The following is a 72,089-nucleotide window of genomic DNA, read 5'->3' on the forward strand; positions in this document are numbered from 1 at the left end:
GAGGAGGGAGTGAAATGTGTCAAAAATTTCTTGGGGTTGTTGGATAGTGAGGAGAAGCAGAGTTATAGGTTTTTATCTTAACATAAATTTGAAGTGGATGAAGACTTCTGGTGTGCAGGTTTTTCTCCATAAGCGTTCAGCACTCCTAGAGCATCACTGGAGAAGTCAAGTTTGCAATGTGATGCAGGGCTGGCTGTTTTAAGCTCTGTTTGGAGGTTCTGAGGGTGAGGGGCGCTACTTGGTCTAGGGGGCTTCTAAGAGTGTCGTAGTGATGAACAGCCAGATCAGGACAGGAAAAAGAGAAGATTGGGGACAATGATGAGTGTAGGGAGTCAAAGTGTATGAGGGTTAATGGCTTGTAGATTTCTGAATGTGTGGTAGGTAGGAGTGTGCTGGGGTGGGTGAGGATTTATGAGCGTGAAGGAGAGAATGTTGTGTCAGAGAGGTAAAGGGGTGAGTTATTTTGAAAGGAGATTGAACAAAGCTGGACAAAGACCAGGTCAAGGGTGTTACCGTCCTTGTGTGTCTCAGAGGTTGAAAGCTGAGAGAGGCCTAGAGAAGTGGTTAGTGATAGAAGCTGGGATGCAGCTGTGGAAGTGGGGCTGTTAATGGGTATGTTGAAGTCTCCCAGGATAAGGGTTGGTAGTTCTGAGGACATGAAGTGTGGCAGCCAGGCTGAGAAGTGGTCAAGGAAATGGGTGGGTGAGTCTGGGGGCTGGTATATGACCGCTACTCTGAAGGAGAGGGGACGAAAGAGCCTGATAGTGTGAACCTCCAAAGAAGGGAATGAGAGTGATGGAACAGGGCGATGACCTGGAAAATGCATTGTGGGGCAGGAGTATACCGACTCCACCACCAGGTCTGTTTGTGGGTCTCGGGGAATGGAATGGGAGAATTGTAAGCCACCATGGGAAATGGCAGTAGTGGAGACAGTATCAGAATCCTGAATCCAGGTTTCAGTGAGGGTCATCACATTCATAGAGTTGTTCAGAAAGTAATTGTTCAGGAAGGGAAGTTTGTTACATACAGACCATAGATTCCAGAGGACACAATTAACAGATGGAGATGAGGGAGTGCAAGTAATATTAATAATATTATTATGGTTTTAATATGAAGTAGGGTAGGGGTTGAGGTTGGAGGATGGTGGACCGGAGTTGGGGGAGATGTCCCCCGAAATCAGTAGGAGTAGGAAGATAAAAAGCAAGTAGTTATTGGAATTGTAAGAATTTTTTTTTGCAATGTGTATGGGCAAGATGGGCTGAGGTTTTGAGGAAGGTGAGGAGTGCATGGGAGCTGTACATGGGAGAGGGAAGTATAGAGGGGCTGATGTGTATGAGTGATGATAGTGGGGACATGGGGCGGTGAATGTGGATGGCAAGGGAACACAGGAGGATAGAAATAAAGCACATGGTTAAAAGTGTGAGTTACCTGATTCCTGCCCTGACCAACTTCCATGGAATAACAGCTTTTGCTTGATGCTTAGCTAATGCGATGCTTTGCTGAATGCGTGCAAGCACCCCATACATGCGTGCACCAAATAGATACTATTGCTACAGTGGTGGATACAAAAGGTCTAATATCCTTTATTTATAGGCAGATACTGGCCCTACATTTGATGGTTAAGACAAAATGGGTCCCTTATCTGAGGAGCAATGGGAGGAAATACTGGATTTGACACCTAAACTTTTTTTTGTCTGAGTCACAAAGATTGTCCCAAATTTCACTCACAGGGTATAGAGATCCCCAAGTATTTTATTTAAAATTGGAATATGAACGCATGACACATACTCTAGATGTGGTCACAATGATGCCCACCTGATGTATATGATGTGGGAATGTGTGAATATTGGCAACTACTGGAAGGGGTGATCGCTCTTGTACTATCTGTATTTGGGATACAACTTAATTTGGAACCTAAAATCTGTCTCCTAGGACTCCTGGGATAGGACATAGCCCGAGTCTCCCATATGGTAATAGCTCAAAAATATTATTCTAGCCAGAAAGTTGTTGGCTCTACATTGGATAGACAATTCTCTCCCAACGATAACAGAACTAAAATCCAGGATAAATAATTATATTAAAGGAATGCTCTCAAGAAATCCATCCACATATGGGAACAATGGTTAATTACCCTAGGTAAAAAACCTTCTCAGAAATACTATACTGGACCATTTCTCCTTTTCCTTACAGTAAACCGGGAATTTAACAGAGTAACACAATAACATAGCTAGCAAGGTCGAAAAAAGACATTTGTCCATCCAGTTCAGCCTATGTTCTATCATAAGAAATCCCCTTATCTAAGTCCTTCTAAAGAACCTAATAACTGTAAGATACAATATTGTTACGCTCCAGGAAGATATCCATGCCTCTCTTGAACCCCTCAACTAAGTTGGCCATCACCACTTCCTCAGGCAGGGAATTCCAGATTCTCACTGCCCTAACAGTAAAGAATCCACTTCTATGTTGGTGGAAAAACCACTCCTCCAGACGCATAGAATGCTCCCTTGTGACAGTCATCTTCCTTGGTATAAACAGATCCTCGGAGAGATATTTGTATTGTCCCCTTATATACTTATACATGGTTATTAGATCGCCCCTCAGTCATCTTTTTTTTTCTAGACTAAATAATCCTAATTTTGCTAATCTCTCTGGGTGTTGTAGTTCCCCCATCCCCTTTTTTAATTTTGTTGCCCTCCTTTGTACTCGCTCTAGTTCCATTATATCCTTCCTGAGCATCGGTGCCCAAAACTGTACACAGTACTCCATATGCGGTCTAAAGAGAGATTTGTACAGAAGCAGTATAATGCTCTCATCATGTGTATCCAGACCTCTTTTAATGCACCCCATGATCCTGTTTGCCTTGGCAGCTGCTGCCTGGCACTGGCTGCTCCAGGTAAGTTTATCATTAACTAGGATCCCCAAGTCCTTCTCCATGTCAGATTTACCCAGTGGTTTTCCGTTCAGTGTGTAATGGTGATATTGATTCCTTCTTCCCATGTGTATAACCTTATATTTATCATTGTTCAACCGCATCTGCCACTTTTCGGCCCAAGTTTCCAAATTATCCAGATCCATCTGTAGCAGAATACTATCTTCTCTTGTATTGACTGCTTTACATAGTTTTGTATAATTTGCAAATATTGATATTTTACTGTGCAAACCTTCTACCAGATCGTTAATAAATATGTTGAAGAGAATAGGTCTCAACACCGACCCCTGCGGTACCCCACTGGTCACAGCAACCCAGTTAGAAAATATTTATAACCACCCTCTGCTTTCTATCACTAAGCCAGTTACTTACCTATTTACACACATTTTCCCTTATAACAGGGACCTCATTATGGGTTGCAGCTTCATCTATCTGCCTTAGTAGTAGACTTTCCATGATTTCTGTTATATTTGGGGGTTTGAAACAGACCCCAATGAGAATTTTGTTCCTATTTTTCCCAAATGTATTTCGACCCATATGGACTCAACATCCTAATTCCCTTCGCTAATATCCTCCCTTAAAATGAGCTTTAGACAAGACTTTACATAAAGACAAACCCCTCCTCCTCTCCGATTTTTGCGATCCTTTCTAAACAGACTGTAACCCTGTAAGTTAAAGGGAATCTGTCACTGGAAATTTGCAGGCTATGTAAATGCCCTGTGTCCGGTCCGATGGGCAGTGTTTCTTCTTCTTTTCTCCACCCCATCCGTGGCCGCCGTCCGCGATATTTTCCGGAATTAGAATAGTTCTCCATATTTCGCGTGTGCGCAAAGCAATCTTACCTCACGCACATGCAGTATGCTTTGCCCAACTGCGGTCAAAGTCGAAAATCATTACTGCGCATGCGCCGGTACACTATGTCCCGGAAGTATTTCGCTGTGTTCCGGGACATAGTGCACCGGCGCATGCACAGTAATGATTTTCGGCTTTGACCTTTATATATGTCATCGGTCGTGAAGAGATTGTTATCATTATTTTGTGCAAGAAACGTCCGACCGCAGTTTTATCGTGTGTGTCCGGTGTCAGTACACCTCGCACACATGTGGCTCTGCTCCGTACACCTGTACACACACAGCTTCGCTTCGTACACCTCGTACACACATGGCTCCGCTCTGTACACCTCATACACGCGTGGCTCCTCTCCATACACCTCATACACACGTGGCTCTGCTCCGCACACCTCGTACACGTGTGGCTCCTCTCCGTACACCTCGTACACACGGCTCTGCTCCGTACACCTCGTACACACACGACTCTGCTCCGTACACCTCGTACACACACGGTTCTGCTCCGTACACCTTGTACACACACGGCTCCGCTCCGTACACCTTGTACACACACGGCTCCGCTCCGTACACCTCTTACACACACGGCTCTGCTCCGCACACCTCGTACACATGGCTCCGCTCCGTACACCTTGCACACACACGGCTTCGCTCCATACACTTCGTACACACATGGCTCCGCTCTGTATACCTTGTACACGCGTGGCTCCTCTCCATACACCTCGTACACGTGTGGCTCCGCTCCGTACACCTCGTACACACACGGCTCCGCTCTGTACACCTCGTACACACACGTCTCTGCTCTGTACTCCTCGTACACACACGGCTCCGCTCTGTACACCTCGTACACACACGGCTCCGCTCTGTACACACGGCTCCGCTCTGTACACCTCGTACACACACAGCTCTGCTCTGTACACCTCGTACACACACGGCTCTGCTCTGCACACCTCGTACACACGGCTCAGCTCCGTACACCAAGTACACACGCGGCTCCACTCCGCACACGTCGTACACACGCGGCTCCGCTCCATACACCTCGTACACACACGGCTCCGCTCCGTACACCTCGTACACACGGCTTTGCTCCATACACTTTGCACACATGCAGATCCGCTCAGTACTCCACGTACACACGGCTCCGCTCCATACACCTTGTACACATGCGGCTCTGCTACATCCACACTATAAACCCCTCCTGACCCCACACATAAACTTCCCCTCATCCAGCACCATGACAACCAGCACAGCAGAGTCCTGCATACACTAAGGCCCCTGATCATGTGACCCCTGACTCCTCCCCTCCTGTGACCTCATCACAGGTCCTGTGCGCACAGAACAGCCATATGTGGTGTGCGGCTCAGAAGGTGGAGGTAGGTGGATAGGGTCAGTGTCAGCACCTGAGCATGTGTCGGGACCCTGAGCAGACGAAGGGGCCCACTTGCCATCGGGGACTCAGGCGCACTATGGGGGTCCGGTGCCTGTGCCCTCGAGTGGCCACCCTCTGCTTGCTCAGGGCACGGCTACTTGCGATACTTGCCTCTCCCCGCTTCACCGTTGTGGCGTCTTCCGTGTCCTCTAACTGTGATGTTCAGGTCAGAGGGTGCAATGACATCACGTCTGTGCGCTCTCTGATCTGAACAGTCACAGAGCCAAGAGTCAGAAGACGCCGATGCTGAAGAGTAAAGAGAAGAGCAGTGGCCAGCGAGGAGAGGGGAGGATTTCATTTTATTCCCTTTTTGAGGCATCATATGGGGCCAATTATATACTGGAGGAATTTATGGGGCTCATTATGTATGATGTATTATGTAGGGCCCATCATATACTGGGGTATTATATATAGAGCCCATCATATACTGGGGCATTATATATAGGGCCATCATATTTTGTATGGAGTATTATATTGAGCCCACTATTCTGTATGGAGCAATATATATGATTCATTATTCTGTATGGAGCAATATATGGGGCTCATTATTCTATAAGGAGCAATATATAGGTCTCATTACATTGTATGGAGCATTATATGGGGCTCATTATATTGTATGGCGCATTATATGGGGCTCATTATTCTGTATGGAGCAATATATGGGGTCATTATTCTGTATGGAGCAATATATGGGGCTCATTATACTGTAGAGTGCATTATATGTAGGTCACTACACTGTATGGTGCATTATATGGGGCTCATTATACTGTATGGTGCATTATATGAGGCTCATTATTCTGTATGGAGCAATATATGGGGCTCATTATTCTGTATGGAGCAATATATGGGGCTCATTATTCTGTATGGAGCAATATATGGGGCTCATTATTCTGTATGGAGCAATATATGGGGCTCATTATTCTGTATGGAACAATATATGGGATTCATTATTCTGTAAGGAGCAATATATGGGGCTCATTATTCTGTATGGAGCAATATATGGGGCTCATTATTCTGTATGGAGCAATATATAGGGATCATTATTCTGTACGGAAAATATATGGGGTTCATTATTCTGTTTGGAGCAATATATGGGGTTCGTTATTCTGTATGGAGTAATATATTGGGCTCATTCTGTATGGAGCAATATATGGGCTCATTATTCTGTATGGAGTAATATATAGAGATCATTATTCTGCATTGAGCAATATATGGGGTTCATTATTCTGTATGGAGCAATATATGGGGCTCATTATACTGTATGGAGCAATATATGGGGCTCATTATTCTGTATGGAGCAATATATAGGGATCAGTATTCTGTATGGAGCACTATGTGGTGCCCATAATATTGTATGGAGAACTATACTGTCTGGTTTCTGAGCTGTTGATATCACTCATGTAATGTAAGAAGTAAATGAAATCTTTGGCATTGTACTATATCTACAAGTGCTTCTCACAAAATTAGAATATAATCAAAAAGTTAATTTATTTCAGTTCTTCAATACAAACAGAGAAACTAATATATAGAGTCATTAGACACAGTGATCTATTTCAAGTGTTTATTTCTGCTAATGTTGATGATAATGGCTTACAGCCAATGAAAACCCAAAAGTCATTGTCTCAGTAAATTAGAATACTTTATAACACCAGCTTGAAAATTGATTTTAAAATCTGAAGTGTTGGCCTACTGAAATGTATGTTCAGTAAATGCACTCAATGCTTGGTCGGGGCTCCTTTGGCATCAATTACTGCATTGATGTGGCGTGGCATGGAGGCGATCAGTCTGTGGCACTGCTGAGGTGTTGTCACGATCCATCCTTGGATCCGTGGCAGATCTGGATTCTCACATATAAACTTTTTTCCTTTCAGGCCATTGGGGGTTTATGTCAGATTTTTCTCCCGGTGGCCGCTGGTGTAATTACATGGCTGTTGAGTTTCCTGTTGCAGGTGGTGACTACTCCCACCTGCCTTCAAAGGGTCACCTGATGCATCAGCTGACCGACGGTGTTAGAGGTCATTCTGCAGCGACAACGCTGAGGAGGAGCTTGCTGGGAGCAGTGGTGCCTCAGCTGTTCATGGTGTATCTGGTGTCGTGATCCTGCTGTGCAGTGCTTTACAGCAGAAAGCTAAGTGTTATTTGTCTTTACCTTGTTTGTCATATCTTCCCTTGGTGTCGTATTAGTGCAGCGGTGGGACCAGTGTCTGCACTTGCCAATTCCCTACTTAGGGATAGGTGCAGGGCAAGCGAGGGCTAAGGTATCCTGCTCGGCGACGGTTTGAATGAAACCATATAGGGACGTCAGGAAGACCAGGGCACATCCTTATGAGAGTGTCCATTCCCCTGTTCTCTATTGCAGGGCCCACCGTTGTAATTGTGTCCCCTTGTTTGTTCTGTTGTTGGTGACTGACCTACTGGTGGGTCGTTTCATACCTGGTCAGTCACTATCGTGACAGGTGTTATGGAAGCCCAGGTTGCTTTGATAGCAGCCTTCATCTCATCTGCAATGTTGGGTCTGATGTCTCTCATCTTCCTCTTGACAAAACTCCATAGATTCTATGGGGTTAAGGTCAGGCGAGTTTGCTGGCTGATCAAGCACAATGATACTGTTGTTTGAAAACCAGGTATTGGTACTTTTAGCAGTGTGGACAGGGGCCAAATCCTGGCCGATGTGTTTTTTAATAATACCAGCAACCTTGTTGTTTTCCTCAAAATAGGTAATTACCATTGGAATTCTTTTAAGATTTTTCTTTTTATTGGCTCCGCCACAAAGGACACTTTTTCGTTCCAAAGAGTCGACTTTTACCTCCCACTTCTCCAGTAACGTTTTTGCGCAATTCCCCTGCAAAAAATTTTTTTTCATATCTTTATAACAAGAGTTAATAGTCTCTTCCTCACTAAATATTCTTTTTGTTCAAAAAACCAACAAATCCAAAAATTAAACTTCCGTTTCTGAATGGATCATAGTAAATTTAAGGTCATTGTCTATCTTGTTCAAAAGTTAGGAAAACAAATCAATTCGGATACAGTAACAGTCTAGAGGAGGAAGACAATGTCTATGTACCTCCACCATCTTAACACTTTGGGGAAGTCATGCGATACATAGACGAGGTCCTCCTCCAACACTGACATCATCAAATTGGCATAATCTGTTGTCATATTGGCTTCCATTGCAGTCCCTCTTTGTTGAATATAGAAATCATTTCCAAAAAGAAAATAATTATTTAATATTATCTCAAGTAATTTAAGTATGAACTCAATACTTCTCTGTGTATAGTTTGTCCATAATGATATCACCACCTTTGTCTGCTGACTTTATGGTGATGTTGCCATCATTAAACCCTTCCCGACATGTGCTATATGTATGTGTGTGTATATATATATATATATATGTATATATATTATATATTGTAGGGATTCAACTCGCTCAAGAGCAACGGGAGTCAATCAGGAGGCATGTTCCTTTAAAAGTTCATGGGGTTTATTGCTTCATAACTCATAAAGCAGCACAAAACACAAGGAATAGCCTTTAGTTCAGGCGGAAGCAAGCATAAATGTCCATTATTTCAGGCTCAGTCCTGGAGCCTCAGCAAAACACAGGAGGCTTATCCCTCCTCACATACAGCCAATATACATAGGCCTCACCGGGTCAGCAGCCTCAGCACGTGGTCTTCAGGAAGGTAGCACACACCTTCCTCCACCTAAGCCTGCCGGGACCTTCCACATGGCCCAATCAGATCCATGCGCTCTCTCATGTGACCTACCCTGGCCACCTTATATGGTCCATAGCCACGCCCACTGGGTCACATGGCTATGACCTCATCACTGGTCCTTCACACACTCACAGTCTTTTACAACAGGCATTCTTAAACACACCCCCTGGGTGGGTTTGCAGGTAACTAGTCCTGCCCATCTCTCCAGCTACCTGAAGGTTTCTCCCTAACACATTGACACGAAAGATCAGCTCTGCTGATCAGCACATAAGCAAGCCTCCATCCCAAGGCCACCCACCTTGATACATAACGATCCTTTAGTACCCTGATCCTGTTACCACTCTGGACAAGGTTATCCGTTCATCCTGAGACACCCACACAGCACCCCCTAGCGGACACAGTACAAAGTACTAAATGTCCAACTGGGGGTCTGTATGTGGGGGAGACAGGGCAAAAGCTTAGAACAAGGATGAATGCTCATCGTCACACAATAAGAGAAAAAAGAATGGATCTACCTGTGGCAAAACATTTCTGTATCCCTGATCACAGCAGCATGGATATGAAATTACTGGTATTGAAAGGTAACTTCACATCTCAGAGAGAGAGACGAGTTTGGGAGTACAAATTTATGACGAACTTTGACACTCTCAGTGCTGGAATGAATGTGTCGCATGGATTTATGTCTTTTTACATCAATTAAGGAATTTCCTTTTAAAACCTTGCGGGGCAACACAGAACCAGACCCCAATCAGAGGACCATAAAACATCCAGACTCCTTATCTATGAACTGGTCCAATGTTTATATTTATGTTTCTCCCTCTCCCATATTGATAGTTCTGCTTCACGTCACTTGTCTTATCTATTGCATTTTTTCTAGGCTGTATTGTGCATAAATATGTGACTTCAGATTTTGTATTAGTCTAGCCTGATGAAGAGACCTGAGTAGTCTTGAAAGCTTGCAATGTATTACCATCTTTTCAGTTAGCCATTAAAAGGTATCAACTACTGAGGACTCTCAATCCTGAATATTTTTCTATCCACTGGCTAACACGGTACAAAGATATACATCTTTCCTGTACTCCTAGTACTGAGTTACACTGGAGTTCCTCCTGACAGATGTTCCCAGGAACTCTACTTGTACGGCAGACAGCTGTAGCCTGCTTCGGGGACTCCTTGCTAATAAAGTCCTGGCTCACTATCCAAGTTCCTGTTGTGCCTCCAAGTCTTAGATGGGAGTAGTGCATTTACAGCCCACTACTCCACCGGTGTCTGCTGCAGAACCATTAGTGTCCATACAACCTCGGGGACCGGGACCCAGCCTTGCGCTTAGAACTTCTAGGCAGGGTTCTTCCTCTAACCCACGTCCTCTGTTCCCTTTTATTCCTACGTTCCGTACTTGTCTTTGCTTCTTATGGAAGATCAGGTTTCTGTTCAATGTCTTTCTCCTTTCCTTTCCTGTGCCAGCTGGCTCAGATCACTGAGGCAGCTGCAGCACTCCTTCCTCCATCCCTCTCTCAGGGATCTTCTCTCCTCACTCCTCTCTGAGTGACTCTCTCACTCACTGACCTCGAACTGACTGACTGAAATTCTAAACCTTCCCCCTCTTTTACGTATTCTAACTCCACCCGCCTCCCAGCACGTTTAGTGTTCCAAGCAGGGAGCCACCAAAGGTGCTCTGCTACACTCCAAGCAGGTAGCCGCAATGTGGCTTTGCTGAACTACTGTGTTGTGTGGGATGCGAGTGTTGGAGCGTGGTCAGGAGCCTCCAACTTACCTGGATGGTGGGGCACCACACCTCAGGAGGAGGTGCAGTACCTCTGTGGTGACTGAGCCTCAGGGGCGCCACACATGGTCCTCTCACCCCTAATCCTGGTATGCATGGTCTCCTCACCCCCTATCCTGGTATGCATGGTCCTCTCACCCCCCCCATCCTGGTATGCATGGTCCTCTCACCCCCCCATCCTGGTATGCATGGTCCTTTCACCCCCCCTATCCTGGTATGCATGGTCCCCTCACCCCCCCTATCCTGGTATGCAAGGTCACCTCACCCCCTAATCCTGGTATGCATGGTCTCCTCACCCCCTATCCTGGTATGCATGGTCCTCTCACCCCCCCTATCCTGGTATGCATGGTCCCCTAACCCCCATTTCCTGGTATGCATGGTCATCTCCCCCCCCTATCCTGGTATGCATGGTCCCCTCACCCCCCCAATCCTGGTATGCATGGTCTCCTCACCCCCTATCTTGGTATGCATGGTCCTCTCACCCCCCCTATCCTGGTATGCATGGTCCTCTCACCCCCCCCATCCTGGTATGCATGGTCATCTCACCCCCCCTATCCTGGTATGCATGGTCATCTTCCCCCCCCTATCCTGGTATGCATGGTCACCTCACCCCCTAATCCTGGTATGCATGGTCTCCTCACCCCCTATCCTGGTATGCATGGTCCTCTCACCCCCCTATCCTGGTATGCATGGTCCCCTCACCCCCCTAGCCTGGTATACATGGTCTCCTCACCCCCTATCCTGGTATGCATGTTCCTCTCACCCTTGTATCCTGGTATGCATGGTCCCCTCACCCCACTTTCCTGGTATGCATGGTCCCCTCACCCCCCTATCCTGGTATGCATGGTCCCCTCACCCCCCTAGCCTGGTATACATGGTCTCCTCACCCCCTATCCTGGTATGCATGTTCCTCTCACCCTTGTATCCTGGTATGCATGGTCCCCTCACCCCACTTTCCTGGTATGCATGGTCCCCTCACCCCCCTATCCTGGAATGCATGGTCCCCTCACCACCCTTTCCTGGTATGCATGGTCCTCTCACCCCTAATCCTGGTATGCATGGTCTCCTCACCCCCTATCCTGGTATGCATGGCCTCCTCACCCCCTATCCTGGTATGCATGGTCCTCTCACACCCCCTATCCTGGTATGCATGGTATCCCGCGGCAGTGTCACTTGCGCAGAAGCAGTTCGTGACCGCAAGGCCACGAACTGTTCCTGCACAAGTGACATACACATCTCCGCTATTCGCAGCGCTGGCGCAGTAACAGCCGTGTCGTTACTACGCATGCGCGGGAATAGCGGTGACGTGTATGTGACTTGCGCAGGCAGAGATCGTGGCCGCAAAGCCATGAACTGCGCCTACACAAGTGAGATTCACATCACCGCTATTCACGCGCATTCTCAGTAAGAGCCACAACTGCGCACTCTACCGGCGCATGCGTGGAAACGACGGCGCTGTTACTGCACCTGCGTGGGGAATAGTGGTGACATCTATGTTTTACTTGTGTAGCAGCAGTAACAGCCTTATGGCCATGAACTGCGCCTGCGCAAGTGACAGATATACGTCACCGCTATTCCCAGTAACAGCCATAACTGCGCGGTGTACCCCCGCATGCTTACTTACTTTTTTGATTATCTCACGCAGCACAAACTTCTCCACAGTCCCATACTGTGTATCAATTTTGTCTACTATCTGAGACACAAAAATACTGTCTACTACTGGTATCTACATAGTTCATACCACTGAGGCACTGCTTCTGGATTTGCCATTTTAACTGTACTCAGCAAAAAAATAGCTAAAAATATTTGTCCTCATCACCATTACGGCACAAAGAAAGCCAGTACCAAGGAAGAAACAGTGCACAATGGGTGAAATAGGTCAAATGACCCAACACATACAATACAAAATGCAGAGGGATGATATAGAACAGATATGTTGGAAAGCGCAAACGGTGTGAGACATGTCCACTGCTCTTGTTAGCACCACTAAGCATGCATAGATGTTCATTTTACTGGTCTATTTCTAGTGTAATATATTCAGGAGAGGCATCCAGGCCCCCGATGAATTTTAGTAGTGACTCGACCAATACAACATCACATAGCGTAGAGTTTCTTAGTCTCACTGCTCTTACAGTAAAGAATCTACTTTTGTGATTATGATGAAACCTTCTTTCCTCCAGAGCAGTATTTTCCAAACTCCAGTCCTCACAGCCGCCAACACATCATGTTTTCAGGATTTCCTTTGTATTGCACCGATGATGGAATTATTAAGGCATGAGAAATGGCCGCAGGTTCTGTCCCCTGTGCAATCCTAAGGAGATTCTAAAAACATGATGTGTTTGGGGCCACAATGACTGGAGTTTGGGAAACACTGTTCTAGGTGTAGAGGATGCCCACTTGTCCCCATTGCAGGCCTATTCCATCACAGTGCTCCTACAGAGAGGCAGAATCCATCAACATGACTGTCCACAAGCAGGTCCCGTCCTGGGGGTTTTAGGCCAGGTGCCCACGACCCGGAAGTGGCAGCGCTTTGAACGCAATGTGCCAATGTATGTTCGCTGCGTCCAAAGTGCCGCCGTCTGTTGAACGCAGGTGAATCCTCTGTGATCACTGAACCGTGCGGATTCACCACATCCAATACATTTCTATGGGTGAAATTTCTCTTGCAGACACTAGCGTCTCTGCAATAGAAATAGGCATGCTGCGGTCTGAAGAGACGCGTGATACATGTCTGTCTCCATGGGTGAGCCGCGGGCGTCTGTGGACGCTGTGCTGGTCCCCAGATACAATTACTATTCAGCCGTTCAGTTTGTATATTTTGCTATGTAGGTTTTGCATTGCTTCATCAGTTAGGTGTATTACTATTGATAGACATACTGCTATGCGCCATCTGCTGGCCAATATTTGTTACCCATGATTTCTGTCATTCTAATGTAGTATTCATGTGGATGTGTTTTCACTGCAGTTCATGGGTCACTTCCTCTCAGCAGCCATTTTCCCTTCATCGTGCTGTGACAAAAGTCACTCAGTTATCGGGCTTCTGAAAGCATCAATTTCTGACCAACAACAACACACCACAACGACAACAACAATAACATCAGCAAACAACTGCAAACTGTGCCAGGGACTTCAGAGAGAGTTACTGCATTGTACCCACAAGTATTCTGCTGTCTCCAGGTTGTAAATAAACCCAGATTTGAGTTGTACCAACGCCGAGGTTCTACATTAAAGTCGGCGGACGCCGAGTGTGGAAATGGTCCTGTCTGCTCCTCATCTAGCAACACGGAGGAAGGATTCTCACAGCACAGATCAATCAGCTAAACCTCTATTCACCCTATGTGGAGACAGAACAGACGCATAGCGGACCTGCGATTTCTTGAAACAGCTGGACGGTGCGGGTTGGATGATAATAATAATAATCTTTATTTTTATATAGCGCTAACTGAAAGTACAGTGCATTGCGAAAGTATTCGGCCCCGTGGAACTTTTCAACCTTTTTCCACATGTCATGCTTCAAACATAAAGATACCAAATGTAAATTTTTGGTGAAGAATCAACATCAAGTGGGACACAATTGTGAAGTTGAACGAAATGTATTGGTTATTTTAAATTTTTGTGGAAAGTCAAAAACTGAAAAGTGGGGTGTGCAATATTACTCGGCCCCTTTACTTTCACTGCAGCAAACTCACTCTAGAAGTTCATCGTGGATCTCTGAATGATCCAATGTTGTCCTAAATGACTAATGATGATAAATATAATCCACCTGTGTGTAATCAAGTCTCTGTATAAATGCACCTGCTCTGTGATAGTCTCAAGGTTCTGTTTGAAGCACAGAGAGCATCATGAAGACCAAGGAACACAACAGGCAGGTCCGTGATACTGTTGTGGAGAAGTTTAAAGCTGGATTTGGATACAAAATGATTTCCAAAACTTTAAACATCCCAAGGAGCACATTGCAAGCGATCATATAGAAATGGAAGGAGTATCATACCACTGCATATCTACCAAGACCCGGCCGTTCCTCTAAACTTGCATCTCAAACAAGGAGAAGACTGATCAGAGATGCAGCCAATAGGCCCATGATCACTCTGGATGAACTGCAGAGATCTACAGCTGAGGTGGAACAGTCTGTCCATAGGACAACAATTAGTCGTACATTGCACAAATCATACTTTTATGGAAGAGTGGCAAGAAGAAAGCCTTTTCTCAAAGATATCCATAAAATGTGTTGTTTAAAGTTTGCAACAAGCCACCTGGGAGACACACCAAACATGTGGAAGAAGGTGCTCTGGTCAGATGAAACCAAAATCTAACTTTTTGGCAACAATGCCAAACGATATGTTTGGTTTAAAGGCAACACAGCTCATCACCCTGAACACATCATCCCCACTGTCAAACATGGTGGTGGCAGCATCATGGTTTGGGCCTGCTTTTCTTCAGCAGGGACAGGGAAGATGATAAAAAAAATGGATGGAAAATGGATGGAGCCAAATGCAGGACCATTCTTGAAGAAAACCTGTTGGAGTCTGCAAAAGACCTGAGACTGGGACAGAGATTTGTCTTCCAATAAGACAATGATACAAACATAAAGCAAAATCTGCAATGGAATGGTTCACAAATAAACGTATCCAGGTGTTAGAATGGCCAAGTCAAAATCCAGACCTGAATCCAATCGAGAATCTGTGAAAAGAGCTGAAAACTGCTGTTCACAAACGATCTCCATCAAACCTCACTGAGCTCAAGCTGTTTGCCAAGGAAGAATGGGGAAGAATTTCAGTCTCTTGATGTGCAAAACTGATAGAGACATACCCCAAGCGACTTGCAGCTGTAATCGCAGCAAAAGGTGGCGCAACAAAGTATTAAGTTAAAGGGGCCGAATAATATTGCACGCCCCACTTTTCAGTTTTTGATTTTCCACAAAAATGTAAAATAACCAATAAATTTTGTTCAACTTCACAATTGTGTCCCACTTGTTGTTGATTCTTCACCAAAAATTTACATTTGGTATCTTTATGTTTGAAGCACGATATGTGCGAATACTTTCGCAAGGCACTGTATGTAGTGTCCAACCCGCAGCGTTTTCTGATCGTGGGCACATACCCTTAGAGGTTGTAGTATATGGCAGAAGATTATTGTCAGGAATTTGGAATATGTATATTGTACAGAGGTCGGGAACAGAAACTGAGAGCAAAGGGCCCCTGTGCAAGAATTCTGTATGGATCCCCACCCGAAGAGATAGGGGAGAATCCAGCTCCGAGGCCTAAAATCAAATTTCTTCAATTGTATCCACTTTAAAACAAACGCTGGGCTGTGTGACAGGCGAGATTCAATCCATAGACGGGAGAGCGCCTGTTTCAAATGAACGCGTTTCAAACACACACGGGTTCTCAGACTCGGCTATGGACGAGCAAAGGGCTTTGATTGCAAAACGACACTTCAGGGGAAACAAATAAGGAAATTACAAACATTCACAAATAAATTTAAAAAAAAACTGGACTTGCTGCCAACTGGCAAAATATGAGAATAAAGACCGTATTAATAATGCAGTATTATCTAAGATTTAAACCCGAAGGAACTCGTGTGTTTAATAAATATATCCAAAAAGCTCGTCTGTTAAGAGTAACAATAAAATGGTGGTAAATATTAGAGATATTACGTGTGGTGGGCTGAGAGATGTCATGAAGGTTTTCCCTTATTCTGTTTGTCAATTTACGAATTGTTGAACCTACATATTGGAGTTTACATGCTGAACACTCAATGATATAAACGACATGGTCAGAATGGCAATTTAAAGAATTCTTTATTTTATAACTCTTTTCATTTTCAGTATCTGAAACCCCCTCTGTATTATGGATCCGCACCCCCATATAACACGTCATCCATAAAACCAAGTTGTATACACATAAGTACCATACAAACATGACTCGCTCGTCACACAAGGAAAAAAGAAACAAGTGCAGCGGACACAAAAATACAGTACAGAAAAAACAGCACAAACACATTATTGCTTACTTACCAGGGCTGTGGAGTCGGTAAGCCAAACCTGCAACTCCGACTCCTCAATTTCCCTTCCAACGACTCCACGACTCTGACTCCAACATATATTGCTTATATTTAAGTGAAAAATGTATTGTAGTACAATGTGAACATCAGACATTTAATCATTTTTATGATACAATAATCAAGACATTTAGATAGAACATAATATCTATTTATTGGAATACAACTTTACAACACAAAAAACTGTAATAAATTGTAAATATGTAACACACTATGTAATATTGATTACATATATATATATATATATATACAGTATATATATATATATATAACACTATGTAATAAACTATGTAAGTGGCAAAAAACAGTTTTCAACAAAAACATACTAAATAACATTTGTGCAGTCTATGAATTTGTTCTAAGAAATAGAATTGCCTCCATCAGATTCTCCTTCATAGATGACCTCACATCTGACCTAATAATTTTAAGGCCAGAGAACAACCTCTCTTCACTAACTTGGGTTGGAGGCAAAGCCGTAACCACATGGGCAACATCTCTAACAATTTCCGGGTATAAAGGAATTGCCTCATGCACAGTCAGTTTTGATGAACGGTTGAATTTTTCTTTTTCTTTGAGAGCAAGTGAAACATTTTGCTGAAATATGGTCAATCTGCTTGCTATAGGAGACGGAGTGAAATCTTTTTCCTTGCAGCAACGCTTTTACTGCTCCATATCATCCAAAAACTTGTCAAAGTCAAACTCCTCATCTGATGAGGATGAAGATACGGCAGCAGTAGCACTGTCAGGACCCAAGTCCTCTTGCGCCTGGCAGTCCTCCTGTAGGCCACTCATCCTAACTGCTAACTCAGTCAGAGCTTCTTTTCCTTTAGTAAGCTGTTGATCATCAAGCAATATACGATGACTTGGGTCCACATAAACAGCTGCCAGAAAAATGTTATTTTCCAATAGCTGTGTCTCTCTCCGTTTCATTGAAGCAGAAATGCCATCTGCTATTAAATCTCCTCTTTGGGACAGTCAAAATAGCAAGTTCTTCCACTCCCTTATGAAAATGCCAGGAGTTAAATCCTCAGCTTGTAAGTTTTTAGTCACGGTAAATAGGTGATTAAGCAATTCCTTCAATTCAGCCACCTGTTTCCATTGACCTTCATTTAGGGTTACCTGAGGGTTCGCCATATCTATAAGAAGCGGTTTTAGCCAGGATCAAAACTAGGGGGGGGCAGAACCTTATACTGTTCCGCAGAATCTCATACTGCACACCTCAGCTGCTGCAGAACGTTATACTGCACACCCGTACACTTGAAAATAAAGCCTGCACTTTAAGATGTGGTGAATGCAGTCTATTTATTCCAACTATCAATTGATGTTGATGTGTTACTGAAGACCAGCAATGCCTGTCCTGGGCGTCCTTTTGGGCAGCTATGAGGTGTAGCTGACTGGTGCTAAAAAAAAAAGGAGTGTTAGTCTGTGTACTACCCGGCTTTCATTCTTTTTGGTACAGATATGATATGGATAGACAGATATGGATAAATGGATATATAGATCAGATTTCTAATCTGCTTTTGCTATTGAAAACATTATCTATGAGCTCAAAAACCTTTCAGGTGATGCGGTTTTTTAAAAAGCTGATCAGCTTTTGCAGCTGAAAAACGTATCCTCAAAAAACGCAGCAACAACGCTGTGTGTGAATGTAGCCTTAGATCAGGAATATAACAGCCATTTATAGGACATTTCATAACTTTCCCAAATTCCTATGAAAAAATATTCAGCACATTCTGCATTGAACTACTGTACCCAATTTATTATATATTTTAAGAGTCGGAGTTGGTCCATTTTATACTGACTCCGACTCCACCAAAATGAGCTCCGACTCCACGACTCTGACTCCACAGCCCTGTTACTTACCTCATCCGATCCTGCCTCCATTCCACCACGATGCATCCTGCACTTAGAGTAGAGGGAACTAAATGTTAAGCTCCGTCCCCAGCATTGCTAACTTCTGCCACCATGACTTGCTCGTCACACAAGTACCATGCACACCCTTAACACAAGCACAATGCACACATGTAATGCAAGCAAAATGCACACTCGTCACTCAAGCACAATGCACACTCGTCACTCAAGCACAATGCACACTCGTCAAACAAGCACCATGCACACTCATCACACAAGCACCATGCACACTCGTCACAAAAGTACACACCACGTCACACAAACATCATGCAAACACGTCACAAAACCACCTTCCAGGCACAAGCACCTTGTACACATATGACACAAGCACCATGTGAACTCGTCACACATGCACCATGCACGCACAAGCACATTTCACTCAAACACCATGCACACTCGTCACTCAATCAATGTGTACACACGCAACATGCAGACACATCACATGTCACACAGCCATCATGCAAACACTTCACACAACCACCATGCAGGCACAAGCACCTTGTACACATGTGACACAAGCAAAATGCACAGACGTCACACAAGCCCCGTGCACACTCGTCACATGAAACAAGTGCAGCGGACACAAAACATACAGTACAGAATAAAGAGCACAAACACATTCTAAACATGAAGTCACATTATTGCTTTCTTACCTTCTCCGATCCTGCCTCCATTCCACCACAATGCATCCTGCACTTAGAGTAGTGAGAACTAAATGTTAAGCTCATTCCCCAACATTGCTAAATTCTGCCCTCAGGGCAACAAATTTCAAGAAGTCTGCAAAGTCTCCCATATTAAATACACCGCACTCAGCATGACAAGAGGAGCCGGAGAGTGAAGTAGCCATAGATCTGCTATCACAGGGCGTCCTGCTGCCAGCACCCCACGCTTAGAAGGACGCTGTGCTGACTGCAGGAGCTGTCAAGGAATGAAGCTGTCTCACTCTCAGCAAGGGCCCACTGGGGATTTTACCGATATCCCACCATGCCAGTCCAACCCTGTTCTTAGAAGCCATGTTTGCTTTTGACAGCAGCAAGTGATTTAACTGCCAGGGTTTTTGTTTCAGCCGCACCTGTGTGGTCCCTGCGGTGTACACCTATGTTCTGGTGCTGATTCCAATGTCGGTAAATGAGACGAGAATTAGCGTTATGGAAGATGAGTCTATGAGAAACGTATTCAGCTGCCGACTCCGAGGAGGAAACTGCTTGTTGTCTGTGGCCTAAATATATAGGTTTTATTAGTAGATGTAAAGAAGAAAACTAAATACTGTAAAATAATAAATCTCATTTGTTTCCCTTATTATCTCCAGTAATTGTATTATTACACAGGATTTTTATGGTGTTACATCGGCTCATCTTCTTCTCATTCAGGTCTCTACAATATCGGATCCTCTCAGTGAAGATCTTCTATATAAGAGAATTTTCATGATTTACCCATCAAGGATGGATATGGACAGAGACAAGATGGTGGAGAGGATATTACACCTCACCCTAGAGATCCTCTTCCGGCTTACTGGAGAGGTGAGAGATTCTGATGACGTCACATTACATCATTCTTATCTATGGGAATAACAGATGGACAGAACTGGAGAGGTGAGGACTCTGGAAATGTCTGTAGTGAGATTTATTAATGTGTCTCTCCATAACCAGGATTACACAGTAGTGAAGACCTCTAGTGAGCGCTGTCAGGAACCTGTGTCTGAGGGATGGGGAAGACCCCTCAGCCCAATCACTGGGCCTTCACCTCACCCCCTGATACATGAGGACATCAATGACCAGAAGATCCTAGAACTCACCTACAAGATGATTGAGCTGCTGACTGGAGAGGTGACACTGCTGGGAATGCTGGGACATTATACAGTAACGCTATGAAGGGATTTGGGGGATGACTTTATCATTGTATGTGTCAGGTTCCTATAAGATGTCAGGATGTCGCTGTCTACTTCTCCATGGAACAATGGGAGTATTTAGAAGGACACAAAGATCTGTACAAGGACGTCATGATGGAGGTTCCCCAGCCCCTCACATCACCAGGTAATGGACAGGACTAAATACACACGGTCTATAATTATCTGTATGTAAAGAATGAATTCAGTCCCTGTATGTGTTTCCTCCAGATCTATCCAGTAAGAGGACAACACCAGAGAGATGTTCCCATCCTCTTCTTCCACAGGACTGTAAGCAAGAAGATCCCAGTGTTCCTCAGGATCAGCAGGTAGATGGAGGGAAGGTGTCATGAGAGCTCCCCTATGATGTGTAGACGGCTGTGAAGGTTTTGTGCTCAGTCTTGTTTTATCCACCAGGATTATATGGTTTATACTTGTGTAATGAGAACAGTGGAGATGGCAGGATTAGGGCTGATCATAGATGTGACTTCTCCATCTGTCTGTGACTTTTACAAAATTTGTTTCAGGGTGAAGATCTGACCCAAATTCATACTACATATGTGAGGGGTGATGAGTGGCATAAAGAGGAGATTCCTACATATGACTACCCAGGTGAGTAGTCACCACTAAATGCAGAGAAGTCACAGATTGTCCTAAGCCACTGGCTGTGGCTGCTTTATCGGTGGTGTAGTCTGGACATATTACCATGATCACCATTTTGCCTCTAGACCACAACATTCTCCTCCACCCAAAATTGTTCAATTGACTTTGGGCATTGAAAGCCTTTTCCTATAGAACTTACAACCTGGAGTATCCACCTACCTCCTGGGATTAGAAGATGATGAACCGTTACCTGGCCAGATCTGTAAACTACAAAGCCAAATGACAGTGTACGTAGAATGTGCTGACAGGTTAGAAAATCACTTAAAGAACAATATTATGATGGGCTTCTTAGAGAAAGTGGAGGGTAATGATGCTGTTGACTTCCTATAACCCTGATATCTTATTGGATGAATCTCCCTTCTCTCCCTTCTGTGCTGCTTAATGTGCTCATATGTTCTCTACAAGATGAGGTCCAAACTTTTCTAGCCAAACTTCACTTTTATAATTGAGAACATTAAATGAGCAGTGAGGCCAAGTGTGAATTTCTGTACAATAACAACACAGTTTCCCTATAAAAGCTACTAACTTCAAACAGTATCACTATAAACTACTTAAAATACAGCTGTTCCATGATATATCTCTAACCTGTGCGTGGCTGATGGCTGTAATATACATTTACATACACCTGCAGGAGATGTGTTGGCATGGGTCGAGCCCTGGTTTCATGGATTCTCTCCATGACATAAATTCCATTGTTTTATATCATAAGGAATTCAGATTACTGCACAATCTCTTCTGAAATGAGGAGCACTAATATTTTCTCTACACTTGTGGTGAGGAGTCGGACTCATAGTAGCTCCAATGGTCCACCATAAATGAGTGCAACTCCGGTTTAGTGTTGGCGCTCTCCCCTCATAGATACAGTTGAAATTAGAAGTTTACATTAACTATATAAAAAAGCACATATGCATCTTTTCTTAATATCTGACGTGAAATCAGAATAATCCTTTCCCGTTTTAGGTCAAATAGGATTATCATAATTATTATTATTTGCTATATACCAGAATAATGAGAGAGAATATGTTTTAAGACATTTTTATTACTTACTGCAAAGTCAAAAGTTTACGTACACTAAGATTACTTCTGGACTGACTGCATGATGATGTAATGTATTTGGAAGCTTCTGATAGCTTTTTTGCCAACATCTAATTAGAGACACACCTGTGGATGTATTTTAATGCACACCTGAAACACACTGCTTCTTTGTGTAGCAACATGGGAAAGTCTAAAGTAATAAATCAAGATATCAGGAAGAAAATTGTGGACTTGCACAAGTCTGGCTCATCCTTGGGTACAATTTCAAGATAACTGAAGGTGCATCGTTCATCTGTGCAAACAATTATACGCAAGTACAAATAAGATGGGAATGTTCAGCCATCATACAGCTCAGGAACTCGGTGTCCCAGAGATGAAAGTGCTTTGGGCTGACATGTGCATATCAACCAAAGGACAAAAGCAAAAGACCTTGTGAAGATGATGGCAGAAGCTGGAAAGATTGTGTCAATATCCACAGTGAAACGAGTACTGTATCAACACGGGCTAAAAGGCCACTCTGCCAGGAAGAAGCCATTACTCCAAAAGAAACAAAAAAATACAGAATAATGTTTGCAAATGCACACAGGAACAAAGGCCTTAACTTTTGGAGACATGTCATGTGGTCTGATGAAAATAAAATTCAACTTTTTGAGCATAATGACCATCGTTATGTTCAGAGGAAAAAGGAAGAAGTTTGGAAGCCTAAGAACACCATCCCAACTGTGAAACATGGGGGTGGCAGCATCATGTTGTTGGGTTGTTTTGCTGCAGGAGGGGCTTGTGCACTTCACAAAATAGATGGCATCATGAGAAAAGAAGATTATGTGGCAATACTGAAGCATCATCTCAAGACATCAGTCAGGAGGTTAAAGCTTGGGCAGAAATGGGTCTTTGAAATGGACAATGACTCGAAGCATACTGCCAAAATGGTAACAAAGTTTAACAAAAACTGACATCCTTGAAATACATATTGTTAGGTGTCAGGTTCCTGCCACTGCACAGCAGGAATCCAGAGCCTTGCACCCAGCGGTCTCCCATTCTTCTTCGGCCGCAGTGGAGCCTGCTCGGCAGCTTCATCGGTCCCGGTGCTCTCCTCAGGCCAACTCCGTGAGTTTGCTTGCTGCTGCCACCTCTTGCACAGCTATGACAATGCATGCTGCTCAGCAGCGAGACTCTCCAGGGACTAAGTCCTCATGTCGGGCCACTGAGCATACCCGTGGAGTGATCTCCCATTGGAGATCGAGGGTCACGTGCTCAGGTCCTGCTCGTGTTCGGATTGGCCCATCCGAGAAGCCAGGAAGGTCCCGGACTCCCGTGGCTATAAAAGGTTCGCATGGCCGCTCGCCCATGCGCTAGTATAGACTGTATTTACAGACTATGTGGAGTGAGTGATGTATGCACGTATGAATGTCTCTGGTGAATGACTCATTAAGAAACCCCTACCCTTGGTACGCATGTGTTATGCAGCCTAGCCTGCTAGCGCCCAGGCTTAGGCGTAGGTAGGTTTGAGGTTGAGTCAGGCATCTGGCCTCACCAGGGACTCGGCACGCCTCAGTGCACATGCTCCATAGCCAGCGTCTATAGCGGCGCTCGCGGCAGCGACGCCGCGCGTTCAGTGGGCCTAGAATGACTCTAACCCCGTGTCCTTGGGGTAGAGTTCTGTGGCCGTACACTGTGCGCTCTTTTGGCCGAGCTCTGTGAGTTAACAGGCTCCGGCATCTACTTTCAGCGGTGGTGCGGCTCTGTGCAGTAACAGAGTTCGCCATGTTCACATTGGGTGACGTAACCCACATGTGACTGTTTCACACCGCTTAGTTCTTCCGCCATTACTTAGCAGCAGTGTACCACCTCTGCCCGGTGGACCCCGGGCTGCGAACGCACCTACTATTATTTTATAATTTGGTGCGTTCCGCCAGCCCTAACACATATGAGTTAAATCCCTATGTATTTTGTGCACTTTATTTTTCAGGGTGCTGCTAAACCCACAACGTTAGGTCTTGTATACAGGGGTGTCCACATGCGAGTTTACATTTTCAAACAATTTTCTACTAAACATGGCAATACCCCATATGTGGCTGCACAGTACTAATTAGCCATACAGAGAGACTCAGGAGGAACTGAGCGCAAGTTGCCTCCTGGAGCCCAGATTTTCCTAGAACAGTTGCGGACTCCATATACACAACCCCTAATTGCTAAAAGAGCATAATCCCCCGTCACTACGTTGATCACTTACTTTGGGGTTTCTATCTAAATCATTATACTGATGCAGTAGAGTTACTCTGGACACCGTCTGGGGTCTGTTCAGCAGTGTCTTTTTCAGAAGTGCACAAAGCTGTGGCTGACGGCACTTTTATGCAATCCTAAAAAGGTGGATACCACCTGATCACAGGTCCCGTGGCATCCACAGGATCTTCATCTGCCTCATTATAGGTAATCTTCCATCAGAGGATCCGTCAGAATCACGTATTTCAGAGATTTACACAGAAACCTCGGTGTAAGCGCTCAACGCTGTGCGCAGGATAAATGTGTGCTGAGCCTTACTGCAATCTTTGAGAGGCAGAATAAAAAAATCAACATGGCTGAAAAATTGGTTATATTTTTTACGCCATTCCTCGTGCTGTATACGTGATTAAGTGACTTTATTCTTCAGGTCGGTGTAATTACAGCGATTTATATCAGGCTTTTATGTTTGGCTGCTGTCACTAAAAGCTTTTTTATTGCAAACAATAGTTTTTGCAACACCATATTTTGAGAGCTATAGTGTTTTCATATTTTGGCCAACAGAGTCATGTGCTGGCTTATTTTTTGCAGGACAAGTTGATGTTTTTATTGTTATCATCTTCGGCACATGACATTTTTTGATTGCTTTCTATTCTGATTTTTGGGAGGCAGTATGAACAAAAACCAGAATTCCAGGAAAAATTTTTTTTTCTTTTTGGGGGGGGGGGGGGTGAGGAATTATGCCGTTCTGTGTGTGGTAAAATTGATAAGGCAGTTTTATTCTTCAAGTCAGTACTATTACAGCAATACCTCATTTATATCTTTTTTGACGTTTTGGAGCTTTTAAACAATAAAAATTATTATATAGAAAAATAATTATATTTGCTTTGGTTTATTCTGAGAGCTATAACTTTTTTTTATTTTTCTGCTGATGGAGCTGTATGTCAGCTTGCTTTTTGCAGGACAAGATGACGTTTTCAGCTGTACCAGGTTTATTCATATTCGTTTTTCCAGGACGTCCCTCCTGACAGCACCATGGAGAGCGTCCTCCTCACAGGGACAGGAAACCACACGAGAGGTTAAAAGGTCCCACCCCACTCCTCTTCCCTCGGTGTTTTTTCCTGTCCCTGCATGGAGGGACGCACGAGAGGCAGCACAGCGCAGCTTACCGGAGGGCTCAGTGGAATCGTGCGGCTTGTCCAATACCCTTCCCCCTATCAAGTGGCCCAGGGCCAAAACTCCCCGCTGGAGAGTCCCTCTGCCACAAAGACCAGAGAGCGGACAGGCTCCTGGATTGAGCCACTCCTCACAGTGTGAGGCTTTCGGCTCAGACACCGGATCGCAGGCCCTCACTTCTGGAAACCGTGGCGGGGAGAAGACGTCGCACTTCCGGTGATGTCACGGGCGCTTGAGATCGGTGTGCGTTCCATGTCGTGGAACGCGGAAGGAAGGCGAGACTGGCAGCTGACCGGCTTCTGGGAGCTCGTGGGGGGAGGATGTCGCACTTCCGGTAGCGTCAGGAGCGCCCGGGTTAGAGATGGACGTGCGTTCCAGGCTGTGGAACGTGGAAGCAGTGCGAGACAGGCAGCAAACAGACTTCCTGGAGCTTGCAGAGCTCAGAGTGTGCAGCACCATGGAGGCAGACAACGTGGAGGATGGAGGGGTAAGTGTGCTATGCGCAGAGCACCCTCACCACTGCCAGCCCGTCCACAGAACTCACTTAGTCCTCAGCACCCATCCCGTGCCTGAGCACTTATCCTAAATAATACAAGGGGGTTAGTTAAGCTAAGGGAACCCCAGCTGCACCCCTACCCACGGCCAAACGGTTCGGCAAAGCTTCGGCAAGATCTAACCGATGCCCCGTATGTCACGTGAAGGTCGCTGACACCTATGACAAAACAGTCTGCGGTTCCTGCACGTCCCAGGTTGTAAGGGAAGAGCAACCATCCCTCCTTTCAGAAATGAGGTCTCTGATTCCTAGGATGTGCAAGCCTCCATATCCAGTCTCTCATGTCAGCAACCTCCCAATCCAGGTCCATGCCACAAGAGGCCTAGGTGGGAGATGGAACAGAGGAAGATGGAACCGAGCTCAGATGAGGAGTCTAATCTACTGGGCTCAGACCAGGAGGAAGAAGGCGAATTACCACTAGAGAGCCAGGAACGGGGCAGAAAATACCTATTTCCGGCTGATGATACAGATGAGCTGGTCAGGCCATGAGGAATACAATTCAGATAGAGGAGGTTCCTAAGCCACAGTCTAGACAGGACCTAATGTTTGGAGGTCTTACGTCACAGAAACAGACAGTGTTTCCAATAAGCGACCACATCCGTGCCATGGTGTTAGAAGAATGGAAGGATGCGGAACATCGGCTACTGCTGTCCCGGGATTTTAAGAGTTGCCTACTATTTCATCCTGAGGATATTAAGGTGTGGGAGGAAATGCCTAAGATTGACGTACCAGTGGCCAAGGTCGCCGAAAAGACTTCCATCCCATTCGAGGGCTCATCAAGTCTGCGAGACCCGATGGACAGAAAGGCAGACATTCTCCTGAAACGGGCTTGGGAATCATCTGTGGCCCTAATCAGGACGAACATAGCGGCCACCTCGGTGGCTAGGTCTATGTTTCTATGGATGGGACAAATGGAGGAATAACTATCCAATAAGACCCCTAGAGCAGATATCCTGGGTTCCCTTCCCCGTATGAAATCGACCACGACCTTCTTGACCGATACATCGGCCGAATCTGTAAGGTTTGCCACCAAAAACAGTTCACTATCTAACGTGACCCGTAGAGCTATCTGGCTAAAATCTTGGTCAGGGGATAATGCCTCCAAGACCAAGTTGGGCTCCATTCCCTTCTCAGGACTTAGAGTATTCAGGCCAACGTTGGATAATATCCTAGAGCTGGTGTCTGATAGAAAGAAAGGGTTCCCCGAAGACAGACCCAGGAGGACCCAGCCCTTTTGGAACGGGGTCGCCACCCGAAGGCAATCCGAGAACAGAGGTCAGGGAAAGACCAGTAGAGGAGCTTACAGGAGTTCCTATAGCCAGAGTGGAAAGAGCAAGGGCTCCCTATTCGGATCAGGCTCTAAGTCTAGGAGACAATGACACCATTTGTATCGGGGGGAGGCTCAGACAATTTGCAGGAAACTGGGGCTAGATCACCCAAAAGTGTGGGTCCTCAAAACCTTAGCAGAGGGTTACAAAATAGAGTTCACCTCTCCCCCTCCCAAAAAGATACATCTCCCCTACCACCGTACCAGCAGACTCCGCCATGTTGACAGATCTGGAGGAGCTGATCAGTTCGGCCATCATAGTCCCGGTTCCCCTGGCAGAAGTAGGCTGAGGTCACTATTTCCTGTTCACAATCATAAAACCTTCAGGAGAGAACCATACAATCATAAATCTGAAGCCTCTAAATCTCTGGGTCAGGTACAAGAGGTTGAGGTTCAGGATGGAGTCCATAAGATCAGCAGTCCATCTTATAGACAGGGACTCAGTGATGTGCATTCTCGACTTGAAGAGTGCCTGTTACCAGGTCCCGGTCCACCCAGCATCCCAGGAACTTTTAAGATTCGCAGTAAAGCTACCGAACCAAACCTGCCACTTCCAGTTCCAGTGCTTCCCCTTTGGCCTGGCCTTGGCTCCCCGAATATTTACAAAGCTAGTATCAGAGGTAGTGGCCTACCTAAGTAGCCAGGGAATTGTAATTATACCGTACCTGGATGATTTCCTCTTGGTGGCGAGATCGGCAGAAATGTTGGCTCAACACGGAGATCGGACCATTTCAGTGATGGAATTTCTCGGCTGGTCTATAAACTGGCAGAAGTCAGACCTAATACCAGAAACCAGAAAGGTCTTCCTAGGGGTACTACTGGACTCCAACTGCAGAACATCCTTCTTACCAACAGAGAAGCAGGAGACAGTACGGAGCAGAGTCGTCGAACTGCTGCGACATCGTGCCACCATAAGATCAGCTATGAAGGTACTGGGTTTGATGACGGCTTGCATCCCCTGCGTCAGGTGGGCACAGTTCCACTCAAGACCCTTATAGAGAGAAATCCTGTCAATATGGGACCGAAGACAAGCCTTACTAGACATGAAAGTGCGGCTGTACTCGGCAGTAAGAAGATCACTGCGCTGGTGGACACGGCTCAGGAACCTACAGGTGGGCGTACTATGGACCACTTCTTCTTGCGTGGTAGTCACCAAGGACGCCAGCACGTGGGGGTTCCACCTAGGAGGTAGAATCCTCCAGGGCAAATGACCGGAAGGCATCAGCTGCAGATCTTCCAACTACAGAGAGTTGTACGCAGTATGGGAGGCCCTAAGATGAAACCAGACAAGGCTGAGGAATCAGCACGTCAGAGTGCTATTGGACAATGTAACAACAGTCTCATTCCTGAGACACTAGGTATTTCCCAGACATCGGGCACTACAGCACCTGGCAGAAAGAATATTCTCCTGGGCAGAGGACACAGTCCTCTCCATAACTGCAGTACACCTTGAAGGTTCCCAGAACGTTGTAGCGTATTACCTGAGCAGGCAGAGGATTTTCCCAACCGAGTGGGAGCTGAACCAGGAGATATTCCCGTACCTATGTCATGGCTGGGAGACTCCCCGAATAGACCTGTTCGCAACCAGAAAAAGCTCAAAGGTACCCAGGTTCTACTCACTGAATCCATCGGACGTGCCAGAGGCGGTCGACGTGCTGAGTCAGAAATGGGACGAACCCCTCTCCTACGCCTTCCCACCATGCTTGCAGCCAACCGGAAGTGATGTGCTGTGTACCGGAAGTCTCGACTCTCGGCAACCTCTGGTGTTTCCGGCGTTGTAGTAGTCGAAACTAATCTCAACCTGTACTGGGGAGCGCAGTGGCAACCAGGACGATGAAGGAAGCGGAGAGGAGGCATAAGAGGAGGCCGCACAGCCCGGACGTAATTCCTATAAAGGAGGAGAAACGGAGTCCGAACAGGCGGCACCGCAAACGGCGAAGTCCGAGCTCCGACTGCAGTAATGGGGACTCCCCGGCGGCCGGGAGGAGAAGCAGGTCACCAGGGAAACGGAAAAGGTCACATGTAAAACGAAGCCGATCTCCAAGGAGTAGGAGGCAAAGAAGTGAAAGTCCTCCACACTTTCCTGTGAAAATAAAACAGGAAAGAGATGAGAACTCGCACAGAATTCATGATGACCGGCAGCCCACGCATAGGAACCGACATAGAGACCAAACTGATAGAAACCGGAACAACCTGTCCAGACACCGAGAAAGGGAGCGGGAGGAAAACAATTTCAGGGAGCAAAGAGCAGAAAGAGAATTCCACAATGACAGGAGGAGAGAAAGAAGACAAAGAGAAGAGCAAGAAGGAGAGCAAGGGATGGAGTCTGACAGCACTACTAATAAGAAAGACGCACCAAACTTTGAACTTTCTGGAGCATTACTTGAAGACACAAATACCTTCCGAGGTGTGGTAATAAAGTACAGTGAGCCTCCTGAAGCTCGTGTACCAAAGAAGCGTTGGCGATTATACCCTTTCAAGAATGATGAGTCTCTCCCAGTCATGTACATCCACAGACAGAGTGCATACTTGCTGGGCAGGCAAAGGCGGATTGCTGATATTCCTATAGATCATCCTTCCTGCTCCAAACAACATGCGGTCTTGCAGTACAGAATGGTGGATGGAACAACAGGTCGACGGGTCAGACCATACATTATCGATCTGGGGTCTGGAAACGGAACATATCTGAACAACCAAAGAATCGAGCCACAGCGGTACTATGAACTGAAAGAAAAAGATGTACTGAAATTTGGCTTCAGCAGCAGGGAATATGTAGTTTTACACGAATCGTCAGACACTTCAGAAGTGGACAAGAAGCAGGATGATGACGACGACGAGGTGGATGATGAGGTCGATGAGGGGACAGAAGACTAAATCATGCCCAATGGACCAGTCATATCTGATGTGAAATCTGGTTTTCTGGGGAGGATCTGCCTTCCCACCATTGGTGCTCATCCCAGCCATTCTCTGGAAGATAGGGCAAAGGTGATGTTGATTGTTCAATACTGGCCAAAGAGGAGCTGGTTCCCACTGCTGGCGACCATGGCAGTAGAAAATCCGATCGTGCTTCCCCTGAGGAGAGATGCTATCCACCAGGGTCCAGTCTTCCATCAAGAACCCAGGAAGACTTCACCTTTCAGCTTGGATCCTGAGAGAGACATCCTGAAGGCCCGGGGCTTGTCGGACCAGGTCATAGCTACTATTCAGGCAAGCAGGAAGCCGGTTACCTCGGCAATTTATTTCAAGATCTGGAAAAGGTTCTGCTTGGAAGGTGGCAGGTCCGACTTTGTAGCAGGGGTCTCTGACGTCCCAAGGGTCTTAGACTTCCTACAGGCGGGGTTCAATATGGGTCTTGGGCCTAGCACCCTAAAGGTCCAAATCTCGGCACTGAGCACTTACTTTGACTACCCCCTAGCCTCACACCCGTGGATAGTAAGATTTGTAAGGGCTCTCCAGAGTCTCCACCCTTCAATCAGGCAAGTAACTCCTCCCTGGGATCTAAACTTGGTCCTCAGGTCTCATTGCAGGGAACCTTATGTCCCTAGGGAAGAGATGTCCATCTCGACCCGCACATGGAAAACAGCATTCCTAGTTGCTATCACCACGGCTAAGAGGGTAGGCGAGATTCAGGCCCTGGTCAGTAGAGATCCGTATCTTTAGATCTGGGAAGACCATATTGTCTTAAGGTTGGATCCCGTATTCATACCCAAGGGAGCCTCCGGCCAGAACCTAGACCAGTAATTTGTGTTGCCTTCCTTTTGCGAGAACCCCTCAAACGAGAAGGAGCAGGCCCTCCACTCTCTGGATGTAAGACGGGCAGTTATCGATTATCTAGAAGCCACTCGTAGGTGGAGATGTGACCCTAACTTGTTTGTCCTTTTTGGGGGAAAAAACAAGGGGAAAAAAGCCTCTAAAGTATCAATCGCAAGTTGATTTATCACGGTAATTTCCAAGGCCTATCAGTCAGAGGGTGTCTGCCCTCCTGAAAGTTTGAAGGCCCACTCTACCAGAGCTGTATCAACTTCTTGGGTTGAAAGAGCAGGATCCTCTGTAGAGCAGATCTGTAGGGCTGCAAACTGGGCGAGGGTTGACACGTTCTGTAGGCACTACAAACTAGAGGTGCTATCTGGCCAACAAACTGCTTTTGGTAGAAAGGTTCTTCAGGCAGTAATCCCATCCTGAGGAGGTACTTTGGTATTTTCCGTGGTGCTATCAGGAGGGACATCCTGGAAAATAGGAATTAGACCTACCGGTAATTGTTTCCAGGAGTCCATCCTGACAGCACGGTTAGTTCCCTCCCTGTCTACACTATGTCATATGCTGTAATATGATATCGTCAATAAAAAGTGTTATGTGCATTATCCATGACTTGGTACTTGTTAAAACACTGAGGGAAGAGGGGTGGGGTGGGACCTTTTAACCTCTCGTGTGATTTCCTGTCCCTGTAAGGAGGAGGAGGACCCCCTACATGGTGCTGTCAGGATGGCCTCCTGTAAACATAATTACCGGTAGGTCTAATACCTATTTTTTATCACGTTTTATTGCACTTTTGTTCGGCGGTATGATGATAAAGGATTGTTTTTTGCCTTGTTTTTTATTTTTTTTTAATGGTGTTTACTAAAGGGGTCAACTAGTGGGACAGTTTTATAGGTGGGGCCGTTGCAGATGCGGTGTTACCAAATATGTGTACTTTTATTGTTTTTTTTTCTCCATACAAATATTTATTTATCGATACGATATCTTTTGATTTTTTTTTATTATTTTTTATTTTTAGAAAAATATTTTTACAATTATTTTTAACATTTTTTTTTTTTTTACTCTGTCCCACTATGGGACTATCGTTTTTTGCAGGCTGATCGCTTCTACACCATGGCGATGCAGCAGCATCCCCATACTATGTAAACTGTCAGCTCTGCACTGTCAGAGAAAGTTGTGCTTATCATGCTCCGTGCATGATCAGCAAGTTTCCTAGCACTGGTGACCGGTCACCATGGCAATGATCGGGACCCTGCGTCACGCTGCGGGGTCTCCAATCCAAAGACAGAGGGGCTGTCAGCCCTCTGCCTGCTCCTAGACTGCTGCAATCATATTCAATCGCAGAATTTCGGGGGTTAAAGTGCCGGGAGTGGTGTGTGACGGCTCCTGGCACTCAGTGCCGGGTTTCAGCTGTCAGTATCATCGTGTGCGCGGGCGAACGCGCGGACATACTAATCCATTTCTGATCAAATAGGCCCAGGGCACATGGATAGATTATTACATCCGATGTCAGAAAGGGGTGTAAGACGGTGCTTACTGCATTTGTTGAGGGACTTTCACTTGGCAATGGGATGAAAGCACACAGGCACATTTTTCTCACAAAACAGTCTAGTTTATTATGCACTCATAAACCACTTGAGGCCATGGCATTTATCACAGACCTAACATACACTGTGTTCCAAATTATTATGCAAAATGGATTTAAGTGTCATAAAGATGTAATTTTTTGTTTTTCAAATAAACTCATAGATGCTATTGTGTATCAGGGCTCTTTGGATCACTGAAATCAATCTCAAACGCCTGTGATAATTAGCTTACCAGGTGAGCCCAATTAAAGGAAAACTACTTAAGAATGATGTTCCACATTATTAAGCAGGGCACAGGTTTCAAGGAATTTAGGAAAGAAAAATGATCTCTCTGCTGCTGAAAAGCATCAAATAGTGCAATGCCTTGGTCAAGAGATGAAAACATTAGATATTTCCCAAAAACTTAAACGTGATCATCGTACTGTTAAGAGATTTGTGGCTGATTCTTAGCACAGACATGTTTGTGCTGATAAAGGCAGAATGAGGAAAGTTTCTGCCATGAAAGTTCATCGGATTAAGAGAGCAGCTGCTAAAAAGCCATTACAAACCAGCAAACAGATATTTAAAGCTGCTGGTGCCTCTGGAGTCCCTCGAACCTCAAGGTGTAGGTTCCTTCAAAGGCTTGCTGTGGTGCATAAATCTACTATTCGGCCACCCCTAAACAGTGTTCACAAGCAGAAATGGTTGCAGTGGGCCCGGACATACATGAAGACTAATTTTCAAACAGTCTTGTTTACTGATGAGTGTCGAGCAACCCTGGATGGTCCAGATGGATGGTTGGTGGATGGCCACTATGTCCCAACAAGGCTGCGACTTCAGCAAGGAGGTGGAGGAGTCATGTTTTGTGCCGGATTCATGGGGAAACAGCTGGTAGGGCTCTTTAAGGTTCCTGAAGGTGTGAAAATGACCTCTGCAAAGTATATAGAGTTTCTGACTGACAGCTGTCTTCCATGGTATAAAAAGCAGAAATGTGCCTTCAGGAGCAAAATCCTCTTCATGCATGACAATGCACCATTTCATGCTGCAAAGAATACCTCTGAGTCATTGACTGCTATAGGCATAAAAGGAGATAAACTCTTGGTTTGGCCACCATCTTCCCCTGACCTCAACCCTATAGAGAACCTTTGGAGTATCATCAAACAAAAGATCTATGATGGTGGAAGGCAGTTCACATCAAAACAGCAGAGCTCTGGGAGGCTATTCTGACATCCTGCAAAGAAATACAAGCAGAAACTCTCCAAAAAACTCACAAGTTCAATGGATGCAAGAATTGTGAAGGTGATATCAAAGAAGGGTTCTCATGTTAACATGTAACTTGGCCTGTTAGGATGTTTTGGAGTTAAATAGCTTTTTTGTTCGGTGAATGAGACCTCCTAAATGCTGCAAATTCCACAAATGAGCATTTTCAGTTCTTTAAAACATATCAAATGTTTAGAAATTCTACTGTGCATAATAATTTGGAACAGTGCAATTTGAGTTTTTATTCATTTTGGAGATTATACTGTTATCATTGGGAGGTTTCTTCAATAAAATTCGATGTATACTCTAACGGGTGATGACTTTTATTAGACTGACTGTCATTTGTACGGACTATTTAGGAAAATCAGAGAAAAATATAATTTGCATAATAATTTGGAACACAGTGTATAGTCCACTCTCAACTTCATAGTACATGGCTTTAACTTGCAGTCACTAAACATGTCGGACTTCTCCTTGTCCAGTTACCGTGGGTAACCGCACGCCGTGCCAATCTCTCACAGAACTTTACTCCATGACACACATTAGGTTGCAGTCTCTAAACATGCTGGACCTCACTTAATCCAGTTAACATGGGTGACCACACGCTGAACAGTTCATTAACGTCAACAGAATATAATAGGCACTAACAGTCTGTTCAAATAGCAGTTACCTTTCAAGAGCTCCTGCTCCACATCCTGACTCCTTGTCAGTCCTCTCTCCCAGGGAAGCTGCCTTACTGGGATCACCATCCTTGCGAACAGGGCACTCCCGACTGTTACATAGCCTCGGATGTTCGGTAGCTTCCTCAACGCAGTGCCGTCAGAGACTCTGCACACACATGGTCTCACCCTGTGCTCTTCAGGAATCCCGTGCCCTTGTGGGACCTCCCAACACAGTGACCATCAGGGTAATTCCTCTCCATGTGGTATTCAGAAAGTCCGTCCGCTCATATGACTGCTAGTAACCTATGAGAACAGGACGCCGGGGCATGCACAATAAGACTGCTGGTAAGCTATGAGAACAGGACGCTGGGGCATGCACAATATGACTGCTTGTAACCTATGAGAACAGGACGCCGGGGCATGCGCAATATGACTGCTGGTAACCTATGAGAACAGGACGCCGGGGCATGCGCAATATGACTGCTGGTAACTTATGAGAACAGGACGCCGGGGCATGCACAATATCCGAACAGATGTAAGGACTTGACAGCCAATCAGGATGGGATGCTGGAGTTTGCGCCATATGAGACGTCAACTGATTGGTTGAAGGAAGGATGTGGAGGACGAAGATGCCGGGTTTACCCAGGACAACGAGAATGCAATGTAATGATTGGTAGTAACTTTGTTTATGTTAGTAAGACGCCGTGCTTTATTTAGGCTTCGATGAGCGTGTACAATATTCTATTGAGCAATCGGAGGGGATGGTTTTGATGGAAAAGAGGTACGCTTTGCATTCTTAATCATTTGGGGGTATTTTTAAATTTGTTATCTGTTGATTTATATACCGGTAATTGTATTTGCACATTTCTGATTGGTGATTGTTAACCCCTTTCCTACAATGGACGTAATATTCCATCCATGTGACCTGGGACCTAATTCCCATGGACGGAATATTACGTCTAGCGCGATCAGCTGCGCTCACGGGGGGCGCGCAGCTGATCGCGGCCGGGTGTCAGCTGATTATCACAGCTGACACCCGGCACAATGTGTCAGGGGAGGTCACATGAACGCGGTGTCCCGGGGTTAAAGGAAGCATCGGCAGGGAGGGGGATCCCTCCGTGCTTTCCTGCGATCCCCACAGCAGTGCGATGTGCAGCACCGCTGCGGGGGTCGCCTTCCCTGCAGGACCCCGGATCCAATATGGCGACGGGGACCTTCGGGGGCCTGCAGGGAGCTGGCTTCCTCACTGCCCGCAGAGCGCAGGCATGAGGAAGCCTGCAGCAGTGCCTGTGACAGATCACTGATCTGTCACAGCGATCTGTGATGTGACAGATCAACGATCTGTCATAGGACAGTGATGTCCCCCATGGGACATTATAATAAAGTAAAAAAAAAAAGTGTAAAAATAATTAAAAAAAAAAAAAAATATTCCCTAATAAATTCATTTTTTGAAAATAAACAAAAAAACAATAAAAGTACACATATTTGGTATCGCCGCGTCTGTAATGACCCACCCTTTAAAACTGTCCCATTCGTTAACCCCTTTAGCGAACCCCTTAAAAAATAAAAATAAAAAACAAAGCAAAAAATAATGATTTATTATCATACCGCTGAACAAAAAGTGCAATAACACGCGATCAAAAAGACGCATATAAATATCCATGATACCGCTGAAAACGTCATCTTGTCCCGCAAAAAATGAGCTGCCACACAGCATCACCAGCGAAAAAATAAAAAAGTTATAGCTCGCAGAATAAAGCGATACAAAAATAATTGTTTTCCCGTCTCCCATGACTCCACACATGAGAGAGGGGATCCGCCCAGTCAGGACAGGAACCCTACTGAAGATAAAAGGGCGGTACCTCTCCCTCGCTTCAGTTGGGTTTCCTGTCCTGACAGGGACCCGTGTGAACTGAAGACAGCAGGTCACACTTACCTGCCCCTCTCCCGTGCCGGCGTAGATCAGGCTGGGCTCCTGAGCGCTGGGCGTCGGGATTGAGGAAGCGCCGTCCGCGGGTCCTCCGGGGTTCAGCGTCCGAGCGGGCGCAGGAGCAGCACGGCTGGGGTCCTGGGGCTCTGCCGTGGCTGCCGCGCCGCCCTCTCCCCCTCTGCCGGTCCATAAGAGTTTCCCTACTCTGGAGCAGCGTAGGAGCGTTTAGGGAGCGGCCGCTTCCGGGTCACGCTCCTCTGACGTCACGCGCAGGGCACGCTGGGAAAGGGGAGTGCCCGCGTGACGTCGGGAGGCGGCGCCGGCAATCCAAGATGGCGGCGCCCATGGTAATCAACGCCGACTGGTGGAGAGAGATCCCGACGGTGTGGCAGGGGGGGAGGGGCTGTGGGGGTAACCGGAGGAGGCGGAGAGTGCAGTGGATCCCCCTTACAAAAGGGGGATGACCACAGAAGACGCACTCATGCCCAAGGCTTCAGGATGGAAGTGGGGCAAGACGAGCAGCGTCAGCAGCAGCGACAGCAGCAGCGTCAGCAGCAAGACCTCTCACCAGATGCCAGGCTGAGCCGCCAGCATACCAGGAGCAGTCGCTCAAGTGGTGGGAGCGGCAGTCATAAGCGCAACCGGCATGACTCTGGGACGTCCAGGAGAAACGTCACGAGTGCATCTGAGGAGCCTCCGAGATTGGTACCCCTGATTGACAGCGGTGGTGAGTGATCTACGTGAATGTCACCCTTATGGTAACGGGGTTCCATTTTCTCTGTTTGATCACTAGGGGGCGAGGAAGGCCAGCAGCAAAACCAAAAATAGAGAATGCGCCCTATGTAAAAACCCGCTGGCAGATCAGTGGCAGAAAGATCTCTGCGCTGACTGTATAAACAGGACTATACAGGAGGAGACCCCTGATTTGGTGACTAGTCAGAAGGAGTTAATACATCAGGAGGTGAAAGGTTCCCTAAAGGCAGCCCTTAAAAAAAAAAGAAACCGTAGAAGGAGCTCCGGTTCAGAAGCCTCGCTAAGGCAGAAGGGGCGGGATAGATCTTTGTCCCCCTCCACCTCCTCTTCCTCTATTCAGTCCTCAGAATCCTCCTCGGACAGCGATATAGGCGGCCGTCCATGTTTCCCAACGGAGGACGTGGAAAAGCTGGTGAAAGCCATTAGAGCTACAATGGGCCTTAAAGAGGAAAAAACTCCCAAGTCATTAGAGGATGTAATGTTTGGAGGACTGGAGGAAAAACGAAAACGTACCTTCCCTGTAAATGATAAAATAAAAGCACTAATTGACAGGGAATGGAAAAAGACGGAGCGGTCAGGGGGCTTACCTTCCACATCAAAGAGGAGGTACCCTTTTGACCAGAAGGACTCAGAAACCTGGGAAAAAGTCCCAAAAATTGATGGGGCTGTAGCCAGATCCTCAAAAAAGGTATCCTTACCATTAGAAGATTCTGGCGTGTTGAAAGACCCACTTGATAAGAAAGCAGATGGGTTTCTGAAGCACATCTGGGAAGCCTCAGCAGGGGGATTGAAGCCAGCAATAGCCGGTACCTGTACCGCTCGTGCCCTCATGGTCTGGCTGCAACAAATAGAGGACCAGATCAAGGGTAGAGTTGCTAGAGACGAAATTCTAGCTAATCTGACACTGGTGCACGGAGCAGCGGCTTTCCTGGCAGATTCCTCTGCAGACTCCGCAAGATTGACAGCTAGAGCAGCAAGCCTGTCAAATGCGGCAAGACGAGCCCTGTGGCTTAAAGGGTGTCCCGGAGATTTACCCTCTAAGCAAAAGTTGTGTTCCATTCCATGCGATGGCCAATTCCTCTTCGGGAAAAAACTAGAAGAGATTTTGGAACATGCGGGGGATAGGAAGAAAAGCTTTCCCCGATTTCCGGGAGAACCTAAGAAGCAGCCCTTTCGGAGAAGGAGATTTAACAGGGGTCGTCCCCCGGGAGATAGAAAAAGCTGGGACTTTAACCCCTTCACCCCCAAGGGTGGTTTGCACGTTCATGACCGGGCCAATTTTTACAATTCTGACCACTGTACCTTTATGAGGTCATAACTCTGGAATGCTTCCATGGATCCCGGTGATTCTGACATTGTTTTCTCGTGACATATTGTACTTCATGTTAGTGGTAAAATTTCATTCAAATAACTTGCGTTTATTTGTGAAAAAAACGGAAATTTGGCGAAAATTTTGAAAATTTCGCAATTTTCCAACTTTGAATTTCTATGCCCTTAAATCACAGAGATACGGCACACAAAAAACTTGATAACTAACATTTCCCACATGTTTACTTTACATCAGCACAATTTTGGAACCAAAATTTTTTTTTGTTAGGAAGTTATAAGGGTTAAAAGTTGACCAGCGATTTCTCATTTTTACAACACCATTTTATTTTTAGGACCACATCACATTTGAAGCCACTTTGAGGAGTCTATATGATAGAAAATACCCAAAAGTGACACCATTCTAAAAACTGCACCCCTTAAGGTGCTCAAAACACATTCAAGAAGTTTATTAACCCTTTAGGTGCGTCACAGGAATTTTTTTGAATATTTAAAAAAAATGAACATCTAACTTTTTTTCACAAAAAAAATACTTCAGGTTCAATTTTTTTTATTTTACCAAGGGTAACAGGAGAAATTGGACTGCAAAAGTTATTGTGCAATTTGTCCTGAGTACGCTGATACCTGATTTGTGGGGGGAACGACTGTTTCGGCGCATGGCAGAGCTCAGAAGGGAATGAGCGCCGTTTGACTTATTCAATGCAAAATTGGCTGGAATTCAGATCGGACGCCATGTCACGTTTGGAGAGTCCCTGATGTACCTGAACAGTGGAAACCCCCTACAAGTGACCCCATTTTGGAAACTAGACCCCCCCAAGGAACTTATCTAGATATGTGGTGAGAACTTTGAACCCACAAGGGCTTTACAGAAGTTTATAACGTACAGTGGTACAATTAAAAAATCATATTTTTTCCACAAAAATGATCTTTTCACCCCAATTTTTATTTTCCCAAGGGTAACAGGACCCTAAAAGTTATTGTCCAATTTGTCCTGAGTATGCTGATACCCCACATGTGGGGATAAACCACTATTTGGGCACAATGCAGAGCTCGGAAGGGAAGCAGCGCCATTTGACGTTTTTGGCTGAAATTGAGATCGGACATCATGTCGCGATTGGAAAACCCCTGATGTACCAAAACAGTGGAAACCCCCACAAATGACACCATTTTGGAAACTAGACCCCCTAAGGAACTTATCTAGATGCGTGGTGAGAACTTTGAACCCCCAAGGGCTTCACAGAAGTTTATAACATAAAGCCGTACAATTAAAAAATCATATTTTTTCCACAAAAATGATCTTTTCACCCTCAATTCTTATTTTTCCAAGGGTAACAGCACCCTAAAAGTTATTGTGCAATTTGTCCTGAGTACGCTGATACCCCACATGTGGGGGTAAACCACTATTTGGGCGCATGGCAGAGCTCGGAAGGGAAGCAGCGCCATTTGACATTTTTGGCTGGAATTGAGATCGGACACCATGTCGCGGTTGGAAAACCCCTGATGTACCTAAACAGTGGAAACCCCCCACAAATGACACCATTTTGTAAACTAGACCCCCCAAGGAACTTATCTAGATGTGTGGTGAGCACTTTGAACCCCCCAGTGCTTCACAGAAGTTTATAACGCCCGGGCGTGAAAATAAAAAATTCGTATTTTTTCCACAAACATGATCTTTTAGTCACCATTTTTTTTATTTTCCCAAGGGTAACAGGAGAAATTGGACCCCAAAAGTTGTTGTCCAATTTGTCCTGAGTTTGCTGATACCCCATATGTGGGAGAAAACTACTGTATGGGCACACGTCGGGGCTCGGAAGGGAAGTAGTGACGTTTTGGAATGCAGACATTGATGGAATGGTCTGCGGGTGTCATGTTGCCTTTGGAGAGCCCCTAATGTACCTAAACAGTGGAAACCCCCCACAAATGACCCCATTTTGAAAACTAGACCCCCTAAGGAACTTATCTAGATGTGAGGTGAGCACTTTGAACCCCCAAGGGCTTCACAGAAGTTTATAATGCCAGGGCATGAAAATAAAAAAATCGTATTTTTTCCACAAACATGATCAATTAGTCCCCAATTTTTTTATTTTCCCAAGGGTAACAGGAGAAATTGAACCCCAAAAGTTGTTGTCTAATTTGTCCTGAGTACGCTGACACCCCATATGTGGGAGAAAACTACTGTATGGACACACGTCAGGGCTCAGAAGGGAAGTAGTGACGTTTTGGAATGCAGACATTGATGGAATGGTCTGCGGGTGTCATGTTGCCTTTGGAGAGCCCCTAATGTACCTAAACAGTGGAAACCCCCCACAAATGACCCCATTTTGAAAACTAGACCCCCTAAGGAACTTATCTAGATGTGAGATGAGCACTTTGAACCCCCAAGGGCTTCACAGAAGTTTATAATGCCAGGGCATGAAAATAAAAAAATCGTATTTTTTCCACAAACATGATCAATTAGTCCCTAATTTTTTCATTTTCCCAAGGGTAATAGGAGAAATTGGACCCCAAAAGTTGTCCAATTTGTCATGAGTACGCTGACACCCCATATGTGGGAGAAAACTACTGTATGGACACACGTCGGGCTCGGAAGGGAAGCAGTGACGTTTTGGAATGCAGACTTTGATGGAATGGTCTGCGGGTGTCATCTGCGTTTGGAGAGCCCCTGATGTACCTAAACTATTGAAACTCCCCACAAGTGACCCCATTTTGGACACTAGACCCCCCCACGGAACTTATCTAGATGTGTGGTGAGCACTTTGAACCCCCAAGTGCTTCACAGAAGTTTATAACGCTCGGACGTGAAAATAAAAAAATCATTTTTTTCCACAAAAATTATATTTTTGCCCCCAATTTTTTATTTTCCTAAGGGTAACAGGAGAAATTGGACCCCAAAAATTGTTTTGCAATTTGTTCTGAGTAGGCTGATACCCTACATGTGGGGGTAAAACACTGTTTGGGCGCATGGCAGAGCTTGGAAGGGAAGGAGCACCATATGACTTTTTCAGCTCAGAATTGGCTGGAATTTAGATCAGACGCAATGTTGCATTTGGAGAGCCCCTGATGTGCCCAAAGAGTGGAAACCCCCAATTCTAACTCCAACCCGAACCCCAACACACCCCTAACCCTAATCTCAGCCCTAACCCAAGCCCTAACCCAAGCCCTAACCCTAGCCCTAACCCTAGCCCTAACCCTAGCCCTAACCCTAATGGAAAAATGGAAATAAATACATTTTTTTTATTTTATTATTTTTCCCTAACTAAGGGGGTGATAACGGGGGGTTTGATTTACTATTTATGGCGGTTTTTATGTTTGGCAGCTGTCGCACGCTAAAAGACGCTTTTTATTGTAAAAATAGTTTGTGCATCACCACATATTGAGAGCTATAATTTTTCCGTATTTTGACCCACCGAGTCATGTGAGGTCTTATTTTTTGCGGGACGAGTTGACGTTTTTATCGGTACCATTTTCGGGCACGTGACATTTTTTGATCGCTTTTTATTCCGATTTTTGGGACGCAGAATGAGCAAAAAACAAGCGTTTCATGAATTTCTTTTGGGGGAGTGCGTTTACACCGTTCCACGTGTGGGAAAATTGATAAAGCAGTTTTATTCTTCGGGTCAGTACGGTTACAGCGATACCTCATTTAGGTCGTTTTTTTATGTTTTGTCGGTTTTATGCAATGAAAACTATTTTATATAAAAAATAATTATTTTTGCATCGCTTTATTCTGCGAGCTATAACTTTTTTATTTTTTCGCTGATGATGCTGTATTGCGGCTTGTTTTTTGCGGGACAAGATGACGTTTTCAGCGGTACCATGGATATTTATATGCGTCTTTTTGATCGCGCGTTATTACACTTTTTGTTTGGCGGTATGATAATAAATCATTATTTTTTGCTTCGTTTTTTATTTTTATTTTTTAAGGGGTTTGCTAAAGGGGTTAACTAATGGGACAGTTTTATAGGGCGGGTCGTTACGGACGCGGCGATACCTAATATGTGTACTTTTATTGTTTTGGGTTTTTTTTATTTTCAAAAAATGAATTTATTGGGGTATATATATTTTTTTTTTTACTAATTTATTTAGCGATTTTTTTAAAATTATTTTTACACTTTTTTTATTTTTTTTTTTACTTTATTATATAGTCCCAGGTAGGACATCACTGTCCTGTGACAGATCGCTGATCTGTCACATCACAGATCACTGTGACAGATCAGCGATCTGTCACAGGCAGTGCCGAAGGCTTCCTCATGCCTGCGCTTTGCAGGCACTGAGGAAGCCAGCTTCCTGCAGGCCCCCGAAGGCCCCCGTCGCCATCTTGGATACGGGGGCCTGTAGGAAAGGAGCCCCCCGCAGCAGCGCTGCACATTGCGCTGCCGTGGGGGGCTCAGGGAAGCACGGAGGGAGCCCCCTCCCTGCCGATGCTTCCCTTTAACTCCCGGTACACCGCGATCGTGTTTGATCGCAGTGTGCAAGGGGTTAACGTGTCAGGGGCGGTCCGTGACCGCCCCTGACACATTGTGCCGGGTGTCAGCTGTGATAATCAGCTGACACCCGGCTGCGATCAGCGGCGCTCACCACGTGGGCGCCGCTGATCGCGGTAGACGTACTATCCCGTCCATGGGCATAGGGGCCCAGGTCCCATGGACGGGATAGTACGTCGGATGTCAGAAAGGGGTTAAAGAAAAAAGAGGATCGGGCTATATGTTTAAAGGGCCCTCAACTTCCTCCAAAAAATCTCCCCAATGACATTGGGCCGGAGGTAGGGGGAAGACTTTCTCTCTTCCTTTCCGCCTGGGCAAATATCTCCCCCAGTACATGGGTTCTAAATATAATCAGGGACGGTTTAAAAATAAAATTCATCCGTCCGCCCAGGCATACCTTCATAATAACACCCAGAAGGAAAGCCCAAGAGCAACAGCTGGCCCTGGAGACGGAAGTCTTGGGACTAGTGAAAAAACAAGTCCTACAGGAAGTCCCAGTGCAAGAAGAAGGAAAGGGGTTCTACTCCCCCCTCTTCTTAATACAAAAACCAGACGGCTCTTGGAGAACCATTGTCAACCTGAGGAGACTCAATCAGTGGATAGACAATTGCTCCTTCAAAATGGAGTCAATCAACACGGCCACAAAGATTCTGTTCCAGCATTGCCTCTTGGCAGTGATAGACTTAAAAGATGCCTACTATCACATCCCAATCCATCGGGAGTATCAGAGATATTTGAGAGTGGCGCTCTATATCCAGGGGCAGGTGAGACACTACCAATACGCAGCCCTTCCGTTTGGCCTGTCTACAGCCCCCAGAGTATTCACCAAAGTGATGGCCGAAGTAATGTCTTTTCTGCGATCCAGGGACATAGTGATCGTCCCATACTTAGACGACTTTCTGGTAATAGGGAGGTCGGAGTCCCACTGCACACATCAAGTGAAGGAAGTGATAGCAACTCTAGTAGGACTAGGATGGATAGTAAACATCCCCAAGTCAAGGATAACCCCAGTAAAAGAGCAATCCTTCCTAGGGTTAATATTGGACTCCGAGCAATAACGCTGCCTCCTACCAGAGGGCAAAGTGACCAAGATAAGAGGCCTAGCTCGCACGGCAATACAAAGGCCAAATATGACACTGAGGAACGCAATGTCCCTTTTAGGCTCACTGACATCATTCATACCCGCAGTAACATGGGCGCAGTACCACTTAAGGCAACTACAGTGGGAGGTTCTCTCAGCACAGAAACAATTAAAAGGGCATTTAGAAGGCAAACTATGTCTCTCAGTGGCCGTAAGAGATTCCCTGCTCTGGTGAACTGTAGAGAAGAATCTAACAGCCGGTGTCCCGTGGCAAAAACCAGTCGAGGACATCATTACGACAGACGTGAGTGCCACAGGATGGGGAGCACACCTGAGATCCCACACAATACAGGGGACCTGGTCCTCACTAGAAAACGATCAGAGTTCAAATGTAAAAGAACTATGGGCAGTGGAAAAAGCCGTGAAACATTTCCTTCCCTTACTTCGGGGCCGCCACACCCAGGTCATGACGGACAATCAGGCAGTAGTAGCCTACATCAATCATCAGGGGGGAACGAGATCTCGGGGCCTCATGCAAATATCAGATCTACTCTTCCAGCTAGCAGAACAACATCTGTTATCCATCACAGCACTGCACATAAAGGGGGCAGAAAATATACAAGCAGACTTCCTGAGTCGCAGGCATCTAAGACAAGGGGAATGGTCCCTAAACCCCCAAGTCTTTCCACAAATAGTTCAGGCCTAGGGCAAACCAGAAATAGACCTGTTCGCTACCGCACACAACCGGAAGGTCAGGAAGTTCTGCTCACTAAATCCAAGGGAAAACCCCTTCGCAGTAGATGCCCTACAAATACCCAGGAAGTTCATCCTGGCCTATGCATTTCCCCCGATAACAATGATCCCAGTAGTGGTCAGGAAAATCAGGGAGGATCGAGCGAGAATAATTCTCATAGCTCCGTTTTGGCCGAGAAGGCCTTGGTTCTCCCTTCTGAGGCTCATGTCAGTGACAGATCCGTGGATACTACCAGAGATTCCAGACCTGCTTTCCCAGGGACCAGTGGTCCACTCTCAGGTGAAGGGCTTCCATCTAGCAGCCTGGAATTTGAGAGGGCGCTACTGAGTCGCCAGGGATTCTCTCCAGGGTTAGTCTCCACCCTGTTGAAAAGTAGGAAACCGATAACATCCCAAATCTACGGTAGAACGTGGAAAAAGTTCCTAGACTTCCTGGGGGAACCTTTAGGGGATGTAGCTCCAGTGGGACCTATCCTAGAGTTTTTACAGTCGGGGTTACAACTGGGGTTAGCCACTAACACACTCAAAGTGCAAATCTCAGCTTTGGGGGCCCTATATAACTGCAACTTAGCAGCCAATAGGTGGGTGTCCCGATTCATTAAGTCCTGTGGCAGGTCAAGGCCGGTCATTATCCCAAAGATACCACCTTGGGACCTGAACCTAGTTTTGGAGGCTTTAACCAAAGATCCCTTTGAACCACTACTAGAGCGGTCACCAAAGCTACTTACACTTAAAACGGTCTTAATGGTAGCCTTAACGTCAGCCCGAAGAGTCAGCGACCTACAAGCTCTGTCTATATGTCCTCCTTATACACAGATCTTGGATGACCGAGTGGCTCTAAGACCAGACCCGGCCTATCTCCCCAAGGTAGTCCAAAAGTTTCATAGGACTCAGGAAATCTCCTTGCCATCGTTCTGTAACAATCCTAGAAACCCGGGGGAGCAAAAGTTCCATACATTAGATGTAAGAAGAGCCATAATACAATATATGTCAGTAACTAGTCAGTGGAGGAAAGATCAGTCCCTTTTTGTAGCCTTTCAGGGTTGTAGAAAAGGGCACGGGGTAGCTAAGAGTACCATTGCCAGATGGATCAGGGAGGCCATTATGTTATCCTACTCCGCAAGTGGCGCTCCGGTTCCAGAAGGCATCAAGGCTCACTCCACCAGAGCCGTGGCTACCTCCTGGGCAGAGAAGACTGAGGTATCGATTGAGCAAATTTGTAAAGCCGCTACTTGGTCCTCACCTTCCACCTTTTTTAAGCACTACCGACTTGATCTGTCTTCCTCTACTGACCTAACCTTTGGTAGAAGGGTGCTGCAAGCAGTGGTCCCTCCCTAAGGTGTCTTATTCTACAAAAGTCTCTCATGTGTGCCGTCATGGGAGACGGGAAAACACCAAGGTTACTTACCGGTAGCCGGTTTTTCCGGAGCCCATGATGGCACCTGTATATTCCCCCCCTTTTCACTCCTTTGGTGTGCACTATAGTTTGGGTGTTTTTTTCAGTTAGATATAATGTGGTGATAGTTTTACCATGTGTACTAACCCGGGGGGGCCTCTCATGCTCTGTAAACCAACTGAAGCGAGGGAGAGGTACCGCCCTTTTATCTTCAGTAGGGTTCCTGTCCTCACTGGGCAGATCCCCTCTCTCATGTGTGCCGTCATGGGCTCCGGAAAAAACGGCTACCGGTAAGTAACCTTGGTGTTTTTTATATAAAATTGTTTTCATTGCATAAAAGCGCCAAAACATAAAAAAAATACATAAATGAGGTATAGCTGTAACCGTACTGACCCGAAGAATAAAACCGCTTTATCAATTTTACCGCACACCGAACGGTGTAAACGCATCCCCCAAAAGAAATTCATGAAACGCTGGTTTTTGTTCATTCTGCGTCCCAAAAATCGGAATAAAAGGCGATCAAAAAATGTCACGTGCCCAAAAATGGCACCAATAAAAACGTCAACTCGTCCTGCAAAAAGTAAGACCTCACATGACTCAGTGGGTCAAAATATGGAAAAATTATAGCTCTCAATATGTGGTGATGCAAAAACTATTTTTACAATAAAAAGAGTCTTTTAGCGTGTGACAGCTGCCAAAAATAAAAACCCGCCATAAATAGTAAATCAAACCCCCTTTATCACCCCCTTAGTTAGGGAAAAATAATAAAATAAAAAAATTTATTTTCATTTTCCCATTAGGATTAGGGTTGGAGTTAGAATTGGGGGGTTTCCACTGTTTTGGCACATCAGGGGCTTTCCAAAGGTGACATGGCGTCCGATCTCAATTCCAGCCAAAAAAGTTAAATGGCGCTGCTCCCTTCCGAGCTCTGCCATGTGCCAAAATAGTGGTTTACCCCCATATATGGGGTATCAGCGTACTCAGGACAAATTGGACAACAACTTTTGGGGTACAATTTCTCCTGCTACCTTTGGGAGAATAAAAAATTGGGGACTAAACGATAATGTTTGTGGAAAAAATATGATTTTTTTATTTTCACGCCCGGGCGTTATAAACTCCTGTGAAGCCCTAGGTGGTTCATGGTGCTCAGCACACACCTAGATAAATTCCTTAGGGGGTCTAGTTTCCAAAATGGGGTCACTTGTGGGGGTTTTCCACTGTTTGGGCACATTGGGGGCTCGTCAAACGCAACATGGCGTCCAATCTCAATTCCACCCAATTTTAGGTTGAAAAAGTCAAACGGCGCTGCTTCCCTTCCGAGCCCTGCCGTGCACCCAAACAGTAGTCCCCCCCACATATAGGGTATCAGCGTACTCAGGACAAATTGGACAACAACTTTTGTGGTCCAATTTCTCTTATTACCCTTGGGAAAATTAAAAAATTGTTGCTAACAGATCATTTTTGTGAGTAAAAAGTTAAATGTTAATTTTTTCCTTCCATGTTGCTTCTGCTCCTGTGAAGCGCCTGAATGGTTAATAATCTTCTTGAATGTAGTTTTGAGTAGCTTGAGGGGTGCAGTTTTTAGAATGGTGTCACTTTTGGGTATTTTCTGCCATATAGACCCCTCAAAGTGACTTCAAATGTCAGGTGGTCCCTAAAAAAATGGTTTTGTAAATTTTGTTGTAAAAATGAGAAATCGCTGGTCAACTTTTAACCCTTATAACTTCCTAACAAAAAAAATTTTGTTTCCAAAATTGTGCTGATGTAAAGTAGACATGTGGGAAATGTTATTTATTAACTATTTTGTGGTCACGTAACTCTGGTTTAAGGGCATAAAGTTTCAAAGTTTGAAAATCGCAAAATTTTCAACATTTTTGCCATATTCCATTTTTTTAATAAATAAACGCAAGTTATAGCGAATAAATTTTATCGCTAAAGTGAAGTACAATATGTCACGAGAAAACAATATCAGAATCGCCTAGATCTGTTGAAGTGTTCCAGAGTTATTACCTCATAAAGGGACAGTGGTCAGAATTGTAAAAATTGGCATGGAAGTTAACGTGCAAACCACCCTTGGTAGTAAAGGGGTTAATGAAGGTGTGGTGATTCTAGTATTTAAGTGGGGTTATTGTATCATATGGTGTGCTTGATAAAGATCTTGATGATTGAAACGTCGCAACAAAAGGCAGAATAAAGGTGATGTAATTTCACCAACTTGTGAAGCGCTGTCTTTATTCTTCATTGGACGTTAGAATGTTTTCCAAGTAGGACTCCTTGGATCCGACGTGTGCTTCAACTATGGGTAAAGTTAACCCTACATTTGCATGCGGTGCTGTGAACACATTTTTTATATGAATGTGAATTGTCATTGTCTTGGTGAATAATTCAATATTTTTAAAAGCTTGCAATTTTTACAGACAGTTTAAGTTGAAATGTTAAAAAAAATCAAGGATATTTTAGTTAAAAATAATTGTTTTTTTGTCTTAGCAGGTGACTGTACCAGGAGATCAGAGGGACAGCTGACATCTTCAGTTTTTAAATCAGACGAGCTTCAGATCCCACAGGATACAATTGAAGTGAATGCCATTACTCCAGATATATGCCTTCACAGCAAAGATCTGTTATCTGAACCATTGAAACAGGTCCCATCTTCTGATTCATTACTGACTACTAAGGAAAATCAAAGTCACAAAATAAGCATTACAAAACTAACCACTCCTAAATCAAAGTCATTTTCACCTTCAGAATATGGAAACAGTTTTACCCTTGAAAAGTCTTTTCTTAAACCTCAAAAAATTCACACAGAAAAGAACAGATTTTCTTGTTCCAAGTGTGGGAAATGGTTTAACCGGAAATCAGATCTTGATAGTCACAAGAGCAATCACACAGGGAAGAAGCCATTTTCCTGTTCAGAAAGTGGGAAATGTTTTGTAGACAAATCAACACTTGGTAAACATCAGAGAAGCCACAAAGGGAAGAAGCCCTTTTCCTGTTCAGAATGTAGTAAAAGTTTCAATTCGAAAACAGATTTTGTTAGGCACCATAGAACTCACACAGGGGAGAAGCCTTTTTCATGTTCAGCATGTGGGAAATGTTTTAACCGGAAAGAACGTCTTGAAAGCCACCAGAAAACTCACACAAGGGAGAAGCCATCTCCATGTTCAGAATGTGGAAAATGTTTTGTGATTAAATCATTTCTTCTTCGTCATCAGAGAAGTCACAAAGGGGAGAAGCCTTTTTCCTGCTCAAAATGTGGTAAAATTTTCAATTGCAAATCTGCTCTTCTTAATCACCAGAGAACTCACACAGGGGAGAGGCCCTTTTCATGTTCAGATTGTGGGAAATGTTTTGTGACAAAATCAAATTTCCTTAGTCACCATAAAATTCACACAGGGGAAAAGCCTTTTTCATGTTCAGAATGTGATAAATGTTTTTTGGTTAAATCAGCTCTTATTAGGCACCAGAGAACTCATACAGGGGAGAAGCCTTTTTCATGTTCAGAATGTGGGAAATGTTTTGACCAGAAATGTACTCTTCTAAAACACCAGAGAACTCACACAGGGGAGAAGCCCTTTTCATGTTCAGATTGTGGGAAATGTTTTGTGAATAAATCAGCTCTTCTTGGTCATCAGAGAACCCACACAGGGGAGAAGCTTTTTTCCTGTTCAGAATGTGGGAAATGTTTTGTGACTAAATCAGATCTTCTTTGTCATCATAGATCCCACACAGGGGAGAAGCCTTTTTCATGTTCAGAATGTGGGAAATGTTTTAACCAGAAATCGAATCTTAATAGACACCAGAGAACCCACACAGGAGAGAAGCCTTTTTCATGTTCAGAATGTGGGAAATGTTTTACCCGTAAAGAGCGTCTTGATAGCCACCAGAAAACTCACACAGGGGAGAAGCCATTTTCATGTTCAGAATGTGGGAAATGTTTTACATGGAAATCAACTCTTAATAAACATCAGATAAGACACATAGGGGAGAATCCTTTATCATGAAAGGGGTTGTCCATTACTAGCAAAACCCCTTCTCATTCCTCATGTTTGGGCTCGTCAAAATAAAAGCACTGATACTTGCCTTCCATGCCAGGCTGTTCCAGTAGCGGTGTCGACACTCGTTATCGGGGCTCAAGTGAGGTAGTTAAATAACATGAGCCCTGCGCCCAATCAGTGCCGACTTCACTGTTCCCGCCTTCGAATGTCAATATCAACAGGAAGCCAGGGTGGCAGCTGCTGTCTGACTTCCTCTTATTGTTCGATTAGTCCAAAGGTGGGAACAGTGGCGCCATCACTGATTGGGCGCAGGACTTACGTCATGTAACAACCTCACGAGCCCCGGGACCACAAGTGTTGACACCACTGGAACAACTCCTGCATGGACTTTTGTTTAAGTAATTTTATTTTAACAGGACTAAATATGAGGCATTAGAAGGGATTGTCCAAGAAGTGGACAACCCCTTCACGTCGCAGACCTTATAAGTTTTGCATCTCTGTTTTTCGCTCCCCTGCTTCCAAGAGCCATAACGTTTTTATTTTTCCATCAGTATGGCCATGTGAGGACTTGTTTTTTGTGTGACAAGTTGGTTTTACCTTATCGTGTGCCCAAGAAATGGAAGAAAGAAATTGAAATGGAAAGTGCGAAGAAATTGCGGCATTTTCCGAGACCCGTAGCGTCTCCATTTTTTGTGATCTGGGGCTGGGTGAAGGCTTATTTTTGCCTGACGAGCTGATGTTTTTAATGATATCATTTTGGTGTGGATAAGATCTTTTGTTCGTCCGTTATTGCATTTTAATGCAATCTTGCGGCGACAAAAAACATAATTCTGTTTATTTACTTTTTTTCACTACGCCATTTAATGATCGGAATAATTCTTTTTATAGCTTGATAGATCGGGGGATTCTGAATGCTGCGATACCAAATATGTTTTTTTTTTTTCATTATTGTTTTATGACGAATGGGGCGAATAGTGGGTGATTTGAACTTTTATACTTTAATTTTTTTTATATTTTTAACCCCTTTCTGACATCAGACGTACTATTCCGTCCATGTGACCTGGCACAATTTGACCATAGAAGGAATAGTACGTCTAAGGCTGGTTTCACATTTGCGTTTAGGGCCGCAGCGTCGGCCTGCGCACGGCCGCTGTTAAGCCCCGCCCCCTGCCGTGCCTCCACCAGTAGCTCCGCCTCCGGGCGCATGACGCTGCATGCGTCATGCGTCCCCTATCTTTATTACTGAGGACGCAGGCCAGCGCAGTATGAGTTTTGGTGGCGCCTGCGTCCTTTTGACGGTGCGCCGACCAGCACCAAACGCAACCTGTTGCAATTTGGTTGCGCTCGGCGCACTGTCAAAAGGACGCAGGTGCCGCCAAATGCATACTGCGCACGGCCTGCGTCCTCAGTGATAAAGATAGGGGACGCATGCAGCGTCATGCTCCCGGAGGCGGAGCTTCCGGCGGAGGCGTGGCAGGGGGCGGGGCTTAGCGGTGGCCATGCGCAGGCCGATGCTGCGGCCCTAAACGCAAATGTGATCACGGCCGGGTGTGAGCTGATTCTGACAGCTGACACCCAGCACTAGGTGCCAGGAGCGGACGCAGTGCAGTGCTGACAGCTTATATAACATGTAAGATGCTGCTTCATCTGCATTCCATAGAAGCGATCAGCCTGCAAAAAATGATTGTCCCATAGTGAGACTAAGTAAAAAAGTTAGAGAAAAGTTTAAAAAAAAATTGAAATAATTGTAAAAATATTAAAAAAATAAATAATAATAAAAAAATCAATATATATTCTGTCTCTAAATACATTTTTTTTTTTTTTAAAAGTACACATATTTGGTATCGCCACATCCATAACGACCCATCCTATTAAACTGTCCCATTATTTAACCCCTTTAGTGAACAATATAAAAAAAGGGCAAAAAACAATGCTTTACCATCATACCGCCAATCAAAAAGTGGAATGACACTCGTTCAAAAAGACATAAATAAACATGGTACCGTTGAAAACGTCATATGGTCCCGCAAAAAACAAGCCGCCATGCAGCTCCATCAGCAGAAAAATGATTGTCCCATAGTGAGACTAAGTAAAAAAGTTAGAGAAAAGTTTAAAAAAAAAATTGAAATAACTGTAAAAATATTAAAAAAAATAAATAAAAAAATCAATATACAGTATATTCTGTCTCTAAATACATTTTTTTTTTAAAAAGTACACATATTTGGTATCGCCACATCCGTAACGACCCATCCTATTAAACTGTCCCATTATTTAACCCCTTTAGTGAACAATATAAAAAAAGGGCAAAAAACAATGCTTTACCATCATACCGCCAAACAAAAAGTGGAATGACACTCGTTCAAAAAGACATAAATAAACATTGTACCGTTGAAAACGTCATATGGTCCCGCAAAAAACAAGCCGCCATGCAGCTCCATCAGCAGAAAAATAAAAAAGTTATAGCTCTCAGAATAAAGTTATGCAAAAACAATAATTTTTTCTATAAAATAGTTTTTATTGTATAAAAGTGCAAAAAGCATAAAAAAAGATGTAAATGAGGTATCGCTATCATCGTACTGACCAGAAGAATAAAACTGCCTTAACAATTTTACCACACACGGAACGGTATTAAACCCCCTGAAAAAATAAATTCATGAATTGCAGGTTTTTGCTCATTCTGTCTCCCAAAAATCGAAATAGAAAACGATAAAAAAAAATCATGTGCCCAAAAATGGGACCAATAAAAACGTCAGCTCGTCTCACAAAAAACAAGCCCTCACAGGACACTGTGGGCCAAAATATGGAAAAATTAAAGCTCTCAAAATGTGATGCAAAAAATATTTTTTGCAATAAAAAGCGTCTTTTAGCGTGTGACAGCAGCCAAACATAAAAACATTAGTTTTCAACCAGGACGGTGCCAAGATGTGACCATCCACGCTGAGAACCACTGATGAATGAACTTCTGGGAACTCAGCGTCAGTAACCGGGGGTGATGTCATAGAGGTTACCTCTGGTCACTGGGCTACATTCCCAGCTGGGCTGAGATCCGGTGAGATCCCCGCTAGCACCATCTAGTTTCCAAAATGGGGTCACTTGTGGGGGGTTTCCACTGTTTAGACACATCAGGGGCTCTCCAAACGTGACATGGTGTTCGATCTCAACTCCAGCCAATTTTGCATTGAAAAAGTCAAACGATGCTCCTTTCCTTCTGAGCTCTACCATGAGCCCAAACAGTGGTTTACCCCCATATTTGGGGTATCAGCGTACTCAGGACAAATTGCACAATAAACTTTGGGGTCCAATTTCTCCTGTTACCCTTGGGAAAATAAATTGGGGGTGAAAATATCATTTTTGTGGAAAAAATATGATTTTTTAATTTAACGGCTCTAAACTTCTGTGAAGCCCTTGGGGGTTCAAAGTGCTCACCACACATCTAGATAAGGCTAGTTTCACACTAGCGTTCGTGGGCGCAGGGCCACCGCTAAGCCCCGCCCCAGCCGTGCCCCCGCCGGTCAGTTCCTCCTCTGATTGCATGAGGCTGCATGCGATGAGCGTATCCTATATTTAGCGTTGGATACGCTGATCGTGCGCTGGTCTGATTTTGCTGGCGCTGCGCCCTTTTGGCGGGGCTTAGCGGTGGTCCTGCGCTGTGCTCACAAACGCTAGTGTGAAACTAGCCTAAGTTCTTTGGGGGGTCTAGTTTCCAAAATGGTGTCATTTGTGGGGTGTTTCCACTGTTTAGGCACATCAGGGGCTCCAAACGCGACGTGGCGTCTCATCTCAATTCCAGCCAATTTTCCATTGAAAAATCAAACGGCGCTCCTTCCCTTCCGAGCTCTGCCATACGTTCAAACAGTGGTTCCCCCCAAATATGGGGTATCAGCGTACTCAGGACAAATTGTACATAACTTCTGGGGTCCAATTTCTCCTGTTAACCTTGGGAAAATAAAAAAAATTGGATCCGAAGTAAATTTTTTGTGAAAAAAGTTAAATGTTCATTTTTTTTTTTTTAAACATTACAAAAATTCCTGTGAAGAACCAGAAGGGTTACGGTAATAAACTTCTTGAATGTGGTTTTGAGCACCTTGAGGGGTGCAGTTTTTAGAATGGTGTCGCTTTTGGGTATTTCCTATCATACAGACCCCTCAAAGTGACTTCAAATGTGATGTGGTCCCTAAGAAAAAATGTTTGTTGTAAAAATGAAAAATCACTACTCAACTTTTAACCCATATAACTTCCTAACAAAAAAAAATGTTGGTTCCAAAATTGTGCTGATGTAAAGTAGACATGTGGGAAATGTTGCTTATTAAATATTTTGTGTGAAATATCTGTGTGATTTAAGGGCATGAAAATTCAAAGTTGGAAAATTGCGAAATTTTGTACATTTTCACCAAATTTCTGTTTTTTTTTCACAATTAAACACAAATCATATCAGTAAAATTTTACCACTAACATGAAGTACAATATGTCACAAGGAAACATTGTCAGAATCACCGGGATCCATGGAAGCGTTTCAGAGTTATGACCTCATAAATGGACAGTGGTCAGAATTGTAAAAATTGGCCCGGTCATTAACATGCAAACCACCCTTGGGGGTTAAGGGGTTAAAAACATTATTTTTACTTTTTGCATGCTTCAATAGTGTCCATGGGAGAGTAGAATCTTTAGTTGTCTGATTGCCTCTGCTACACACAGGCGATAGATGATAAGATCGCCTGTGTGTAACAGATCGCCTGTGTGTAACAGAAATGCTCCCATGTTATGAGCACCGACCGCTCAGCAGCGCTCATAACAGTCTGGCAATACCAACCACAGGGGTCTCCTGCAGACCCTGGGTTGTCATGTCAACACATCAGAGAATCGCGGTCACGTGCGCCGATGGGAGGGATTAGTGACGAGCTTTGGGCACGATCACATTAAATGCCACTATCAGAGATTGATAGCGGCATTTAGCAGGTTAACAACCGCTGTTAGGGGCACATGTCAGCTGTTGAAAACAGCTGACATGTGCTGGGAAAGATGTGGGGTCAGCACCAGAGATCACATCAAATGGACGGACATGACATGCACAGTACTTGTATAAGAAAGATAAGTTTTATTATACTTACCCGGGGGTCAGTCTGGTCTGATGGGTGTCGCAGGTCTGGGTTTGGCGCCTCCCATCTTCTTGCGATGCCGCCCTCCTGCTTGCTTCATGATTTCCAGTAATCGCGCTCCTGCGCAGGCGTACTTATCTGCCTTGTTGCGGCCAGAGCAAATTCCTGACGTGCGCAGGCATTGGGCCTCTCTGACCTTTCCCGGCGCCTGCACCTCAAAAGGGCAGAGAAGTATGCCTGGGCAGGAGCGCAAAGCTGGGGACCCATGAAGCAAGCAGGAGGGCAGCATCTGAAGAAGATGGGAGGCGCCGGACCTAGACCTGCAACACCCATCGGACCGGACTGCACCCCCCAGGTTAGTATAATACTTATTTTTCTTATCTTGCAGGTCCAATTGGGGGCTTATCTACAGCATTATAGAATGCTGTAGATAAGCCCTGAAAGGCGGTGGCTGGATCTTATAGCAGCCAAAACAGCTGACAGAGTCACTTTAAGGATTATGGAGGCCACTGTGCCCTTAGTAACCTTGAGTACTGCAGAAGTTCTTTTTTAACCTTGGCCAGATCTGTGCCTTGCCACAATTCTGTCTCTGAGCTCCTTGGCCAGTTCCTTTGACCTCATGATTCTCATTTGGTCTGACATGCACTGTGAGCTGTGAGGTCTTATATAGACAGGTGTGTGCCTTTACAAATCAAGTCCTACCAGTTCAATTATACACAGCTGGACTCCAATGAAGGAGAAGAACCATCTCAAGGAGGATCACAAGGAAATGGACAGCATGTGACTTAAATATAAGTGGCTGAGCAAAGGATCTGAATACGTATGACCATGTGATATTTCAGTTTTGTTTTTTTTAATACATTTTCAAAAAATTCTACATTTCTATTTTTTTTCAGTCAAGATGGGGTGCAGAGTGTACATTAATGAGAAAAAAATGAACTTTTTTGAATTTACCAAATGGCTGCAATGAAACATAATGAAACATTTAAAGGGGTTTGAATACTTTCCATACCCACTGTATATTATTGACGAATTGTACCAATACATATACCAGACAGTCGTATAGTTAAATGAGAAAGGGAAATTGCATTAGAACTTACTGTGTTTTTTTGGACTATAAGATACAATTTTAGCAAGAAAAACATCTGTCTAATTAGTGAGTGTCTCTTATTGACGGGACAAAACTTCCTGATCACTGAGAACTAAGTCTATACGTGAGGACGTCTTGTGCACATCGGAGTAGTGTGTGTACTCATGAGAAGAGGAGTTAAAGGGAACCTGTCACCCTCCAGGTGTTTTTAAGTAAAAGAGCCACCTTGTGCAGCACTAATGCTGCATTCTGTCAAGGTGGCTTTTTTACTTAGCGTCCCTTCCAACGCAGAAATAATCGTTTATAAAATTGGCCAGACATACCAAAATTTTGACCGGGGGGCAGGTCTTTCCCCGTCTGACACAGACGCCTCACATCCATCAGTCATTTCTTCCTGCAGTGTTTGCTCCGCCTCCTCATCGTTCATTTGAAATCCCGGCGGCGCCTGCGCTGTACTATATTTTCTTGGGCATGCGCAGTTAGCACTGCCTGTGCTCTTGCAGACATCCTGCCCCGCAGTCGCTAATGATTTATTCACACTGCGGGGCTGGGAATCTTGGGCATGCGCAGTAGTTATCTGCGGCTCTCCGACTTCTTGAAATCCCTCCGCCTCTTTCCTGTGGCTTTTAGAGGCGATGAGGAGATGCCACAGCAAGAAGGGATAAGCTGACAATTCCAACAATGACGCTGCACTGTAGGAAAGAGGCGGAGGGATTTCAGGAAGTCAGAGAGCCGCAGATAACTTCTGCACGTGCCCATGTTTCCCAGCCCCGCAGTGTGAATAAATCATAAGCGAGTGCGGGGCGGGATCTCTGGCCGCGCGTACACGCAGGTGCGATAGGAGGGCCAGGATGTGATATCAGAGCACGGGCAGCGCTAACTGCGCATGCCGAAGAAAATATAGTACAGCGCAGGCGCCAGAATTTCAAATGAACGATGGAGGAGACGGAGCAAACACTGCAGGAAGAAATGACTGATGGATGCAAGGCGTCTGTATCAGAGGGGGAAAGACCTGCCCCCTGGTCAAAATTCTGATATGTCTGACCAATTTTATAAACGATTATTTCTGCGATGGAAGGGACGCTAAATAAAAGAGCCACCTTGCCAGAATGCAGCATTAGTGCTGCACAAGGTGGCTCTTTTACTTAAAAACGCCTGGGGGGGTGACAGGTTCCCTTTAAGGCATCTGAAGAGGTCATACAGTTCAATTGCTATCATCCATTTTTTTAAAACAGGCGATTTATGTCGAACTAAGGATGAAGAGTGCATGGCACTATCTGGAACGATATTAAAATCGCCTATCCAAATGGTATCCCCTACTTTAGCTTTATTGACTTTTTTGTGCAGTTTATTTTAAAAGGAGATGTGGTTTTTGTTATGGGCATAGATGTTCACCACTGTGCAAGGTTTGTTGTTTAGTAAATAAGTCAGAATATGGAACCTACCTAAATGGTCTGTTACCTCCTTAGCAAGCTGGAAAGGGACATCGCCACTTACCAATGTGATGACACCTGCTTTTTTGATGGGTGTAACGATTTAAAGATGTGTGGAAATTTCTTGTGTTGGAAACTTGGATGATTGTCCTTCGCTAGTGTCACCTCCTGTAAACATATGACATCGTCTCGAGAGTGAATAATCTCTTTCCAAATAGTAAATCTTTTATTCGGGCTGTTGATGCCCTTAACATTATAGGAATTTTCATAGCTAATTATAAACAAACAAAAATAATACTTAAAGTATTAAACAGAACAAAAGACAATTGAATTTATCTATAATTTGAAGTAATGAACCTTAGAGGTTCTCCTGGAGGACTCCAAGTAAATTGGGTCTCACCTAAAAGTGAGGAATAAACCAAATTTGTGACTGAGATCCACAAAGGCATCTCTGAGTTTTTGAGGACGACTTGTGAACATTTATAGATAAATCATGTTGTATCTGATAAGAATAGCAAGACCAGATCCTTTCTAATCCTTTTCTTTGAAAGCTGGCTCCTCTAGGAGGAATTGAGCCCTCCTGAGGTGAAGAGATTGGATAATTTTTATAATTATACCATACCAGTAACTTAGTTTTCTCTAAAGCTCCTTCTTAAATCCATGGTAGCCTTAGAGAACTCTGAGAATAGTTTGATATTTTTGTATGGCTCAGGGATGGAACCCTCTCCCTAATGGATTTGAGAATTTTTTCTTTTGTCTCGAAAAATGTATCCTGAGAATGATATCTCTAGGTCTGTCTTGAGGGATTCCTTGAGGGCGAGGCAAACGATGGATATGATCTATACTTAGATCTAGGTCAGTGAGGTTTGGAACTAATTTTTTGAACCAATTTTTTGTATACCCTAGAAGATCGTTTTGAGGAGCAGATTCAGGTACACCTCTTATTTTTGAATTGTTCCTCCTGTTTCGATCTTCAAGATCTGTCAGTTTGCTCTTGAGAGACAAAATTTAAGCTTGAAGTTTAGAATTTTGTTTTGAGAGAAATGAAGTGTCTTTTTCTACGTTAGTGAGTCTCTTCATTTTTTTCAAATCTTTGATTGAAATTGGAACACGTTTCTTGCAGAGTTTTATTTTGTAATTTGAATCTCAATCTCATTGAATCACTAAAGGATTTGAAAAGGGTGGCCAAGAACCCCTCAGTGGCTTGTTTGTTAGAATTAATATATTCGTCCAAGTTGATTGAGGGGGATGGGATCTTTATTGGCTGAGGATCCTCTATGTGGACCTTTTTGGGTCTTTGTCCGGCAGGGCTATTGTTGGGTGAATAGTCATCTGAAAACGAATCAGAGTCATCCACAGAAGGGTATGATTTATTATCTGGACTATCATGGCCCTTTCTTTACGAAGAGTTGGATGTATCTATTTCTTCTGGCTTAGGAGTGTTTAACACTAATGATTTGGACGCCCCTTTAGTGTCCCCCTTAAGGGAAGGGAAGCCAGTTGTGGATTTAAATGAGGGTTTCTGATTGGTCTCCCCTTTTGTGCCTTTACTATATGAAGGGGTGGGTGTTTGTTTTGCAAACATGAGATTTTGTTCCCCTTTCCTATTGGGGTATCTGGATTTCATAGGACTGAGCAAGTTTGGAAGATTTTCAGTAGATCTTGAACGAGCATTTTTGTTTTTAATATTAGATCTCCTTGTTGATTCCATTTTGGTCTGGAATCTATCTGTTTAGTAGTTAAACAGAGATAGTAGTGTGTAATACTAGAAAAATTTCACCAAAGTGATATGTAGAATGTAACATATCACACACTAGAACGCTGATATATAGTGCTTATAGACTACCAATCAGGGTAGAAATTGAGGGTTATGTAGAAAGCCTAAGTATCCAACCAGGGATGGACTGGGACTAAAATTCAGCCCTGGCATTTGAAATCACCCAGGCCCATGCTGTCCTCGCCCCCAAACCCCAAATGTGGCTATCTTATACTGATATTACCCTGCTTGGAAGAAATCAAAATTTACTATAAGACCAATAATTCTAATAACACCAACAGTACCGCTGTATAAAATTGAATAATAATACCGCAATAATGATATTGCAATATAACAGACAAATACCAACAAACCATAACCAAATATTACCAGCTTATACAGTATTGATAATACCACCATACTGATTGTTAAATGGGTTGAGGTTAAAGTCTCTGTGACTTCAGACTTCTAAATTCTCACAGCACACACTGTGAGGATTCTCCAGTGCCAGCATTGGGAGCGGTTTTCATGTGACCGCAACTAGGCAATTTCCACACATCGGGCCACATTTCGTGTAAAATTACTCTGCTTTGCTGAAATCACTTGTATTGAGCGAGGCCGTGCAAATCGCATACTCCCAGCTCCTCCACCAGGGAATACTCACAGTGTGCAATGTGTGCACTGTGAGGATTCAGAAGTCCACAGTCACATAGTCACTGTAGACTTTAACTTCAAGGTTGGACAATCACTTTAACCAAAACCACTCTATTGAGACTGATATAGCCACCATATAGTGACTATATAATGTAATATCAGTTTTACACCAGTGCTCTGCAGACCATATACAGTATGTTTGTACTGTGCAAGTCCTCACCAGTGACATCTCACTAATTGTTGTCTTTCATTTTCCCTTTTCCTTTGCATTCCGTCCAGACCATCATGACCTCTTCTTCCATTCATAACTCGCGTAACACACAGACTACTTTACTGCTTATCCAGGAATCTTCTCACATTCTACCACCTCTACACAAGCCACAACTTGTACTGCCTTATAATAATTCCCCTGTGCCTCCTTTAATAAGAATCCCCTTGGTCCCTTATAATAATGACCCTGTACCTCCTTATAATAATAAAAACACCCACTGTGCTTTCTTATAATAACGGCACCTTACTTCCCCCTTAATGATAACGATCCCCCCATTGTGCCTTTTTATAAGAATGATCCTTAGTGTAAATATAAGTAACAAATGCAACATAGAAAAAGTCCTATCACGTCATCGTCAAAGAAGGGCACATCTCCCAACTTTTTAATAAACGGAGAAGGAAATTTATTGCAGCACTTACACAGGTATTTTGCCCCTACTAAAGCCCCCAAGAGGTCTCACTATGATACCCCTTCCATGACCCTTATAGAGTATTATGCCCCCACACTGATGACCCCTCACAATATGATTTCCTCACAAACCCTACACAAAGTATGATACCCCACACAGTAACATTATCACCACAGCCTCCCATACAGTATGGTATTCACTGCATCCCCCAATATACAGTATGAGGGGCACCACAGACCAACACACATTATGATGTCTTCCACAGGCCCCTATATAAAGTATGATGTCCACCAAAGCTACTCATACAGTATGATGTCCCCCATAACCACCCCATACAGTATGATGGACACCACAGCCCCCAACATGCTATAATGTATCCCATAGACCTCCACACAGTATAATGTCCACCACACCCACCCCACACCATATAATATCCACTGCAACTACCCTGCACAGTATGATGGTCCACTCACAGCCACCACAAACAGTATGATAGTTTCCCCACACACTATGAAGATCTCCCATAGCCCAAATACAACATGACGGCTTCCCTCAACCCACTATATATTAAGATGGTATCCCCAACAGCCCCTATATAGCAAGATGGTCCCCAAACGGCTCCCTATAAAGTATAGTGGTTCACCCTACAGCCCCTATATAGTATGATGGTCACCCCCCAACATCACCCTATGTAGTATGATAGTCCACATCACAGCCCCTATATAGTATGATGGTCCACCTCAAAGCTTCTTATATACTATGATGGTCCACCTCACAGCCCCTTTTATATTATGATGGTTCACCTCACAGTGCCTATATAGTGTGCTAGTCCCTCCACCAGCCCCCCATATAATATGATGGTCTACCTCACAGCCCCCTATATAGTATGATGGTCCACCTCACAGCACCTGTATAGTATGATGGTCCCTCCAACTGCTACCTATATAGTATGATGGTCCCCCAACAGTACCCTATATAGTCTGGTGGCCGCAGACATAAAGGAAGTCCATGGCCTGCCAGGGTAAGTGACGAAGCCTATGATTCCATGCTCCGTCACAAGTGTTAACAATATCAGCATCTTGAGGATGCCAATACTGTTGACAGCATAAGAGAGAAGGCAGCCCACAGCTGGACAGGCCCTTCTGGCATTTGCCAGATGGCCAATCCGGCCATGCACACCATCCCCACTGTTAAACGTGGTGGCAGCATCATGGTTTTGGCCTGCTTTTCTTCAGCAGGGACAGGGAAGATGGTTAAAATCGATGGGAAGATGGATGGAGCCAAATACAGGACCATTCTTGAAGAAAACCTGTTGGAGTCTGCAAAAGACCTGAGACTGGGACGGAGATTTGTCTTCCAACAAGACAATGATCCCAAATATAAAGCAAAATCTACAATGGAGTGGTTCACAAATAAACATATCCAGGTGTTAGAATGGCCAAGTCAAAGTCCAGACCTGAATCCAATCGTGAATCTGTGGAAAGAGCTGAAAACTGCTGTTCACAAACGATCTCCATCAAACCTCACTGAGCTCGAGCGGTTTGCCAAGGAAGAATGGGCAAGAATTTCAGTCTCTTGATGTACAAAACTGATAGCGACATACACCAAGCGACTTGCAGCTGTAATCGCAGCAAAAGGTGGTGCAACAATGTATTAAGTTAAAGGGGCCGAATAATATTGCACGCCCCACTTTTCAGTTTTTGTATTTCCACAAAAATTTAAAATAACCAATACATTTCGTTCACCTTCACAATTGTGTCCCACTTGTTGATTCTTCACCAAAAATTTACATTTGGTATCTTTATGTTTGAAGCATGATATGTGGGAAAAGGTTGAAAAGTTCCAGGAGGTCGAATACTTTCGCAAGGCACTGTATACAGTACAGACCAAAAGTTTGGATACACCTTCTCATTCAAAGAGTTTTCTTTATTTTCATGACTGTGAAAATTGTAGATTCATTATGAAGTCATCAAAGCTATGAATTAACACATGTGGATTTATATAATTAACAAAAAAGTGTGAAACAACTGAAAATATGTCTTATATTCTAGGTTCTTCAAAGTAGCCACCTTTTGCTTTGATTACTGCTTTGCACACTCTTGGCCCTCTGGGCCAGAAAATACCCCAGCTACTGTAGATCAGAGGGCAGTGACAGCACACAGGGCCCCAGATAGCACAAAAAGGCAGAGAAAGCGCGCAAGGGGGGGGAAGAGACAGCACGCAGGGCCCCTGTGCGCCGTCTCTTCCCCCTGTACACTGTTTCTACCCCCCATGCACTGTCTGGAACCCCTGTACGCTGTTTAGGACCCCCTGTGCGATGTCTCGGGCCCCGTTCTTGAGTATATCAATCACTCAATCCTGTGCAATGTCTGGGGGCCCTGTGCGATGTCTGTGGCCCTTGAGCAATGTCTGGGGCCCCATGTGCTGCCTGGGGCTCTGTGCACTGCCTGGGGCCCCCAAGTGCTGCCCTGGGGCCCCCAAGTGCTGCCTCGGGCCCCGTGTGCTGCCTGAGACCCCATTTGCTGTCTCTGCCCCCCGTGTGCTGGTTGGGGCCCCTGTGCACTGCCTGGGGCTCCTGTGCATTGCCTGGAACCCTGTTCGCTGTCTCTGCACCCTGTGTGCTGCCTGGGGCCCCCATTCACTGTCTCGGCCCCCCTGTTTGCTGCCCGGGTGTTGGTATATGCAACAGTTGTGGACTTCTTTGGGTGGAGGACTTTCTGCTGATCTGACAATAGATGGTGATGTTGTATAAAGTTTCCTTGCTTAATGTATTGTAAGAGAAAAGGTCTCTCTTGCTAGTTTTCAGTTTTGTATCTTCCTAGTTCCTGATGCAGCACTGAATGACTGTGCATTTTTCCTTTACCTCATGTTCTAAGAAGAAAAAGTTTGTTATCCCATGTAATCTGCTTTGTGAAGTTTTCTACTGCAACTGTGGGTATCCAGGAGCTATACAACAAGCTGTGCAACAGGTTATGGGCCCAGGCACAAAGAATCCCAGACACTAAGAATCCCAGGCACCGAGGATACCAGATACCGAGGACCCCAGACACCCAGGACACCTGAACTCTCAGCAAGACCCTGGCAAATGCAGAAGAATTCTTCAGTACAATTCTCTACAAACAAGTAAGACAAGTTAAAGATGATGAGTAGCACAGAGCGAAAACTCACAGTAGCTAAGCTGAATAATGAAAACTATCAGTTATGGAATTTCAAAGTAGAGATGTTATTGTCTAAAGATGATTTATGGGAAGTAATTACTACAGATAGACCTGATAAAGATAATCAGACATGGGGTAGAAAAAAAAGGCAAGCAAAAGCAACTATAAGCCTGTTAGTGGATGATGCTAAATCATCCCAGACAGATGTCTGTCCAACCTCTGTTTGAAGACTTCTATTGAAGGAGATCTCACCACCTCTCATTGCAGCCTGTTCCACGCATTGATTACTCTGTCAAAAAGTTTTTTCTAACATCTAACCTTTGTCTCCTCCCATTCAGTTTCATCTCATTGCTTCTAGTCTTTCCTTGTGCAAATGAGAATAAAGATGATCCTTCTACAATGTGACAGCCCTTGAGATATTTGTAGACTGCTATTAAGTCTCCTCTCAGTCTTCTCTTTTGCAAGCTAAACATTCCCAAATCCTGCAACCTTTCCTCATAAGACAGGGTTTGCAGACCGGTCACCATTCTGGTCGCTCTTTTCTGAACTTGCTCCAGTTTGTTGATGTCTTTTTTTTTTTTTTTAAATGTGGCGCCTAAAACTGGACACAATTTTCCAGATGAGGTCTGACCAAAGAGGAGTAGAGGGAAATAATGACTTCACGTGATCTAGACTGTATGCTTCTGTTAATACATCCTAGAATTGCATTTGCCTTTTTTGCTGCTGCACATCACACTGTTGACTCATATTCAGTCTGTGATCTATTAGTATACCCAATTAATGCACCACAATGGCAATTTAGAAACTATGTCAATCATTGGTTTAGAATGTGTCAAAAGCTCTAAGCATGGAGGAGATAGAAAAAAAAGTCTCACCAGAGAGGCGTTTTGGATCCTATATTTAGGCTCCAGATATCCCAGTGGTTTAAATAAAAGAAACAAAATCATGTATTATTACTAAATATTATTTCTGTATTTTTAATGCATTCGATATGTAGTTTTGATAATGTATTTTATTGAGCAATGTGATGTAAACCTGCATTATGTAGACAAATGCGTACAGGACCTATTTGTTCAATCACGTGACAGTAGCTGTCTATTCTATTGGTCCTAGTAAAATATAAGGTCTGCGTCATGTCATTAGTTTTTCAGCTGTGAAAACGATCTGCAAAGGATCGAAACGCATAGCTGATGTTCTAGTGCCCGACACACATCCATCTGTCTGCGGGGAGAAAGCTATGATATGGAATTTTAAATTTCTATTTTTGGAATAAAGTATATATTTTTAGAAGCTGGAATACTCCTTCCTTTCTCGGCCTGTAGTAAATGCCTACAATAGTGTCCTTTCCATTGTTCTGTCCTTGTATTCTTACCCAAACAGTTTCCACAGAACTCCCAGTCTCTGAAGCTTCAATCTCTGTGCAGATAGCCGCATTTCTAACATACAATGTGACACCTCCTCCTCGTTTATCAAGTCTGTTTATTGCAAATAAGTTGTATCCTTCTAGTCTTGTATTCCAATCATGTGTATTGTCCCATCAAGTTTCAGTGATTCCAATGACATCATATTTCTTTTCCTGTGTTAGTAGTTCCAATTCTCCTTGTTTGTTGCCCATGCTTTGTGCATTAGTATAGAAACATTTTAGTTTGTGATTGGTTTCTCTTTCTCCAATATTTTTATTATTTAGATTTTTTTGTTTTTGTTCTTTCCTCCCATTTCTAATAGCAGAGTTCTCAATAGCATTTGTCAGGTGTATGTTTTTTTCTGGCCTTTTGCTTCCCTTCCCACATTGTTCTAGTTTAAAGCTCTCCTGATGAGTGTAGCAAGGCGACTCCTAAATACATGTTTTCCAGTCTTCATAAGGTGCACCCCATCTCTAGCAAGTAGTCCATCGTATAAGTAGTTCACTCCGTGATCCAGAAATCCAAATCCTTGCTGACGGCACCATCGACGTAGCCAGTTGTTCACCTGCAGAATCTTATTCCACCTCCTTGTTCCATGGTCATCCACTGGGAGGATGGAAGAGAAGACCACCTGCGCTCCCAGTTCTTTCAAAGTTACTGCAGGTGGTTTCCAGGTCATTTCTTGCTGTGTCATTTGTCACCACATGTATTAGCAGCAGGGCCAGTTTAAGGTAAAGTGGGGCCCTAGACAAAGTTTAAAATAGGGCCCCAAATGCTAACATATCGCACATCACACAGAAGCATTTCGATTGTATTTACATGCTTTGAGTTCAGGCCGCTAAGTGACTGACAAAATTGAAGAAGTCGTTCAATACTTGTTTCCCGGCCTCTTTCCACCGTCTGAGAAAGAATGATGGGGACAGAACAATCACTAATGGATCACTAAGGGTGTGTCACACGTTGCGGTTTTTGCTGCGGATCCGCAGTGGATTTGGTCCTGTGGATCCGCAGCAGTTTCCATGCGGTTTACAGTACCATGTAATCGTATGGAAAACCAAATCCGCCGTGCACATGCTGCGGAAAATTCCGCGCAGATTTGTTGCGGTTTATTTTCCGCAGCATGTTACTTCTTTTTTGGCGGAACCGCAGCTGCAGTGTACGTTCCGGGACATACAAATCAATCAATCTCTCTCTCATCCGCACTGCCAAACCTCACTAGAACCTGCATCAAATCCGCTGTACACATGCTAGGAATCCGCAGGAAAAATGCATGTTTTACCCTGCGGTTTCTGCCAAGAGATATGGATTCTCTGCATAAAAAGCCGCAGACTAATCCGCAACGTGTGCACACACCCTAGCAGATCACCATACAGTATCATGTTATCAGCAGCACATCTACAGTTTACACCCCATAGTCCTCCATATAATATAATACACTCCTCAGTCCTCCATATAGTATAATACACTCCTTATAGCCCTCCATATATAAAAATACACTGCTCAGTCTTCCATATAGTATAATACACTCCCCATAGTCCTCCATATAGTATAATACACTCTTCAGTCCTCCATATAGTATAATACACTCCTCATAGCCCTCCATATATTAAAATATACTGCTCAGTCCTCCATATAGTATAATACACTCATCATAGTTCTCCATATAGTATAATGCACCATCATAGTCACCCATGTAGTACAATTCACTTCCCATAGCATAATGCACCCCATAGTTCTTCATATAATGTATTCCCCATAGTCTTCGATACAGTATAATGCAACCCACATATAGTATAATGCAGCCACCCAACAGAGTATAATGCAGCCCGCCATACAATATAATGTAACCCCCATAAAATATAATGCAGCCCCCCCTTATAGTATAATGGAGCCACCCCTTAGGAGAATAATGTAGCTACCCCAGAGTATAATGCAGCCACTCCACAGAATATAATGTAACCCCCCATAGAATATAATGCAGCCCCACCCCCCATATAGTATAATGCAGCCCCTTCATAGACTATATGGCAACCCCCTCATAGGATATAATGCAGCCCCTTATATATTATAATGTAGCCCCTCCATAGAATACAATGTAGCCCTCATATAGTATAATGCAGCCCCCATCGAAAATAATAAATATAATACAGCCCCCCCCTAGAATATAATGTAGCCCCAAATAGAATATAATACAGCCCACCTCCCCATAGAATATAATGTACCCCCCATATTATATAACACAGCCTCCCCCTATAGAATATAATGTAAAATGTACCCCCATGGTATATAACACAGCCGCATAGTATATAGCCCAGCACCACATGGTATATAGCCCAGCACCACATGGTATACAGCCCAGCCCACCATGGTATACAGCACAGCATGGTATATAGCCCACCATGGTATAATACAGCCCAGCATGGTATAATACAGCCCAGCATGGTATAATACAGCCCAGCATGTTATATAGCCCCCCCAGCATGGTATAATACAGCCCAGCATGGTATATAGCCTCCCCCAGAATGGTGTAATACAGGCCAGCATGGTATATAGCCCTCCCAGAATGGTATAATACAGCCCAGCATGGTATATAGCCCCCCCCAGAATGGTATAATACAGCCCAGCATGGTATACTACAGCCCAGCATGGTATACTACAGCCCAGCATGGTATATAGCCCCCCAGAATGGAATAATACAGCCCACTATGGTATAATACAGCCCAGCATGGTATATAGCCCCCCCAGAATGGTATAATGCAGCCCAGCATGGTATATAGCCCCCCCAGAATGGTATAATACAGCCCATGGTGGTATAATACAGCCAAGCATGGTATTTAGCACCCCAGAATGGAATAATACAGCCCAGTATGGTATATAGCCCCCCCAGCATGGTATAATACAACCCAGCATGGTATAATACAGCCCAGCATGGTATATAGCCCCCCAGAATGGTATATAGCCCTCTCAGAATGGTATAATACAGCCCAGCATGGTATATAGACCCCCCAGAATGGTATAATACAGCCCAGCATGGTATAATACAGCCCAGCATGGTATATAGCCCCCCAGAATGGAATAATACAGCCCAGTATGGTATATAGCCCCCCAGAATGGTATAATACAGCAAGCATGGTATATAGCCCCCCCAGAATGGTATAATACAGCCCAGCGTGGTATAATACAGCCAAGCATGGTATATAGCACCCCAGAATGGAATAATACAGCCCAGTATGGTATATATCCCCCCCAGCATGGTATAATACAACCCAGCATGGTATAATACAGTCCAGCATGGTATATAGCCCCCCCAGAATGGTATAATACAGCCCAGCATGGTATATAGCCCCCCAGAATGGTATAATTGTCAGAGACACCGCACTGCACTTGCTCATAGAGCCAGTGCGCGTGTCCTGAGTACAGAAGCAGTGCTGAAAGTTACCTGTAGAGACGGGCAGCAGAGGTGACCATGCGTGCTCAGGCTAATAGTGTCAGGGTCCAGTCAGCGCTGGAAAGTAAAGAGGCATAGGACCTGCGGACACTGAAACTGAATAGTCTGCACGGGACCTATGGTCATGTGACTGCAAGGGGGCGGGGCTTAGCGTCCTGTATTCAGATAGGACAGGGCACCATACAACAACTCAGAGTCAGGCAAAACAGAGGTCACAGCAGTACGGGCAAATGAGGTACAGGAGGGACAAACAGACGGGTAGTCAGACAGAGCCAAAGGTCATACACAAGAGGGCGACGTGGTACCAAGGGGACGAGCAGAGAGAAATCGGGTCACAAGCAGAGAGTCATACACGAGAGGTAGCGCAGTACAAGAGGGTCAGGCAGAACTCGTAACAGGGACAGAACCAGATCACAACCGAACAAGCAAGCAAGATATCAGGCACAAGGCACACGTATACAAGAGGTCACTTAACTCAGCCGAGGGCAGGAGTATAACTGACACCAGACCCAGGTCCAGTGAGCACTAAATAGCCTCCTGCTGCCAGAGAGAGGCAGCACAATTAACCCATAGTCTAACCAGGACGGGTCAAAGCGAAATCCCGTCCTGGATCATGACAATAATACAGCCCAGCATGGTATATAGCACCCCAAGAATGGTATAATACAGCCCAGCACGGTATAATACAGCCCAGTATGGTATATAGCCCCCCAGAATGGTATAATATAGCCCAGCATGGTATATAGCCCCCCAGAATGGTATAATACAGCCCAGTGTATAATACAGCCCAGCATGGTATATAGCCCCCCCAGAATGATATAATACAGCCCAGCATGGTATATATCCCCCCAGTATGGTATGATACAGCCCAGCATGGTATATAGCCCCCCAGAATGGTATTATACGGCCAGCATGGTATTTAGCCCCCACAGCATGGTATGATACAGCCCAGCATGGTATAAAGCCCCCTCCAAAAAAAAAACCACTCCTCACCTTCTCCTCGTGCCTGCGCTGCTGGCTGCTCCTGTCTCCTCCTGCTCTGTCTGGCACAGAGTGAGAGCGCGATGACGTCATCGCGCCCCCGCTGTGTCAGAGGCAGAGCGGGGAATGATGGGAGCGGGAGCGTCAGCTGATGCTCTCTCCTCCATCACTGCCTCCTTCAGTGCGGTGGCGGCGGGAGTTGACGATGGGGGCAGGCGGGCCCCCCTGTCCTACAGGGGCCCCATAGCGGCTGTGTGATGTGCCGCTGGCTGGGGGCCCCTGGAGGAGCGGGGGCCCTAGGCAGCTGCCTGGTCTGCCTGCCCATAACACCGGCCCTGATTAGCAGGAATGGGTAGTGATCTGTAGGTTTGAAGAGTCCTGATATCCTGTCAGACATATCTTTAATTTTTGCACCTGGAAGACAGCACATTTCTCTTGAGGTTATATCTGGTCTGCAGATAGTGGCCTCTGTTCCTCTCAACAGGGAATCCCCCATGACCACCACTCTCCGTTTCTTCTTCACAACATTTTTCTTTCTCCATCCAGTAAGACTCTGAAGGCGTACAGGGTTGTTGTTTGTGGGCAAAGTCTTATCCTGATGTATTTCTTCATCGTTCTCCTGCGAGAGATCCTGGTACTGGTTCCTGAGCAGTATGGGTGCTGACTGCCTCCCGATCCTCCTGCTTCTCTGGGTCACATGTCTCCATTCCTCTGTTTCTTCATGTGCACTTCGAATTTCTTCTCTTTCTGTAACATGAAGAGATAATTCTGCTCTGTCCAAGAACTCTTCACCTTCCTTAATGATCTTCAACGTAGCTAACCTCTCTTCGAGATTTTGCAACTTTTCCTCCAACAGGGACACAAGCTTGCATTTGTGGCATGTGAAGTTTGGCTTTTCCACTGGTAAGTCTGTGAACATGTAGCAAGAAATGCAGCTCACCAAATGGCTCCTGGCCTCTTCCATATTTTTATTGTTAAAGAGATCGCAAAGCAATGAAAAATGTGCCAAAATTTGCACGCTGATACCTAAAACAGACATTACATTAGTGTTTGTGAAGACCAGACTCATAGATGAATATCAAAGAAGGAAAGAACAAACAAATGATTCTTCTACTGAAAAAGATAATGGAAATCCTCTTAAAGCTAAATAATCAAAAAGACCCTATAATAAAGAGACAAGAGAATGTTTCAGATGTAAGAAAAAAGGACATTTAAAGTAAGACTGTACTATATGGAAAGCAGAACAGAAATTACACTGTAAGGGGAATACACAGAAGGTGAAAACTGCAATTTCTGATTCATGTGAAAATAATTGGAATGGCTCATTTAAAGTAACTGATCAGAAATCATCATTGGGTTGGTTTATTGACTCAGGAGCAACAAGTCACATGACAAGTAATAAAAATGTCCTTACTGATTTAAATAAGAAGGAAGCCATTTTTCTTGCAGATGGAAGCAAAATAACTGCAGAAGGTGTTGGACAAGGAATGCTAAACTATTCTAACAGTTCTAACTTGGGCATGATTCAAAAATACTTGTGCAGGATGTGTTATACATTCCAGGATTAAAAGGAGGATTGTTATCTGTAAAATGTCTAACAGCTAAAGGACTTACTGTAAAATTCAAAGATGATGAATGTACAATCCTAGCAGGAAAATAAGGTAATAACCTTTGTTGGATATAGTGAAAATTGCAAAGGATATAGAATCCTAGATCCCAAAACAGACAAAGAACTGTGAGTAACAGTGTGACATTCATTGGGGATCTAAATGAAGACACTATGATTTCACTGAAACAAAAAATGAGAAAAACAGCAGTGATATAGCTGAAGGAATATCTGATGAAAAAGAAGTTGAAATTGATAAAAAAAAAAACATAGTAAGACCACCTCACATTTGAA

The 72,089-nt window shown here is 44.6% G+C and overlaps 2 protein-coding genes across 3 annotated transcripts; both read left to right on the forward strand.

Moving 5' to 3' along the window:
* Window positions 1-5,062: 5,062 nt before the first annotated feature.
* LOC141055894 (uncharacterized) lies at window positions 5,063-51,592 on the forward strand. 2 transcript variants are annotated; one of them, XM_073552602.1, is made up of 7 exons: window positions 5,063-5,147; window positions 20,041-20,190; window positions 20,320-20,496; window positions 20,580-20,703; window positions 20,787-20,884; window positions 21,083-21,167; window positions 48,983-51,592. In XM_073552602.1, the coding sequence occupies exons 1-7, from the start codon at window positions 5,121-5,123 to the stop codon at window positions 50,494-50,496; spliced, it is 2,175 nt and encodes a 724-aa protein (XP_073408703.1). In that variant the 5' UTR covers window positions 5,063-5,120; the 3' UTR covers window positions 50,497-51,592. The 2 variants fall into 2 exon arrangements, with proteins under 2 accessions (XP_073408703.1, XP_073408704.1); XM_073552603.1 differs by having other exon boundaries at window positions 48,986-51,592.
* On the forward strand, window positions 29,234-30,421 carry LOC141055893 (uncharacterized). Its single transcript, XM_073552601.1, has one exon. The coding sequence runs from the start codon at window positions 29,363-29,365 to the stop codon at window positions 30,401-30,403; it is 1,041 nt and encodes a 346-aa protein (XP_073408702.1). The 5' UTR covers window positions 29,234-29,362; the 3' UTR covers window positions 30,404-30,421.
* Window positions 51,593-72,089: the final 20,497 nt, after the last annotated feature.

The sequence above is a fragment of the Dendrobates tinctorius genome, unplaced genomic scaffold, assembly GCF_039654945.1.
Source record: "Dendrobates tinctorius isolate UK_male_01 unplaced genomic scaffold, ASM3965494v1 ptg000192l, whole genome shotgun sequence".
Classification (NCBI taxonomy): Eukaryota; Metazoa; Chordata; class Amphibia; order Anura; family Dendrobatidae; genus Dendrobates; species Dendrobates tinctorius.

Excerpts from the sequence above, each read along its gene's own strand:
- LOC141055894 (XM_073552602.1), top strand. The coding sequence starts at position 5,121 with ATGTGGTGTGCGGCTCAGAAGGTGGAG. Across the intron at positions 20,704-20,786 it reads CCAGCCCCTCACATCACCAG|ATCTATCCAGTAAGAGGACA; the intron begins GTAATGGACAGG and ends TGTTTCCTCCAG. Across the intron at positions 21,168-48,982 it reads TCCTACATATGACTACCCAG|CAGGTGACTGTACCAGGAGA; the intron begins GTGAGTAGTCAC and ends TTTTTGTCTTAG.
- LOC141055893 (XM_073552601.1), top strand. The coding sequence starts at position 29,363 with ATGAAGGAAGCGGAGAGGAGGCATAAGAGGAGGCCGCACAGCCCGGAC.